This window comes from Hordeum vulgare, chromosome 5H, assembly GCF_904849725.1.
Source record: "Hordeum vulgare subsp. vulgare chromosome 5H, MorexV3_pseudomolecules_assembly, whole genome shotgun sequence".
NCBI classification, from domain to species: domain Eukaryota; kingdom Viridiplantae; phylum Streptophyta; class Magnoliopsida; order Poales; family Poaceae; genus Hordeum; species Hordeum vulgare.
In genome coordinates this window covers 562,096,944-562,169,032 of record NC_058522.1, presented here as the reverse complement: position 1 = coordinate 562,169,032, position 72,089 = coordinate 562,096,944, and the positions used below count along the sequence as shown (strand labels likewise).

The 72,089-nt window shown below is 44.4% G+C and overlaps 2 protein-coding genes and 2 long non-coding RNA genes across 4 annotated transcripts; all 4 read right to left on the bottom strand.

The window, feature by feature from the left end:
• Positions 1–10,076: 10,076 nt before the first annotated feature.
• Positions 10,077–11,238, bottom strand: LOC123453017 (protein synthesis inhibitor II). Its single transcript, XM_045129773.1, has one exon. It carries the CDS (start codon positions 11,090–11,092, stop codon positions 10,247–10,249), a length of 846 nt encoding a protein of 281 aa, XP_044985708.1. The 5' UTR covers positions 11,093–11,238; the 3' UTR covers positions 10,077–10,246.
• Positions 11,239–21,303: 10,065 nt separating this feature from the next.
• Positions 21,304–23,840, bottom strand: LOC123399212. The gene is made up of 4 exons (XR_006610337.1): positions 23,720–23,840; positions 21,897–22,246; positions 21,644–21,689; positions 21,304–21,474 (listed from the first exon to the last, which is right to left on the bottom strand). It is a non-coding gene; the product is annotated as an uncharacterized LOC123399212 (long non-coding RNA).
• Positions 23,841–28,902: 5,062 nt separating this feature from the next.
• Positions 28,903–30,440, bottom strand: LOC123399211. The gene is made up of 2 exons (XR_006610336.1): positions 30,355–30,440; positions 28,903–29,485 (listed from the first exon to the last, which is right to left on the bottom strand). It is a non-coding gene; the product is annotated as an uncharacterized LOC123399211 (long non-coding RNA).
• A 26,303-nt stretch (positions 30,441–56,743) lies between these two features.
• On the bottom strand, positions 56,744–57,745 carry LOC123399210 (protein synthesis inhibitor II-like). The gene has a single exon (XM_045093641.1). The coding sequence runs from the start codon at positions 57,725–57,727 to the stop codon at positions 56,882–56,884; it is 846 nt and encodes a 281-aa protein (XP_044949576.1). The 5' UTR covers positions 57,728–57,745; the 3' UTR covers positions 56,744–56,881.
• Positions 57,746–72,089: the final 14,344 nt, after the last annotated feature.

Sequence of the window (72,089 nt, the reverse complement as noted above, 5' to 3'; positions counted from 1 at the left end):
TGGAAGACCGTGGTTGAAGGCGTCAAGTCTTTCTCTAATAGATTCATCCTCCGGAAGGTGTCGAAGTATAGGATATTAATGCTGCTGCCGCCATCCATTAGTACTTTCGATAGAGTGTAGCCCCCCACTTGGGGAGCCACGACCAATGCCAGGTCGGCCGGGTTATCTATTCTCGGCGGGTGATCCTCTCTGCTCCATGTTATGGTCTCTTCGGACCAGTGGAGATATCTGGGGACTGCCGGCTCAATTACGTTGTACGCCCGGTGATGTACCTTTTTATCACGCCTGCAAGCATTAGTGGTGAAAACATGATACTGCCCATTGCTTAGCTGTTTAGGATTGTTGCGGAAGCCCCCATGGTCATCCTGGTCCTGCGGAGCCCCCTGTGGGGGCGGCTGCTGAAAAACTCCCGGCGGGTTATACCGTCGTTGGTGGTGCACCGGGTACTAGCCGCCGCCTGGCTGCGGGCCCCCCTGTGCCTCTTGTTCGGGAAAACCGCCGAAGGGGTTGTGTCTTTGGTTGGGCGCGGCGAGTTGGTCCTGGCGACGGTTCGGATCTTCGCTTTGGCTCTTCTTGATTGCCTCGGCCCGAAATTCTCGCATCACGAAACAGTTCTCCCAAGAGTGGCCCGCCGGGCCGTCGGCCGTGCCGTGGTGCGGGCAAGGGCCTTTGAGTAGCTCTTCGTAGTTACGCGGTCTTTTCCCACTGAAGCCTCGATTCTTCTTTTTGCCGTCATTGACGTTGGTGTTGGCAACCAGATCCGAGGGCTCCTCATGTGGCCTACGCTTGCCGTTGGTCCCCTGGTTGTGACGGTTGCGGCCTTGGAGGCGGGTGTGGTTTTTGGTTGAATCGCCCTTCTTGGGCGAGTTACCCTTACCATCCTCGCCGGGATCCTTGGTATCATCGGCCTCGGCGTACCTAGTGAGGGTATCCATTAGCTCGCCCATATCCTGAACTTTCCGTTTGAGTCGCCCCAGTTTCTGGACCAGCGGCTCATAGTGGCAGTTATGCTCGAGGATAAGCACAGCTTGCGCTGCCGTGATGCCATCCGACGAATGGATAATTTCCGCGACTCGCCGCGACCAATGGTGCGCCGACTCATCCGGGCGTTGCACGCAGTGTTGCAAGTCGACGATTGTCATCGGCCGTTTACATGTTCCCTGGAAGTTTTTGATGAAACGCTCCTTCAACTCGGCCCAGGACTGGATAGAATTGGGGGGTAAGTTTTTCAACCAAGTGCGCGCCGATCCCTCGAGCATCATGGTGAAATATCTGGCGCAAACCGCCTCGTTTACGTCGAGCATGTCCATGGCGATCTCATAGCCCTCGATCCAAGATGTTGGTTCGAGATCTGGTGTGTAATTAGGCACCTTTCTTGGCCCTTTGAAATCCTTGGGCATTCTTTCGTTTCGAAGGGCCAGGGATAAGCAGGGCACCCCAACTCGTCCTCCGGTCCCCGCGGGAGGAGTCTGAGCCTCTTGAATGTTGGGTGGACCACTGCCCGGCGGGTTCCGCTCGGGCGGGTTGTCCTGCGGGAAGTGTCGCGGGGCACTGTTTACGGCTGGCTGATCCTCCGGCCAACCCCTGGTGTAGCTCGCCTGGGGGTGGAGTGTAGTCGCTCGGGGCTGTGTGAGAACTGCGCGTTTTGGACCACCGCCGTTTTCAACATCTCGATGGTGTTCCTTGCTTCGATCTCAGCTGGGGTGTTGCCGTGGATCGGAAGAGACTCCAGATGGCGAGTTGTGGCAAGCACGTTATCGACCGGGTTAGAGAAGTGGACTCGAGGGGTACGGAAACGAGGAATTTGACCCTCAGTCGGCTGAATCGGCGGGTTAGGAGGGCGGCCCAGCCCTCCCGCTGGGGCGGCTCCCATCCCGGGTGTTTGGGAAGTGTCGAACAGGCGAGTCGGATTGAGATCATGGGGCAGGCGTCCCTGGTGTCTCCGCTGATGGACGGCGTCGGACGCGCGCTGCTGTCTTTCGAGCCGCCAGTTGTCGGTGTTCAATCACGTCCTTTCAGCCGTAATCTGGGCTTGTCGAGTTTCTATCCTGGTGGACTCCATCTCAGCATCCTGATGGGCCTTTGCCACCGCCTCCCTCAGCTTTGCTAACTCTGCGTTTATCTCTGCTTGGTTCTCTGGCGTGAGGGGGGTTGACATTAGTCTTGTGATTTCCGCCGCTAAGTCCACCAGGACTGCTGACACACTTCTGGATGTCCCGCCGGTCCCATCGCCTCCGGCGGGGCTCTGTGCAGGTTGAGTCGCCCCGGCCATGTAGATAGCGATCTGGCGGCGGGTTCGATCGAGGATTTCCGGATCCATGGCCAATGACAAGCCACCGAGACCGTCTCCGTGGAGGGACTGGATGGAATCTGAATCGCCCATGGATGATTCGTCGTCAGAGTTGATGGGGGTAACCTCCTGAGCCGCCGCGTGCTCTGGCTCCTCTGACCCCTGCATGAACCCCACAAAGACCGGGTGGGTCAGATTCCGTGTTGTGACTGGATGAACGTACCTGGCCGGCTCGACGATGTCGGAGGAGATGTCCGGCTCAGGAACAGATGACCCGATCATGCCGATGAAGACGTTGATCTTGCCGAAGGGGACCCTGTAGCCTGATTCGAGAGAATTTGCTTCAGGTCCCCATCGCCGGTTGTCGATGTAGGCTATGCCGCGTCGGCTCCAAGTCATGAGTGCTGCCGCATAACTCCCAAACCCTGGTAGGGCTCCCTTTGAGAACTCAACTCCACCGTGCGTAGGCCCCACGGTGGGCGCCAACTGTCGTGGTTTTGTCACGGCAGATGTCCTCGTGAAAGGACTTGATACTGGAGCCATCGCACCTTGGTGGCGACTCAAAGGGGTTAAGCGGGAGAGACAAGGCGATTTACCCAGGTTCGGCCCCTCGAGAGGAGGTAATAGCCTACGTCCTGCTTTTGTGTGTATTGATATGGATTCGATTACAAGGAAGGCGTAACTCGCCTAAACCTAGCACTCGATGATTTCTAACCTACCTCTCCCCCTCCAGACTCGCCTTTATATATAGGTCGAAGCCCTAGGGTTTACAAGAGTCCCTTCCCCTTTACAAATCATGACCACCGCGGTCTCTAAGTCGCCGTCCTGCAAAATCCGGAGACCTTCCACAAATCATAACCATCCTGCGACTTTGAACCGCCCAGGCTGAGGCCCAACTAGCCCTAAAGGATGAATCGCCTTACAATTAACCCGGCCCATATTCGGCGGGTCACTTAATAAGCAATATCCCCAACAGATTCCTTCCCCCTTTTCCCACCTCCTTTTTTTTCTTTTCTCTTTGATTCTTCTTCCTATGGTGCATAGGGCTCTTTTGGGCTGTCCCACCAGCCCACTAAGGGCTGGTGCGCAACCCCCAATGCCTATGGGCTTCCCCAAGGTGGGTTCCCCCCCCCCCCCCCGGTGAACTCCCGGAACCCATTCGTCATTCCCGGTACATTCCCGGTAACTCCGAAAACCTTCCGGTAATCAAATGAGGTCATCCTCTATATCAATCTTCGTTTCCGGACCATTCCGGAAACCCTCATGACGTCCGTGATCTCATCCGGGACTCCGAACAACATTCGCTAACCAACCATATAACTCAAATACGCATAAAACAACGTCGAACCTTAAGTGTGCACACCCTGCGGGTTTGAGAACTATGTAGACATGACCCGAGAGACTCCTCGGTCAATATCCAATAGCGGGACCTGGATGCCCATATTGGATCCTACATATTCTACGAAGATCTTATTGTTTGAAGCTCAGTGCCAAGGATTCATATAATCCCGTATGTCATTCCCTTTGTCCTTCGGTATGTTACTTGCCCGAGATTCGATCGTCAGTATCCGTATACCTATTTCAATCTCGTTTACCGGCAAGTCTCTTTACTCATTCCGTAATACCAGATCCCGTAACTTACACTAAGTCACATTGCTTGCAAGGCTTGTGTGTGATGTTGTATTACCGAGTGGGCCCCGAGATACCTCTCCGTCACACGGAGTGACAAATCCCAGTCTCGATCCATACTAACTTAACGAACACCTTCGGAGATACCTGTAGAGCATCTTTATAGTCACCCAGTTACGTTGCGACGTTTGATACACACAAAGTATTCCTCCGGTGTTAGTAAGTTATATGATCTCATGGTCATAGGAACAAATACTTGACACGCAGAAAACAGTAGCAATAAAATGACACGATCAACATGCTACGTCTATTAGTTTGGGTCTAGTCCATCACGTGATTCTCCTAATGACGTGATCCAGTTATCAAGCAACAACACTTTGTTCATAATCACAAGACACTGACTATCTTCGAGCAACTGGCTAGCCAACTAGAGGCTTGCTAGGGACAGTGTTTTGTCTATGTATCCACACATGTATATAAGTCTCCATTTAATACAATTATAGCACGGATAATAAACGATTATCTTGATACAGGAATTATAATAATAACTATATTTGTTATTGCCTCTAGGGCATAATTCCAACAGTCTCCCACTTGCACTAGAGTCAATAATCTAGCCCTCACATCATCATGCGAATTACATTGTAATAAATCTAACACCCATACAGTTGTGGTGTTGATCATGCTTTGCCTGTGGAAGAGGTTTAGTCAGCGGGTCTGCTACATTCAGATCCGTGTGCACTTTGCATATATTTACGTCCTCCCCTTCGACGTAGTCGCGGATGAGGTTGAAGCGTCGTTTGATGTGTCTGGACTTCTTGTGAAACCGTGGTTCCTTTGCTAGGGCAATGACACCCATGTTGTCACAGAACAAGGTTATTGGATTCAGTGCGCTTGGCACCACTCCAAGATCCGTCATGAACTGCTTCATCCAGACACCCTCCTTAGCCGCCTCCGAGGCAGCCATGTACTCCGCTTCACATGTAGAATCTGCTATGACGCTCTGCTTGGAACTGCACCAGCTTACCGCACCCCTATTAAGAATAAATACGTATCCGGTTTGCGACTTAGAGTCGTCCGGATCTGTGTCAAAGCTTGCATCGACGTAACCTTTTACGGCGAGCTCTTCGTCACCTCCATACACGAGAAACATCTCCTTAGTTCTTTTCAGGTACTTCAGGATATTCTTGACCGTCGTCCAGTGATCCACTCCTGGATTACTCTCGAACATACTTGCCATACTTATGGCCAGGCTAACGTCCGGTCTAGTGCACAACATTGCATACATGATAGAACCTATGGCTGAAGCATAGGGGACGGTGCGCATATGCTCTCTATCCTCATCAGTTGCTGGGCACTGAGTCTTACTCAATCTCGTACCTTCTAAAACTGGCAAGAACCCTTTCTTGGACTGTTCCATTTTGAACCTCTTCAAAACTTTATCAAGGTATGTGCTTTGTGAAAGTCCTATCAGGCGTTTTGATCTATCCCTGTAGATCTTAATGCCTAGAATGTAAGCAGCTTCTCCTAGGTCCTTCATAGAGAAACTTTTATTCAAGTAATCCTTTATGCTCTCCAAAAACTCTACGTTGTTTCCAATCAGCAATGTAAGCAACAACACTTTGCTCATAATCAGAAGACACTGACTATCTTTGACCAACTGGCTAGCCAACTAGAGGCTTGCTAGGGACAGTGTTTTGTCTATGTATCCACACATGTATATAAGTCTCCATTTAATACAATTATAGCACGGATAATAAACGATTATCTTGATACAGGAATTATAATAATAACTATATTTGTTATTGCCTCTAGGGCATAATTCCAACAGTCTCCCACTTGCACTAGAGTCAATAATCTAGCCCTCACATCATCATGCGAATTACATTGTAATAAATCTAACACCCATACAGTTGTGGTGTTGATCATGCTTTGCCTGTGGAAGAGGTTTAGTCAGCGGGTCTGCTACATTCAGATCCGTGTGCACTTTGCATATATTTACGTCCTCCCCTTCGACGTAGTCGCGGATGAGGTTGAAGCGTCGTTTGATGTGTCTGGACTTCTTGTGAAACCGTGGTTCCTTTGCTAGGGCAATGGCACCCATGTTGTCACAGAACAAGGTTATTGGATTCAGTGCGCTTGGCACCACTCCAAGATCCGTCATGAACTGCTTCATCCAGACACCCTCCTTAGCCGCCTCCGAGGCAGCCATGTACTCCGCTTCACATGTAGAATCTGCTATGACGCTCTGCTTGGAACTGCACCAGCTTACCGCACCCCTATTAAGAATAAATACGTATCCGGTTTGCGACTTAGAGTCGTCCGGATCTGTGTCAAAGCTTGCATCGACGTAACCTTTTACGGCGAGCTCTTCGTCACCTCCATACACGAGAAACATCTCCTTAGTTCTTTTCAGGTACTTCAGGATATTCTTGACCGTCGTCCAGTGATCCACTCCTGGATTACTCTCGAACATACTTGCCATACTTATGGCCAGGCTAACGTCCGGTCTAGTGCACAACATTGCATACATGATAGAACCTATGGCTGAAGCATAGGGGACGGTGCGCATATGCTCTCTATCCTCATCAGTTGCTGGGCACTGAGTCTTACTCAATCTCGTACCTTCTAAAACTGGCAAGAACCCTTTCTTGGACTGTTCCATTTTGAACCTCTTCAAAACTTTATCAAGGTATGTGCTTTGTGAAAGTCCTATCAGGCGTTTTGATCTATCCCTGTAGATCTTAATGCCTAGAATGTAAGCAGCTTCTCCTAGGTCCTTCATAGAGAAACTTTTATTCAAGTAATCCTTTATGCTCTCCAAAAACTCTACGTTGTTTCCAATCAGCAATGTAAGCAACAACACTTTGCTCATAATCAGAAGACACTGACTATCTTTGACCAACTGGCTAGCCAACTAGAGGCTTGCTAGGGACAGTGTTTTGTCTATGTATCCACACATGTATATAAGTCTTCATTTAATACAATTATAGCATGGATAATAAACGATTATCTTGATACAGGAATTATAATAATAACTATATTTATTATTGCCTCTAGGGCATAATTCCAACAAACTTAGGTGTCAAACCTTGAAGGGTCTCGCTCTTGTCCTCTAATGAATCTTGATGCATCCCTTCTGATGCCACTCCCATTTGTCACAAGCATGATCCTCACTTTTTGATCTAGGGTAGGTCAAAGGTGTCGGTGGATGATCGTGTGGGTTTGTTTGACAAATGAATGGGCATGAGGCATGTGAAAAAGGGTTTCAAGGTTGTCATACTACTCTGCTACAACTAAAAATTGGCTCTCATGATAAATTACAAGAATCACACATAGTCCATAGCATAGTCGGTATTCTACAGATTTGTACAAGATTCTACGATCTGGATCGGAACTCGACATGGATTCTACCTGATCCGGTTTCGTTGTGGGATTTGAATCAACAAGCCTCCATTGGATCGTGAAACCGTAGGATTCTAGGAGTCGAATCGAGACTTTGATTACCCAGAATATGAATTGATTTACAATGCACTGATTATGGGCTTTGCAATATGTCATCATGAATTTCCATCCCTCATGCTCCCCATATAGCCCAAGCCAGATAAGCCTAGTGATTTCGAGAGAAAGACGCATCCTTTTTTAGGGGAAAATCTTATAGGACGCCTACTGTGTCGTAACTTCAATGCTTCGCATAGGGATATGCAAGCGAACAATGCAGTGGGCCGGCCCATTATCTAGCGTTTGTTTTTTACCCTATTTTTCTTTAGGGTTTGGGAACCTTCAGGCTGAACTGGATTTTGTCCTGGTTTTATTACCTTTTTAGGGGTTCACTCTTGTTTCTTTATTTTGTTTATTTTTTCCTTTTCATGTTTCTTTTTTATTTACCCCAAATTCGAAATTGTCATAAAATATTCCAAATTGAAAATTTTGTTCAAAATGTCAAAAACTGTTCACCTTTCCCGAAATGTTCACCTTTTGAAAGTGTTTAAAGTTTTCCCAAATTTTCAAAAAAACTGGAGATTTAAATAAATAATTCTATTTTAAACTTGTTCGCCAATTTAAAAAATGTGAATGTCTCAAATTTGTTTGGGAATTCAAAAAATGTTCCCATTTCTCGAAAAGTGTCCACAAATATTTAAAATTTTGACAATGCTGATAATTTTTTTGCAAAGTAAGTGGGAACACTTTCAGCAAAGTAAAAAGGAGATCCTGGTTTCGACTCGGACGTAGCCTCAGATTTTTTTTAAGTCTACTACTGTTCCCTAGCTTGGGCCGGTCCAGTGGCGGCGCCGCCGTGTGTTGTTGGACGCAACGACCTGAGCTCCCTTTGGCATTTCCTATTTGACGGCACAGGCACCAGTTAACATACTTTCTTGTTAACTATCGCCAGTTGCATTTGTAAATGGGCTGGCCAACCTATGCGTCCGATCAACATTTGTTTTTTAAAAATTCTGTGATCTTTTTCAAATTTAAATGAATATTTTTTACGATTAATGAATTTTCTTCTAAACATTGATGAACCTTTTTAAAACATTAAATTTTATGAACTTTTTGAAATATCCATAAACTTTTTTCAAAATTGATGAACATCTTTATGAAAATTGATGATTTTTTATCAAAACGAATGACCGTTTTCAGATTTATGAAAAAATATTAAGTTCAATGAATTGTTTCGAAAAATGCATGAATTGTTTTTTGAATTTCAATGAAATTTTTTCAAATTTAATGAACCTTTTCCAAACTGGATGAACTTTTTTCAAATTCAATTAATGTTTCAAATTGATTAACATTTTTCAAAATTGATGAACCTTTTTTAAAGATATGAATTTTTTCAAGTGGATGAAACTTTTTTTTCAAATCTGTAAACTTTTTGTGATTTATATTTATATTTTTATAATAAATATAAAATCTGGCCTTTTTCTACTGGATCCACAAAAAAACAGATCAAAATAACTGGACAGCACGTAAGTGGGCCGGTCCATGCAAAGACATTGCAGGCGCCGGATTGTTAATAGGCGCTTGCAGCTGCATAGGAGCTCTTGCTCCCCTTTTCTTATGGGCACAGCTGGAGCTGCAGCTTTTGGACCGTTTTATCATGTCTTTTTTGCGGCTGTTGTTGTATGTCAATGCTTTTTCCTCTGTGCTGCATTGTTTTGCCATTTTAGGTGCAGTGGTACGTTTTGTTCCAAAACACATTATAGTCATAGATTCCCACGTATGTACATATATATTCATTTTTATAAATGTATGCACGTATACTCTATCTTTTTTAACATCTCTAAGATACTAAATTCGTATCACATCTTGATATTGATGAAGTTATCACAGACGCCTCATAGTCGACGGAAGCGTTTCATCCCACTGAAGGAACGTCGCCGAATAGCCTGAAATAAATCCAGTAAAATGCTACTACCAGCCAAGTCTAGGACTTGAAACTCGGTAGGATGATCTCACCACAAAGAACCTGACCATCTAAATTACGCCCGGTACTTGCATTGTCTTCTTCATCTGGCTTCACATTTATTTTTTATTTTCAGTTTTTATTTCCTCTGTAGCATTTTATTATTTTATTATTGATTTGATTTCCTTTCCTCCTGTTATTTCTTTTCTTTTCTTCTTTCATTTATGAACAAACTAAAAAAATAATTTCATCGCACCGGATGCCCTCACTATCACCGGCCGCCAAAGCGGCAAGCAGAACGGAGGCCAATCCAGAGGCTTGTTGATGAAGTTTGGAGGGAAGAGTTTTTCCTAGATGTTTAGGGTTAGAGGAGGAAACTTAGGGTCAGTCAGCTCGACCTATAGCTTGATCAGGAGGTATGCATTTCCACTCAAGTTTTAACACCCCGAGACATGTGAATCCTTGCCCTCGTCGGCACTTGCGGCGCCACAATCAGCTTTGTCGCCCTTGTCTTCAGCAAGGTCCTCGCTCAGCCTTGTCGAGATTGGTATTCCCGACTGTGTCGGCATCGTCTTGGTCTCCGAACTCTGCAACCTTCTCTCCCAGGAAATCGATCGATCTGTTTTAAGTTGGCCAACGAATAGCAACTGTGTGAGATTTTACAGGTCAAAATGTACCAAAATACGTAGATTTTCAAGTTGGCCCTTCTCATATGTGCATATGCAAGAGATATGTTGGATAGTAATTTTATGGTTGGACACAATATAAACTGGACATGTTTATTTATTCTGCTATTTATTTATTTATATCAGTCTGTCACTCTGTGACATGTTTATTTATTTATTTATTTATATCAGTCCGTCACTCTGTGACATTTTTATTCGACTTTTACAATACCCATGCAGGTATACCTGCAAAACTACCTATTTCCCACCACTCGCATGAAACAGCTCCAGCGCCTTGGCCACCGTCAACCCACCCGGCACCTCCACGAACAGCAGGATCCCCAGCGTAGCCGCCGCCTGCTCCGCCGTCCTCACGCCCATCTTCTCGATCGGCGTGAACTTCGCTGGCGACTTTCCCGGCGGGGGCTTCACGTCCGTCTTCAGCAGCGCCGCGGACAGGTCCTGCCACCCGTTCACCTGGGCCTTCATCTCATTGCCGATCTTCCCGCTCTTCTTCTCCACTGCCTTGGGGTGCAGCAGCCCGGCCACGAACCCCGACACCGTCTGGAACCGCGTGGCCTCGTTCACCATGAGGAGCAGCGTCGTCACCGCCTCCCTCGCCTGCTGCTGCTTCGGGCCGGAGGTCTTGTCGGCCTTGGTGCGCCCGTGGAGCGCGGTCACCGCGTCCGCCAGCTGCTGCCGGCCGAGAGCGACGTTGGTCAGCTTGTCGGTGTCGCCGAGGAGGTCGCGGTAGGTGCCGCCGAAGCCGACGTAGGTAGCGCCGGGGATGAGGCCCGGGGTGAGCTCCCACCAGGTGCCGTCGCTGCTCTTGAAGCCCTCCAGGTAGATGTTGTCCGCGCGGATGGCCAGCGTGAGCCCGGCGCTGGTCGGCGAGGCCTTGAGCACGACGTGGAACCACCTGCTCGGCGGGACGTTGGGCTCGACCGGCGGCAGCACGGGGCGGTTGTGGGAGAAGTGCGCCGGGTTGCGGAGCTTGTTGCGGATGCCGGCGATGAAGGTGGCGTAGTCCGCCGAGCTGGCCTGGACGTTGAACGTCGCGGTGAAGAGCGGCTTGTCCACGTTCTTCGCCATCTTTGCCGCCATGGATGTAATGCAAAGCTAAGACGGACAAGATGTGCTATTAAGCGAGAGGGGGTGAGATATGGAAGAGGATGAACCAACTGGAGACGAATTTATAGGCGATCGATCCACAGGTGCATGCTGTTAAACGATCGATAGGCTTGTACTCCTAGTATATGTGTACATGTCATATGTAACTTGTACGTGATGTGTGTGCGTGTGTTAATGTGTTGTACAAGTACAAGGCAGGTTGTCAGAGGTGATCCTTATCTTTGTATATATAGCTTGGCTTAGGGTCAATCCTACTTCCTCCGTTCCAAATTTTTTGTCTTAAGTTTGTCTAGAATTAAATGTATGTAAATATTAAAACGTGACTAGATACATTGATACGTAGAAATATTTAAGACAAGAATTTTCGGACTGAGGGAGTATTAATTAGTCTGCCGTCATTTGTAATCCTATTGATCTATACGACACGCACGCGTCCCTGCCTTCACTTTAACACATGCTTGCTTTGCTAGCTAGCTAGCTAGTCCAAAGGAGGAGGCGCCAAGATTCAGTTTGGTTTGATTTGCAGCACTGCACGGCTGCACGGCTGCGCAGGTCATTTCTCATTTCGTTCTGGGATGGAGACGGCATGTTTTTTCTTCTTCTGGGGATTAGCTAAGCTAATGGATGATCCCTTTATTTATGCCGAAGGTCAGTTCATCACACTTTCTCAACTTGGAATGGGTCGCAGCATCTGGAACGCTATCCTTCTACAGAGGGAGGCAGGCAACTGGCCATACCATGGGTCCATGGCTGCTAACTCGAATAAGAAATCTGCGGATGTTCTGTCGGCGATTTAGTGATGCAGGGATCAGTTCTATCTTTTGACTTTGCGAGCACATCCTTACATGATGAAAGGCGCAAAAGTCACCGTAATACTCCCTCCGTTCCTAAATATAAGTCTTTTAAGCAATTTCAAGATGTCTACATACGGAACAAAATAATTAAATGTACACTCTAAAGTATGTCTATATACATCCATATGTATTCTACTAGTGAAATCTCTATAAAAACTTATATTTAGGAACGGAGGGAGTAATTGTCATGGGGACGTAGAGTATTTATACTCGATCTTAAATTCTCCTGATAAACAGTAAAATCTCAAAAATAGTCAAAAATTCTGAATTTTATGGTACCTTTTTACAAATTTTCTATGTGCTTGCAAACATCATCATGAATGAACATTCCTCGAAATCACGGCCAAAAAAAATTCGATAGTCCAAAAGATACTATATTTTAAAGCATTTTGGACTACTGGCTTTTATTTTTTGCCATGACTTTCATGAATGTTATTTCGTGATGAAAATTTTCAAGCATGAAAACTGTTGTCAAAGGTTGCCACAAAAGGAGTCAGATATTTTTTAATGTTTTTTTTTTTAAAATACTGTTCATTCAAGCCCATTTAAGCTCGGGAGCAGAAGAACACTTCCATTGTGATGGATAGTATTCGTGTCAATCTGTAAACATGATCTTTTTAGCTAGGTAAACAGGAGGATTACTCTCGGCTCCATTTTTATGTTATGAGTCGTCATGTAACACTAATATCACTATCGCGTACCTGGAAGCTAGACTTGGTCCACCCTCGAGGTCGGGATAAGCAATCAAATGCATATTCGGAGGCGTAATAAAAAGAAGTCAAAGCAGAAATTCTTTTCTTGGCTTATCATTCAAGATCATGTTTCGACAACGGACAGGCTTCAACGTAGAGGATGGTCAAATTATGGCCTATGCCAATTATGCAAGAGGGAGCCGGAGAAGGTGGCACACATCATCTTCCGGTGTCGATACATGACACACATTTGGACGAAGATCAAGACTTGGATGGATTTGACTCGTGTGGACATCACAGACTGGAGTAGCTTTGACAATGTCAAGGATTGATGGCACCACATGATGGGCGCCGACGCCAATGTGAGGAAGTCCTCGCATCTCTCATCATGTTGGTTTCATGGGAGATTTGGAACGAGGGGAATGCAAGAGTGTTTAGGAAGGTTTCCTCCATGCCAAGTGTAATCATGACTAAAATCAAGGAGAAGGTCGAACTTTGGGATTGGCAGGGGCCAAGCGTTTGAGTTATCTTATGTCGCGATACTAGGCTTATGATTTGGGGTTGTCTACAGACGGCCGGTCATGTAATTCAAAACTCTTCTTAATTAGTGAGATGAACCAACACTACAACAAAACAGACTTTAAGTAACACAATCATGTAACACATTGAAAAATGTGTGACAAGGGAAATTGTTGTAACAGATTATTTTGTGTCCAACGACAGGCAGTAACACATACTATATAAGCCTCAAAATGTGTTACAGGAATATTTCAATAGTAACATATAAAATATGTGTTGGTCGAATGTGTTACGTATATTTTGACACGGTAGCATATAAATATGTGTTAGTAAAATGTGTTACGTAGGTTGAGACATAATGTTACAGGCTTTATTATATGAGGGACTAGAAAAATTAAAATCAGTTGGATACATAGATCACAAATACCTTGACACATAGGGCTCATGCGTCAATATGGTTTTTTATAAATATGTTCTTGTTTTGGTAAATAGTCCTTTCATACTTTGGTAGTATGGTATGAAAAAGTAATACAATTTGGTTAATAAATATCAAATTATTTTTTGATATGGTTGCAATAAATATCATATTAACCATATTTTACATGAATTTTAGGATGACTTCGACCTCCTCTGAAGCACGAGCTCGAGGGAGAACGGAAGGGAGGGAGAGTGTTGCGAGAAGAAGTGGATAGTGTATGGTGGGACAAGATTGTTGGCGCAACTGATAAGGCAGAGGCAGTTCAGGTTGACAACATTGTCCGACACAGCAAGCAGTGGCGATTCCTTTCGGCCAGACACGTGTATGTGTACGTACATATGAGCGAGTAGAAGCAGATGATCAATTTTCATTGGAAGTTGGCTCGTGCACCTAGCAAACAGAGTCGGCTAGATACACCCACACAACTACATAGCCACCAAGTAGATCGATCATTCCCACACCCACCAGGTAGATCGATCATTCCCGCACCCCCATGACACGACCGGGTACGAAGCCATGTTCCTCGCCGACGATGATGTGGCTGCGCTTGACGTTGTCATGTGTCTTGTCGAATTTGCATATGGTCGCGCGACCACCAAACACCTCAGCAATGGCGTCTGGCAGGCCGTGAGGCCTCGCTCTCGTTCTCCTCGCGTCAAGGGGGATCAAATCAGAGGAAATCACCACACAAGGCAATCATGCAGTCTGGTAATCTGCGTGAGGCCCCGCTGCTCTTTTTTCTAGCGTATCTATGATGCAGTGCATCCCTGAAGCTCCTCTGCTACTATTCTTCTGCAACACCTCAACCCCATCCGCAGATCTTTTGCAACTCAATGTGACAGCCCAGAAGATTCCTCCTTTATTTCCGTTTCCGTCGTGTGGCTATTTTATTTTGTTGGTTGCATCATCATTTAGTTTGCATCATCGCATCATGCATGGCATAATGTCAACTGTGATTTGTCGGTGTTGCTTGTTGCTCCGTGTTGATGCTTGTGAGTGCTTGTGAGTGTGGCGTTGTTCGTTGGCGTGACGAGAGTGGGTGCAACAGAGCTGTTTCAAACCCTGTTGCACCGAGGACGTAAACCTTCTCCCCTTCTCTCCCCTCTTATTTCGTTTTTGTGGTTTTTGCTAAAGTCTTCGTTTAAACCCCTATTTTAAAAGGTTTGTTTTCTTTTTAATAAAAGTTCCTTTTATTAAATGTGGGGGCAACCCTTGGGTTTTATTTTATATTATTTCTCCTTTTGTTTTATTTTTAAACCGTCTCATTTTCTTTTCTCTTTTAAAGAGATTTTATTTTTATTCTTTAAATAAAAGAGGTCTTATTTTATTCTCTTGTCAAGAGGGGTTTGAATTTTATTCTTTTGCAAACGGGTTTTAATTTTTAATTCTTCAAAAAAGGGTTTATATTATTTCTTTTAAAAATGCCCAACTATTTCTTATAGTTGGGAATATCTTTTTACAAAAGGGAGCCAAAAGCATTTTTCTATTTTGTTAAAAAAGAAACCTTTTACATTTTTTTGGTGTTTTCTCTTTTTTTAAAAGAGAAAAGAAACCAAATGGGGGAGGAGCCAGCCCAGGCCAGCCGGCCCAAGGCCCAGCTTCCCCTCCCTGACCTAGCCCGTTGCCCCCCGTGCCGATCCCATCGTCATCCCCGTCCCAACGCCGTCTCCTCCCGATGCCCCTCCCCCTCGCTCGGAGGGAGAAGCTCCCGCGCCGCCTGCCGCGCCTCGTCTTCCCCCCCCCCTGGAACCCTAGCCCTCCTTGCCAGCCGCCGCGAGCTCGCCCCGTTGTCCCCGTGCGCCATGGCCTCTCCTCGGCCTTGCCTTGCCTCGCCATGGCCGCGCGCCGCCGCCTCCAGCAGCTGTTCCGCCGCGTCGCCTGCACCTTTGCCTCGCCTCTGTCCCCGCGCGCCGCCCTCGATCCTGCCGATAGCCATGCCCGTCGCCGTGCGTGCTGCTCGCTCCCGCCCCTGAACTCGGTCGCCGGCCTCAGCTGCCCGCCGCCGTGTTGGAATTATGCCCTAGAGGCAATAATAAATATAGTTATTATTATAATTCCTGTATCAAGATAATCGTTTATTATCCATGCTATAATTGTATTGAACGAAGACTTATATACATGTGTGGATACATAGACAAAACACTGTCCCAAGCAAGCCTCTAGTTGGCTAGCCAGTTGATCAAAGATAGTCAGGGTCTTCTGATTATGAACAAGGTGTTGTTGCTTGATAACTGGATCACGTCATTAGGAGAATCACGTGATGGACTAGACCCAAACTAATAGACGTAGCATGTTGATCGTGTCATTTTGTTGCTACAGTTTTCTGCGTGTCAAGTATTTGTTCCTATGACCATGAGATCATATAACTCACTGACACCGGAAGAATGCTTTGTGTGTATCAAACGTCGCAACGTAACTGGGTGACTATAAAGATGCTCTACAGGTATCTCCGAAGGTGTTTGTTGAGTTAGTATGGATCGAGACTGGGATTTGTCACTCCGTGTGACGGAGAGGTATCTCGGGGCCCACTCGGTAATACAACATCACACACAAGCCTTGCAAGCAATGTGACTTAGTGTAAGTTACGGGATCTTGTATTACGGAACGAGTAAAGAGACTTTCCGGTAAACGAGCTTGAAATAGGTATGCGGATAATAACGATCGAATCTCGGGCAAGTAACATACCGAAGGACAAAGGGAATGACATACGGGATTATATGAATCCTTGGCACTGAGGTTCAAACGATAAGATCTTCATAGAATATGTAGGATCCAATATGGGCATCCAGGTCCCGCTATTGGATATTGACCGAGGAGTCTCTCGGGTCATGTCTAATAGTTCTCGAACCCGCAGGGTCTGCACACTTAAGGTTCGACGTTGTTTTATGCGTATTTGAGTTATATGGTTGGTTACCGAATGTTGTTCAGAGTCCCGGATGAGATCACGGACGTCACGAGGGTTTCCGGAATGGTCCGGAAACGAAGATTGATATATAGGATGACCTCATTTGATTACCGGAAGGTTTTCGGAGTTACCGGGAATGACGAATGGGTTCCGGGTGTTCACCGGGGGGGCAACCCACCCCGGGGAAGCCCATAGGCCTTGGGGGTGGCGCACCAGCCCTTAGTGGGCCGGTGGGACAGCCCAAGAAGGTCCTATGCGCCATAGGAAGAAAATCAAAGAGGAAAAGGAAAAAAAAGGGGGAGGTGGGAAAAGGGGGAAGGACTCCTCCTTCCAAACCTAGTCGGATTCGGTTTGGAAGGGGAGGACTCCCCCCCTTGGCTCGGCCGAACCCCTTGGGGCTCCTTGAGCCCCAAGGCAAGGCTCCCCCTCTCCCACCTATATATACGGAGGTTTTAGGGCTGATTTGAGAAAACTTTGCCACGGCAGCCCGACCAGATATCTCCACGGTTTTACCTCTAGATCGCGTTTCTGCGGAGCTCGGGCGGAGCCCTGCTGAGATTAGATCACCACCAACCTCTGGAGCGCCGTCACGCTATCGGAGAACTCATCTACCTCTCCGTCTCTCTTGCTGGATCAAGAAGGCCGAGATCATCGTCGAGCTGTACGTGTGCTGAACGCGGAGGTGCCATCCGTTCGGCACTAGATCGTGGGACGGATCGCGGGGCGGATCGAGGGACGTGAGGACGTTCCACTACATCAACCGCGTTTCTTAACGCTTCTACTGTGCGATCTACAAGGATATGTAGATCGAATATCCCCTCTCGTAGATAGACATCACCATGATAGGTCTTCGTGCGCGTAGGAAAATTTTTGTTTCTCATGCGACGTTCCCCAACACGCCGTGCCCGTAGCGGCCGGATCCCGCCGCCACAAGAGCCCTGTGTCGTGCCAGGACCGACCGGAGCTCGCCGTCGGTCTCGCTCCCGGCCGACCCGAGGCCCTCCGTCGGCGCCGCCCTGCCGCCGTTGAGTTACATGTTATTGCTGCAGCCTGCCTATAGCCGCTGTTGTTGCTAGCCATGTCCGTTGCTGTGCCCGTCGCTCTTGCTATGCCTGATGTTGTTGCCTGCTGCTCGCCCTACCTTGCCCATCGCTATTGCTGCTGCCATGCCGATAACTGCTGCTGTTGCCGCATGCTCCTGCTGATGCATGAGTCGCTGCCAAAGTCGTCGATTAGTTGATGTTGCCTGATAGCTGTTTTTGCTAGCTACTGTTGCTAGGTTGCTTGCTGTGCCTTAGCCGTTGCTGCTTGCGTATTGCTGTTGCTGGTAGGTGCTCGTGCATGCTGTTGCTAGCCGGCTACTACTTGTTGTAGCTGCTGCCGAGCTGTTGCCTGCTTGAGCCGTGCCTTGCATGCCGTTGCTGCTAGGTGTAGCTGCCCGATGTAGCTGCTGCCTGATGCTTGCAGCCGCTGTTTGCTGCTTGCTGCTAGTTGCTGCCGCTTGTTGTCGATGCTAGCTGCTGTTGCTTATCGTGTATGCTGCTAGTGTTGCCTGCTGCTTGTGGCTGCTGCCACTAAGCTACTAGATGTTGCTGCTGTCGCTGGTTGTCTTCGCCGAAGACCGCGTGCACCATCCCTGCCTGCCGTGAGTCATCGACGGAGACGTGATCGACTACCGACGCCGAAGACCGTGTACCACGACGCCGAGTACGACTACCATCGACGAGACCGTGTACGACCACTTCCACGACGACCACGACGATCGTTGATCTCCTTCAACGACCCGATCCGCTCCAATATGCACGCGTCGAAGGTATACCGATGTGACATGTCGTGTACCGTGTACTAGTGATGTACGAATGTATGTGTTGTATGAGTTGAATGCATGTATGCACCGTATGTATGCACCGTATGTTTAACCGTTGCACGTTATCCATCTATGCTGTGCCCGACACATGGGGACCCGAGATACGGGATCACCCCATCTTTATTTGACGTTCCCGCATGCGCTCCCTATTCGTGGCTTCGATATCTCGACGAGTTGTCGGGATGGGAACGTTGTTGTGGCATCGTTTCCGTCTTGCCGCCATGGTTCCCTCTCGCTCGCCGTGGCGACACATGCTTATTTTCCCTCCTTGTCGTGATGTGATGAACTTGCATGCACGAGGCATTCATGGCATATATATCTTGTGTTGCATGTCTCTTGTGCCGTAGCTCCGATCTTTGTTTCGCGTGTACCCGACTAGGAGGACACGTAGGATCAATGCTTCACCCCTTGCCTTGTTAACAACAATGCAATATTGCCGTGTAAATAAACGGGAGTGAATTAAATAATTAAACGTGGAGTTTCGTTGATATGCAACGCATTGCATATCGAGCTTCACTTAATGTGTAGAGTTTGCGTGAGGTGTTTTGCCATGCCATCCCTTGCATGTTGACCTGATCATGCATCATAGGAGGTTGTGCATCATGTTGTGCATCGTGTGGTGAATATTTGTGTTGATGTTTGTTTCCGGTTTGTTTCGTTCCGATAGAGTTCCGACCGCTTCGGAAAGTGAGGAACCGTTCGACAACGTTGGTTCACCGACTTCACAGAGTTCTTCTTCCAAGCGGGATCTCAGGCAAGATGATCATTTCCCCAGATACCATTACTATCATTGCCATGCTAGTTTTACCGTTGCTATCGATTATGTCTTGTTGCCTACCACGTGTTAAATATCAACCTCTCAACAATGCCATGATAACCTTCAACCTGTTCGACCTAGCAAACCACTGATTGGCTATGTTACTGCTTGCTTAACCCTCTTGATAGCGTTGCTAGTTGCAGGTGCAGTTGCTTCCATGTGATAACATGGGTTCCTTGTCTTATCACCCTATTTAAATGCTATTTAATTTAAAGGACCTATATACTTGGTAAAAGGTGGAAGGCTCGGTCTTTCTAGCCTGGTGTTTTGTTCCACCTTTGCCCCCTTAGTTTTCGGCTACAGGTGTTATGTTCCATAAACGAGCGCTCCTAACACGATCGGGGTTGTTATGGGGACCCCCTTGATAATTCGTTTTAGATTAAAGCTGGTCTGGCAAGGCCCAACTTTGGTACTACATTTGCCTAATAACTAATGAACTGCATAGGGAGTAATTAACCCGAGGATAATTTAATCAACCCCCGGGCGAGTGCTCCTCATGAGTGTTGGTCCAAAATAGAGCAGTTTATAAACGCTACCCGGGGCAACTCGGCGTTTGGCGTGGTAACCATCGCTCATCCGCCGTGTCCTGAGAACGAGGTACGCGACTCCTATCGGGATCGTCGACACGTCGGGCGGCCTTGCTGGATTAGTTTTACCTTTGATGAGATATCTTGTGCATCGGGATTCGGTGATGCTTTGGGTAATCTAAGAGTTGAGGTTTTCCACTAGGGAATCCGACGAGATCGCGAGCTTCGTGATTGAGGATTTCTATGCGGCTTGTGGTAATTTGTGATGGACTAGTTGGAGCACCCCTGCAGGGTTAAATCTTTTCGGAAAGCCGTGCCCGCGGTTATGTGGCAACGTGGAAACTTTGTTTAACACTGGTTCTAGATAACTTGAAGTTAATTAATTAAAATATGCCAACTGTGTGCGTAACCGTGACTGTCTCTTTCATGAGTTCCTTCTCCGATCGAGGACACGGTGGGGTTATGTCTGACGTAGGTAGGTGTTCACGATCATTCATTTGATCACCAGTAGACACGTCCGTTATGCGTAGATCTTCCCTCTATTATTTCTTGTATTCGTAAGTTAGCCACCATATGTATATGCTTAGCCGCTGCTGCAACCTCACCACTTAACCATACCTCACCCATTAAGCTTTGCTAGTCTTGATACCTTTGGAAATGAGATTGCTGAGTCCCCTGTGGCTCACAGATTACTACAACACCAGTTGCAGGTACAGGTAAAGGTTACTTGACGCGAGCGCGCTGATTGTTCATTTGGAGTTGCTTCTTCTTCTTCTTCTTCATCGATCTAGGATGGGTTCCAGGCCGGCAGCCTGGGATAGCAAGGATGGAGGTCGTTCTTATTTTTCTCGTTTGTTTTCGTCCGTAGTCGGACCCTGCTCTTACTCTTGATGATTATGTAATGTACTGATGTGACTCTGATGTAGCTTGTGGCGAGTGTAAGCCAACTCTATTATATATCTCTTCTTTTCAGTACATGTACTTGTAACGATATCCATTCTTGCGACACGACGAGATGCGTTTCTATCCCTGACGAGGCCTCGTGTCAAATTGAGGATAGGGTCGCATCTTGGACGTGACACTCAAGCTCTCCACGGTTGTTCTTCTTCATCACCTACAGCTTCTACATCTACTACTTGAATTGAATAGGAACTAATCTCTGAATCTATCTCTTCTCTTGTTACCATCTCTTCTCTTGTTACTGTTAACCTTCGCTGGAAATTGAGATAGTAGTTAAATTTGTATGAGACAACTTGTGAGTTACTAGTGAATTTGATCTGATGCATGAGATGTGTGTGATGGCCGAATCCTCTACTCTATGCTAGTGTTTATTTGCCCGTTTGATTAACTATAAAATGACCAAAAAAACATGTTGAATTACACACGCAAAGGTTGGTTCACAACGACAAAGAAGAAAGTGTTGCATCAGCCATCCAGGTTTAAGTTCGAACATACGTAAACTTAGTTTAGAAGATAGCAAGTCTGACATAAAACTTCTACAACAAAAATGTATCTACTTCCAATGACAATCAGTCATACATGAAACTTAAGTTCGCTAAAAAATTCTAAAATATTCCAAGCTTCATTTTGAAGAACAAAAACTATGCAAACATATAAAAGTCCACTAAACTAAGAGAACACATAGCTTCATCCACCAGTTTAGAATAATCCTTCTAATCTCCACTTGCAAAATTTCCTAAAAAGGAAGGTTCGGTGAAGGGCATGAGCAAAATTTCATAACAAATAAAAAGAGTGAAGTTAAAATTCAATACATATATGGACACTTGGTGCTTTATGGTAGAACATGAGAAACTGAAAAGCAAAAAAGAAAAAGAAAAGTTTGGTGTATATGTTGAGTGGAAGACCTCATTCTTTCGAATTTTCTGAAGGGGTGTAAGCTCAGCCAACAATCTGCAAGAACATACAATGGTTCTTAGTGTCCTGTAAACTAAGCTTTGACTTCAGGTAAAACTACAATATAATGATGAAAATGCACAAGATGTATGAGTGACAAGGGACAAAACTAACATGTCTTCCTATAATTCCTTAAACAGACTTGGTGTTTACTGCAACAACAGAAGATAGATTGATGGGATGGTCTAGCTACCACTCTCAAACCTGATCTGGCTCGGTCTCAAGACGTTTGAGAAGTCGGTTCACAGCCTGGCCATAAAGGTTGATCTGCATCTCTCAAACCCGAGCAACCAGTCCCAAGCTTTGACATCTTCCATGACCAGGAGAAAAGAAACCTAAGATTCAAGGTCTTCCCTGTCCAAGAGCAGCCAGATCCAAGATCTGAGGTCTTCCCGTTCTAGGAATCCTACTGCGATTTTTCTCCTCTTAAGTCATCTCTTTCATTTTATGCTTGATATGTACCGCACTTAAAATGTAGCTTTCTTGCAACAGTCAGAAGTCAAGGTTTATTTTCAGGTGCATTCAGGTGAGAAGTCAGACTTACCTGCTAAATCCTGCATGTGAAATATGATGTCTTATCACAAGGGCTACAAATATTTTGCAGTTGTACAAACTACCTAAACTTAGCATATACTCCCTCCGTCCGGATATACTTGTTCTGGAAATGAATAAAATGGATGTACCTATAACTAAAATAAGTCTAGATACATTCATTTCTAGGACAATTATTCCCGGATGAAGGGAGTATGTGTGTGCCCTTCATACTAATGCACATCCCATGAGAATGAATGTGGATTCCCTGATAGTTAGAGGCCTAGAGAAGAGGGAATTAAAGTTAAAATAAATCTAGAGGATATGGTTTGTGTCCAGTGAAGCGACTGGAACTAATTGGAACATGGCCAAATCTGCAAGTGAGATCTAATCTAACAATAGAAATGTATTTTTGCTGGACTCTACCTGATGTACATGAATTATCATTTCTTATTTAACATGTAATTCTGTTCAAAACGAGAAAGATGTGGTACTATGTTAAGTTAGGATGCTCAGCTCCAACTTAACATGTTTTGCATCTGCATTCTGTCTAGCTACAACAATAGCCTATAGTCAAAAGGTAGTGCACATTATGATATCTAACATTAAAACATCACAAACGCAATATCCTACATGTGTAGATTTCATATATTTGGTGCAGGCCTATAGTCATATTCTGTGGTTGCGCTCCATGCTGCACAGAACAGAACAAGATGCACTGTGTTCGGCAAAAGCCAACTTTTTTTTGACAGGAAAAAACTGATAGATCCTTTGGAGCAGGGTCAAACCACGAAAGAATTTAATACAAATATTTTTAGAACCTATAACTTGATGTTCTGTGTATATATGATAGATAACTGGTATAGAAATAAAATAAAGCTAGCACCCAGGGATTAGTAGGGAGAAAAGAACTGTAAAAGGCAAGTTTAAAGGAGTGCTCCAGCAAGCATGTTCAGATCCTGAAGCTCTGCCTAGCCGTTCATCCAACACTACTAAATATAGCACAGGATATATAATGGTTCTAGAATATATCGTGACGATTAAATATAGCACATGATACATAATGGTTATCGAATATATCGTTGCATCGTGATATACAAAAGGTGCTGAAGACTATATTTAACATATTCCCTTTGTAAACTAATATAAGAGCGTTTAGATTACTAAAGTAGTGTTCTAAATGCTCTTATATTAGTTTACGGAAGGAGTATTATACAAAGGTTACTGAGTATATCACGACATATAGAAGGTGCGGAAGATTATAGGTAACATCTGATATAATAGTTATTGAAATATATCACAACATATGAAGGTGTTGAATATTATATCTGACATCTATAATGGTTATCGAATCTACGCAATAGTGGAAAGAATTCGCCAGGTCTGTCATTAAATCCTTCTGACTACATACATCAGTTAACTCTCTTTTCAGTACCGATAAACTGATTGCATGAGAAAACTACAAAACATACCAATCCTGCCAAATCACACCCCACCTCGATCTCTTGCTTCTTCCTATTGCACACAACCTTGTCAACGATGTAAATCAGTATGTCCGCGAGCGGGAACGCCTCCTGCAGTTCAAATGGAAGGATAACACCAATCGCTTCGCGATAAGTTCCCCTGTTCAGCATATCGGCGACAACATTTGCAAATCTTTTGCCTTCATTAAAAAAAGTCTAACAGAAGAGGTCAAGATTAGCTTCCAGCAAACGACCCAACAAAGGGAGTTCAGGATAAGCATACAAAATGTAGAAAATATTTCGAGACGCAAAAAAAAGTCATACGCTGGTTTTTTCTTTTTTGAGGAGTAAGTCATACGCTGGTGGTTTAGCAAGAGTGGCAGGGCCGGGCCTATAGGTGTGTAGAATGTGCAGCCCGTATAAGGGCCATAATTTTTTAGGGTCCCAAAAAAATTACATAGGTCTATTTTTCTTTTAGATTTACATAGGTAGTACTTTTGAAGGAAAAAAAATAGGCTTTGCCGCACTGGGCGCTCAGCGCTGGTGCTCGCTCGATCGTTCCTGATCTGGTTACAGGATCGTCGATCCTGCCTAAAAAAGGGATCATGGACTAGAACCGCGATCGCAAAACTGCAATAGCAGTTGCGTCGACATAGATACTCCCTACAGGAAACGGGATTGTTGCCTTGGTGTCTTATTTTTTTTTAGGAAAATCATTCGATCTATTCACCTTTATCATGGAAGTACAACGAACATAAAAAATAATAAAAATTATATCCATATCCATAGACCATCTAACAACAACTACAACCATTGAAGCAAGCTGAAGGCCCATCGTCGGATCAATCAGGGAGCAACTCAGGCCGCTGCCGCTGTTATCTTCTATTTTTTATACATCCTATTGTTATATGAGACATTATATCATATACATTATAATTACTTTTTAGTTCAGTTTAATAAGATAGGCCCTTATTGTTTAGTTTCTCACAGGGTCATATTTCTTACCAGCCCAGCCCTGAACAGTGGGAGGATTATATCGAGAAGACCCACAAATATGTACAGAGAGTCTTGCTGGAAGTGCTAGCCTAAAATATTGGTAGTCGGTGTCCCGATGAGACCTTTGTTCGGTTCCATAACAAATAAACGGGATTAACTAGTATTGACAGGGATTTAATCCCATCTAGTTTAAATTCACCTCAAATCCACTCCGGTCCACTTGGGGAGTGGTTTAACCAAACAAGGCCTGAAGCAGATTATTGTAAACGATTCTTACAATTCAGCAGTGATCGCTCCACACGCTAAAGGAGAAGTAAAATAATACAGTACAATAAAGGAGAAGTAAAATTACATGCATCATTTCTAGATCAGCAATTCGGTTTTGCCTGACAAACCGATCTCAAGGTCTGAACCGTCGGTATGCATTCTTCACGATCACCTGTGTAAATTTAGCATCCTTCGTCATGTAATAATAACATGTACAGTATACTTTAAGTGGAAGCCAGACTTGGTCCACCCTCGAGGTCGAGGAGAAAGGTCGCGAGCTGAAGATGCCGCGACCCATTCCACGCTGACTGATGTCGCGTTCCATACAGCATGACCAGTTGTGCTGTGTTGCAAATCCAAGTTGACCTTCGCTTCTTCTTTGATTCAACTAGCAAGCATATACAGTACTATATATATGCGCGCCAACTCCTTCTTCATGGGATAGTCAGTGCTACCATCTTTAGAAACGTATTCAATAGATGATGTAGATGTATAAATAACATTTTTCACAATCGCGAAGGCCTAAAAAGGACGCTCCAACGGATGATATGCATGCAAAAGAATTATCCCTAGTTTTCTCTAGATGTACAATACATCACTTGGTGATGCAAATTTGCATCATCTTCGATCGCCCGAGTAAATCTCACGTAAACCCGAGCAGCCGCACGTGCAATCCAACTGTCCCGTGGAACATTGCTGCGTCGCGCCCGACCAGCGCTGCCGACGTCGGTCCTCATAGACGCTTCATTATTAAAAAAAGGCTTATCCCCAATATCACTATTAGTGGCGCACCATGATGATGGTGCGCCACTGCTATATAGCAGTGACGCACCAGAATCAGGTGCGTCATTGCTATGTTTTTACTAATGACGCACCACATGAGCAGTGCGCCATTGCTATTTTTTGATCCATCCCCCCCCATCAGACATAGCAATGGCGCACCTCATCTAGGTGCGCCACTGCTATGCTATGCTACATAGTAATGGCGCACCTAGGCGTGGTGCGCCATTGCTATTTTTTGTTCCATCCCCCCACCCACACCAGACATAGCAATGGCGCACCACACCTAGGTGCGCCACTGCTATGCTACATAGTAGTGGCGCACCTGTGCGTGGTGCGCCATTACTAAGGTCACACACACACAAACAACCCCCGGGTGGATCACCTTTTAGGTTTTTTAAAAAATAAAAGAAAATAATAAAAAATTCAAAAAGATTCAAAAAAATAGATGCCCATGTGTTATGTGTTCTAGTTGTTAAGAAAATTAACAAACATGTTTTTTTTTTTTGCAAAAGGCCATCGTTTTTCGGTAAAATGGCTGTAACTTTTGCATACGACCTCCGATGAAAAAGTTTTTTATATAAAAAGTCATCTACTCGAAAAGTTACACCCGAATTCAAACGGGGGGACCCCGTTGAAGATTTTTCGAATCCCCAGAAACCTAACAGAAAAAAGTTATGATGCTTTTAAGATCTTGAGGCAAAAAAATCGAAAAAATGCAACAAATAATTAAATTAGCAATGGCGCACCTTATGAATAATGCGCCACTACTATATTCCCGCCTGCACAATTCAAAAAAAAAAGACAAAATAAAAAAATTAGCAATGGTGCATTAGTAAATAGTGCGCCACTACTATTTTCCCGCCTTCATAATTCAAAAAAATAGCAATGGCGCACCAATGCAAGGTGCGCCACTGCTAAGTTGGGCTAAAAGGACCGGCCAGTCACTTACGCCATCATTCTTCTCCTCGTCTCCTCCACTCCATCTCCTCCTCTCCTCCTCTCCTCCACTCCATCTCCTCTCCGACGACCTCCTCCTCCTCACGGTGCTCCTCCTCCGGCGACCTCCTCCTCCCTCCTATCCTCCTCACGGTGCTCCTCCTTCCTCTCCTGCTCACGGTCCTCCTCCTCCTCTCTGGCGATTTCCTCCTCCCTCCTCTCCTGATCCTCATGGTCTCTCCTCCCTCCTCTCCTCCTCACGGTCTCTCCTCCCTCCTCCTCTACTTCCGGCCACATGTGGAGCTCCCCCGGCACAAAGAACGTACCAGATTCATGTCGAGAATGAAATTTGAAAAAAATTCAAGCAACAAAAAAGAGCAAAAAAACAAGCCAAAAAAAGAGCAAGATCTAGATCCAAATCCAAATTCAAAATTCAAAAATAGCAATGGCGCACGGTGGGGGTTAGACGGTGCGCCACTACTATTTTTCCGCCTTCAAAGTTCAAAAAAAAAAAGTTACCAGTGGCGAGGTGCGCCATTGTTATTTGTTACTAGTAATGGCGCACTACAAGGTGTGCCACTGTTACCTGCAATACTAATGGCGCACTAGAGGTGCCCCATTAGTATTTGTTACTAGTAGCGTGGTAATAGTGGCGCACCTATAGTGCGCCATTAATAGCAAAAAGTGGTGCGCCACAAATAGCCTTTTTTCTAGTAGTGCCTCGACAACACGACAGAGCTTTTGTAACACGGTGTTATGTTACTATACGCCCAAAAACGTGTTACTACACCATGTGGTAACACATTTTGGAATGTGTTCCATTAGACCGTATTACTAAGTGGTGTTCGCTGTCACACATAATAGTTGTTACCACATTTTAAATATTGTGTTACCATTAGGTTGTAGTAACATGCATATTATGTATTACTCAATAGTATGGTAACATTTAATTATAGCCATAGTAACACCTATAGTAACATACCTACGTAGACCTAAAACATTGGTGATAACATACTTTTGTAACTAAAGTAACACAATTCGTAACACCTTTTTTTAGCTTCGAAACAAAACTAGTAACATAATATCTAAATATTGTAACACTATAATTTATAGTTGTCATCGCCCAGTAACACAGTTTGTAATTCTAGTAACTCCATTAGTAACACTACTATATTTGCATCACAACATAATTAATATATTTATTTTTTATTAAACCCAAAATTGCCTACATATATTATTGAATAATTAATTTGTGACACTTGCTCAAATAATTAATTGTTTTATTCTGATTCTTGTCAACTTTAAAATGATGGAGAAACTGAAGCACAACACATAAACGTGGAAATTTCAATATATTTATTACAAATATACAAAAGTGTAGGATTGAAACGATCATAGCGTAATTGAATTGCACTAAAATTGGTATAAGTATCTTCACATCATTCGGTAGTATTCCTAACATTTCAAATGTTTAAGAAACACTCATTTGGAAAATATTACATTTTACATCCACCAACATCATAAACTACACTTTCTTCTTCTAGTCTTCAGTGGACGAATTGCTTCTTGAATTCATCATGAGCATGAGGATAAGATGCAACTGCAGGGGTTCTGCCATTACTTCATCTTTATGTTTTGAAAGGAACAAAGGAAAGAAACAACCACCTTTACCATTGCAAACGAAAAATATTGTATAAGTAAATCAAGAGATGAAAAGGCGTAACCTCTACCATTAAAAATAGTAAGAGAACTGCAGCTAAAAGACATACCCATGCTGCTGGTGCCATGACTCATATAGTATGGTCTTACGACAACCTTGATGCGTTCCTCCTTATTCTTTATCCTACAACAAGTACTAAGGTAATAACATGCAGTCTAAAATTAGTTCAAGTATAAAGAAGTATGTGCATATAAGTGAAATCGACGACAAAGGAGTATCGCAAGTAGAGTTCAGCATTGCATTGCCAGTATAGCAGCTAAAGGTTTGACCAAATTAACAAAAGCTTAACGCATACCACAAAGGTCGTGGAGACACATAACAAAATGGAGCATAAATACACTACCAGGATCTGTGAACGTATGTCTATTGCCTACTGAACTGGCATTCCATTAGATAGAGTATAGCTATACTAACTAAATATATCTCTCTGATAAAAATAATAAAAACTAGCAGCATCAATATCCAATGGTTATGGATCTATGGATCAGAGTATAGACACTTCATACAAGGGAACATCAGATGGAGCAATGTAGCATGATAGCATGCAGCTACTATAGAGTATAGGCAAATTCATTTTGCCCAGTCATAAAGGGAAAACCACACGAAAATTAGTTTGTGCAAAGTACAATCTGCTCACTAAGGCACTAAGCTCTAGGGGGCTACCATTCTTATATAAGAACTACAGGCCCACACAATCTGACGATGTGTCATAACCAGTCCCAACTGTCATGCTTATTATGGAATTGTGTACTGAAACAAATGTCACTGGTCTCAAAATTTCGTATCACTGACGGGTAATGACATCTGCATGCTAAGATAGTTGTAAGGTTCGTGAAATGGTTCCATGAGGCGGGAACAAAGCATTTGATTATATAGCCTGACAATTATAGCAGAAGATGTGAAAGAGAAATAACTATGTGAAAACAAATTGAAGATGTAGGTGTAAAAAAAGTATGCATATATGAAGAAATTGTCTATGAAAAAAATAACAATTCAAGCTTTTACTTGTCACATTTTTCACCGTGGTTAAATTTTATTTAGCATAGCTTAGAGGACATTCCAATGCATGCTGCTAGGTTCGACATTGCTCCATGTATCTGCAACAACAGTACCAATCATCTAATTAGTATCCGTCAAAATGAGAGTGGCTGCGGAAGTGGGTATAACTAAGAAACACATATATGGATGTAGTTGTGTTAAAGAAGATGCCATGTCAGTTTCTGTCCGAAATAGGAACTATGCTAATACACTAATGCTCCAGTTAAAGCTACCCAGACAGCTCAAGCCCACTTATAGCCTGATCAATATCATAGGAAGGCCTGTCACAATGACGCCACACTTTGGTGTGACCGCCTAGCTATAGACCAGTGCCATGATCTCACTTGTCTTTGTAAATGACCAAATCGTGAGAGAAAATATGTGTTTGACCTATTAGAGTGAATCTTTGTTCTGAATATAGACAAAAAATGTTTTACGCCTTATATGCATACATACAATTTGTTCCATCATCGGCTACACAGACACACGACACGGCGACTAATTCTATAAAGGAGAACATTAAGAAGTGACCAAGTTGATAACTGGCAATTTTAGAAAGAAGCATAAGACGTGTGCACAACAAGTGAGCAATGTTTACATTGCCAAGCACATTAGATTAGGGTCCACTAAATCGATCAAAACTACAGTTGGCCTGAGCATCACCATACCTTGCAAAACAAATTAGGCGTCACATTTCAAAACAGCAAGCACAGTAAGCCAGGAGGTAGAACCTATTGATCCGTAATCAATCACCTTCCCTAACATTTAGGCAAAAAATATATTGAACTAACTATATGCAAGCAGACATCCGTCTATTAAAAAAATTATTGATATAAAAACACGATACGTATACAAACATGATCATTCGGAATCCAATTTAGGGATCGTGGCCGCTGGGGCAGAGGATGATGCTCGAACTGGCGGGTACCTAAGAAGATGAGGATGCCGCCGCCGTAGACATCCTCTGATGGAGACATCAGATATAGGTTGGATGGGGGCGCCACTTGGCGAGAAGACACGACGGAGAGCAAAGGGCGGGTGGCCGGAACGACGGGGCACAACAGGATGGAGCGGCCGGCGCGATCTTGATGCCACACCAGGGCGATGTAGGGGACTGGAACGAGAAGCCAGGTGCGACGGGGAGGAGCGCGCGGTGGTCAGAGTACGCCGGCGCCGTCTTGGTGGTGGGGAGCGGCGCAGTGTTGGGCGACGAGGTCGGCGGCGGCGGCGTGGTGGTAGGTGGCTGCGCGGTGGTGGGTAGATGAGTTCTTTTTTTTCTGGTTCGTGCAGATGAGATAATCACGGTGGTGGGTAGATGAGTTCTTTTTTTTCCTGTTCGTGCATATGAGATAATCACGGAGATTGATTTACCACTGATTAATCAGAAGGATCTACTATTAGTATTGGAGGGAAACGTAAATATTAGCGGGAATCATAACAAAAATCCATTTGGTCGTTTTTCTTGACAAATAATACTTCCTTCATAAACTAATATAAGAGCATTTAAAACACTATTTTATTACTCGCAATACTAAATGCTTTTATATTAGTTCACAGAGGGAGTACTACACAAAGACTCTTGGAAATTTTTTATACCTCAAAAATAAAACATGCACGCGCACCCTCTAGCGCTCGTGAGCGACCGAACGCGTGCCGTGCAATCGCATCCGACGTTCTGATTTACGTGGGAATGGTGTCAAAACCTGATGTTTGATTCAATATTCTTTTTCTTTGTTCTTGGTAACCAGCATGTACATGCGTGACTTTTGGGCCTTGGAATTTGTAGGTGACCGGTGTTGCATGTGTGACAAATGTGCCTTACACTTACAGCTGGGCGTTGGTCGTCTTGTCATCCTGTCAGCTAGGCGTTGTATGGTTGTCACTGGTTGTTCGATTGCTTTCAACCTTTCTTGTTGTAATGTTGCTTTGTTCCAGTGACTTAATTTACCGCTACAAACAATACTTGTGGTGTACTCGAGTGAGTGATGGACAAAATATTATTAGCACACATGAACAACATGTTCCCCCCCTCTTTTGATGGTAGTACACCACGTGTACGGACTACTGGTTAGTGCTTGATTTATGCTTTTAGTTAGAATATTTTCATCTTCATGAGTACAATTATTGACGTCAATTGCTTAATTCTATATGATCAATTTAGAGTGTGCATGTATGGTCGTTGAGTCATCCTAAAATTAGTGCCTGATTTGGTTAATATGGTATTTAGTGAAACCGTCTTGAAATAGTTTGATATTGATCAAAACCAAACGATATATTGTTTCGTCTTGTATTTGCCAAAAAATATTAATTTATCATTTTCATTAAAGAATTGCATGTTGACATGTAGGCCCTATAGGTTAAGCTAATGGTCATATAATCACGCAATTAATTTTAGTCTTTTTATTTACTTACCCTGTAATAGACTTGTAACACTCTGGATCAACACATGATTATGTGTTACTTTCACTACAGTATGTAACACACTCCCACTAACATATATTGATTTGTTACTATAGCAATATATGTGCAACACATTACTTCCAACACATAATTATGTGTTACATGAACGATATTGTTGTAACACATTTTCGGGCCTATACTTTATGTGTTACAGATGGCCTTTGCAACACAAATCACGTGTTACTGAATTTTCGGTTGTAACATGTTTTACTATGTGTTACATGATTGTGTTACCAAAGCTTTGTTATGTTGTAGCTCCTCTCACTGTTCGCCGCCAATGCCGCTCTGGCCCTCCTCACTATGGCCGCCTTCACCTCTGTTGCTAGTCCCTTCGCCGACGTCGTGTCTCCTCCAAATCAACACGAAGGATTTACAGCCTCTTGCCCAAGCGCCACCACTATAATGGAACTACCGACGAGGAAGAAGGCAGACCCGACCAACCACAAGGGTCGACTCGAAGTGGCCATCGCGCGACCCCGTCGCGGTTTTGTCCCGGCTAAGAAGACGAAGGTGATTTGTGGCGGATGTTGTTGCTGCTTCATTGCCGACAACAGCCGCTTCATGCACATTTATTGCTATTGTCGGGCCTCTTCCCACACCACCTCCCGTACCGTCGGTGAATATGGAGCAGGTGATGTATTTTACATCACCTATTGGAGCACTACCTATTGATGATGTATTTCACACCATCTTGTTGGAGTTGGACGTTTTGATGATGGAAAAGACTAAATTTTGGTGATGTATATTTTCATCCAATCACAGTTTGATGATGTAAAATATATAATCTAATGGAGATGCTCTGAGTAGAACTTCTTTACCTACATACCACAAAAACTTCTCCTTATAACTAGCCCACTATAGGGTAGGTAAACCCAAGAATTTGTTAGTGATACTCTTCGGGTTTGATGCAAGCCCTCTAAACACATCAATAGAGAAGATCTTCCCATACCCCTTCATAGTAATGGGTATGATTGACCCTTGTTAAGTACATCGCCCGTGATGCGAAAGTCCTGTATACGTGTCGCATGTACACGGCCAGGCGTACGTGGCATACACCCTCAACATGTTTTCTCTTTCTTTTCAATATTCAAAAAATGTGCGAAAGTCCTGTATACGTGTCGCATGTACACAGCCAGGCGTACGTGGCATACACCTTCAACATGTTTTCTCGTTCTTTTCAATATTCAAAAAATGTGGGTCGTGGGGAATTCGTACTCCAAGCCTCACGATTTACTTCTATTTCTATTAAACAACCGAGATAGGTTACTTGTTGTGGAGACTGTTGGAATTATGCCCTAGAGGCAATAATAAATGTATAGTTATTATTATAATTCCTGTATCAAGATAATAGTTTATTATCCATGCTATAATTGTATTGAATGAAGGCTCATTTACATGTGTGGATACATAGACAAAACACCGTCCCTAGCATGCCTCTAGTTGGCTAGCCAGTTGATCGATGATAGTCAGTGTCTTCTGATTATGAACAAGGTGTTGTTGCTTGATAACTGGATCACGTCATTAGGAGAATCACGTGATGGACTAGACCCAAACTAATAGACGTAGCATGTTGATCGTGTCATTTTGTTGCTACTGTTTTCTGCGTGTCAAGTATTTATTCCTATGACCATGAGATCGTATAACTCACTGACACCGGAGGAATGCTTTGTGTGTATCAAACGTCGCAACGTAACTGGGTGACTATAAAGATGCTCTACAGGTATCTCCGAAGGTGTTAGTTGAGTTAGTATGGATCAAGACTGGGATTTGTCACTCCGTGTGACGGAGAGGTATCTCGGGGCCCACTCGGTAATACAACATCACACACAAGCCTTGCAAGCAATGTAACTTAGTGTAAGTTGCGGGACCTTGTATTACGGAACGAGTAAAGAGACTTGCCGGTAAACGAGGTTGAAATAGGTATGCGGATACTGACGATCGAATCTCGGGCAAGTAACATACCGAAGGACAAAGGGAATGACATACGGGATCATACGAATCCTTGGCACTGAGGTTCAAACGATAAGATCTTCGTAGAATATGTAGGATCCAATATGGGCATCCAGGTCCCGCTATTGGATATTGACCGAGGAGTCTCTCGGGTCATGTCTACATAGTTCTCGAACCCGCAGGGTCTGCACACTTAAGGTTCGACGTTGTTTTATGCGTATTTGAGTTATATGGTTGGTTACCGAATGTTGTTCGGAGTCCCGGATGAGATCACGGACGTCACGAGGGTTTCCGGAATGGTCCGGAAACGAAGATTGATATATAGGATGACCTCATTTGATTACCGGAAGGTTTTCGGAGTTACCGGGAATGTACCGGGAATGACAAATGGGTTCCGGGGGTTCACCGGAGGGGGGCAACCCACTCCGGGGAAGCCCATAGGTATTTGGGGGGGTCACACCAGCCCTTAGTGGGCTGGTGGGACAGCCCACCAAATCCGATGCGCCAAGGAAGAGAAAATATCAAAGGAAAGAAAAAAAAAGGGAGAGGTGGGAAGGGGGAAGGACTCCCTCCCACCAAACCAAGTAGGACTCGGTTTGGGGGGGGAGAGTCCTCCCCCCTGGCTCGGCCGACCCCTTGGGGTTCCCTTGGACCCCAAGGCAAGGTCTCCCTCCCTCCTCCTATATATATGGGGCTTTTAGGGCAGATTTGAGACGACTTTCTCACGGCTGCCCGACCACATACCTCCATAGTTTTTCCTCTAGATCGTGTTTCTGCGGAGCTCGGGCGGAGCCCTGCTGAGACAAGATCATCACCAACCTCCGGAGCACCGTCACGATGCCGGAGAACTCTTCTACCTCTCCGTCTCTCTTGCTGGATCAAGAAGGCAGAGATCATCGTCGAGCTGTACGTGTGCTGAACGCGGAGGTGCCGTCCGTTCGGTACTAGATCGTGGGACTGATCGCGGGATTGTTCGCGGGGCGGATCGAGGGACGTGAGGACGTTCCACTACATCAACCGCGATCTCTAATCGCTTCTTCTGTACGATCTACAAGGGTACGTAGATCACTCATCCCCTCTCGTAGATGGACATCACCATGATAGGTCTTCGTGCGCGTAGGAAAATTTTTGTTTCCCATGCGACGTTCCCCAACAGTGGCATCATGAGCTAGGTTCATGCGTAGATGTCTTCTCGAGTAGAACACAAAAGGTTTTGTGGGCGGTGATGTGCGTTTTGCTGCCCTCCTTAGTCTTTTCTTGATTCCGCGGTATTGTTGGATTGAAGCGGCTTGGACCGACATTACTCGTACGCTTACGAGAGACTGGTTTCATCGTTACGAGTAACCCCCTTTGCTCAAAGATGACTGGCAAGTGACGGTTTCTCCAACTTTAGTTGAATCGGATTTGACCGAGGAGGTCCTTGGATGAGGTTAAATAGCAACTCATATATCTCCGTTGTGGTGTTTGCGTAAGTAAGATGCGATCCTACTAGATACCCTTGGTCACCACGTAAAACATGCAACAACAATATTAGAGGACGTCTAACTTGTTTTTGCAGGGTATGATTGTGATGTGATATGGCCAATGATGTGATGTGATATATTGGATGTATGAGATGATCATGTTGTAATAGAAATATCGACTTGCACGTCGATGGTACGGCAACCGGCAGGAGCCATAGGGTTGTCTTTATACTAACATATGTGCTTGCAGATGCGTTTACTATTTTGCTAGGATGTAGCTTTAAGTAGTGATAGCATAAGTAGCACGACAACCCCGATGGCGACACATTGATGGAGATCATGATGATGGAGATCATGGTGTGGCGCCGGTGACAAGAAGATAGTGCCGGTGCTTTGGTGATGGAGATCAAGAAGCACGTGATAATGGCCATATCATGTCACTTATGAATTGCATGTGATGTTAATCCTTTTATGCACCTTATTTTGCTTAGAACGACGGTAGCATTATGAGGTGATCTCTCACTAAAATTTCAAGACGAAATTGTGTTCTCCCCGACTGTGCACCGTTGCTACAGTTCGTCGTTTCGAGACACCACGTGATGATCGGGTGTGATAGACTCAACGTTCACATACAACGGGTGCAAAACAGTTGCGCACGCGGAACACTCGGGTTAAGCTTGACGAGCCTAGCATGTGCAGACATGGCCTCGGAACACATGAGACCGAAAGGTCGATCATGAATCATATAGTTGATATGATTAGCATAGGGATGCTTACCACTGAAACTACTCTCGACTCACGTGATGATCGGACTTGGGATAGTGTAAGTGGATCATGAACCACTCAAATGACTAGAGAGATGTACTTTTTGAGTGGGAGTTTAGCATATAATTTGATTAAGTTGAACTCTAATTATCTTGAACATAGTCTAAGTCCACTTTGAATATATTTGTGTTGTAGATCATGGCTCACGCAAGTGTCATCCTCAATTTTAATACGTTCCTAGAGAAAGCTAAGTTGAAAGATGATGGAAGCAACTTTGTAGACTGGGCTCGTAATCTTAAGCTAATCTTACAAGCTGGAAAGAAGGATTATGTCCTTAATGCTGCGCTAGGAGATGAACCATCCGCTACGGCTGATCAGGATGTTAAGAACGCTTGGCTAGCACGTAAGGAGGACTACTCAATAGTTCAATGTGCAGTCTTGTATGGCTTAGAGCCGGGACTTCAACGTCGCTTTGAGCGTCATGGAGCATTTGAGATGTTCCAGGAGTTGAAGTTTATCTTTCAGAAGAACGCCCGGATCGAGAGGTATGAGACCTCCGATAAATTCTATGCTTGCAAGATGGAGGAAAGCTCGTCTGTCAGTGAACATGTGCTCAAGATGTCTGGGTACTCAAACCGTCTAGCTGAACTAGGGATTGAACTCCCGCAAGAAGCTATCACTCACAGAATCCTCCAATCACTGCCGCCAAGCTATAAAGGCTTTGTGTTGAACTACAACATGCAAGGGATGAACAAGTCTCCCGGCGAGTTGTTTGCGATGCTGAAAGTCGCAGAGTCTGAACTCCGTAAAGAACATCAAGTGTTGATGGTGAGCAAGACCACTAGTTTCAAGAGAAACGGCAAAGGCAAGAAGGGCAATTCGAAGAAGAGCGGCAAGCCTGTTGCCAATCCGCCGAAGAAACCCAAGGCTGGACCTAATCCTGAAACAGAGTGCTTCTATTGCAAGGGTATGGGTCACTGGAAGCGCAATTGCCCCAAGTATCTGGCAGATAAGAAGGCGGGCAAAGAAAAATCAGGTATATTTGATATACATGTTATTGATGTGTACTTAACCAGCTCTCGTAGTAGTGCCTGGGTATTCGATACCGGTTCTGTTGCTCACATTTGCAACTCGAAGCAGGAACTGCGGAATAGACGGAGGCTGGCGAAAGACGAAGTGACGATGCGCGTAGGAAACGGTTCCAAGGTTGATGCAATCGCCGTCGGCACCGTGTCACTTCAACTACCATCGGGATTAGTGATGAACTTAAATCATTGTTATTTAGTGCCTGCGTTGAGCATGAACATTATATCTGGATCTTGTTTATTGCGAGACGGTTACTCTTTTAAGTCTGAGAATAATGGTTGTTCTATTTCTATGAGTAACATCTTTTATGGTCATGCACCGAATGTGAGAGGATTGTTCATATTGAATCTTGATAGAGAGACGCATATACATAACATTGAGACCAAAAGAATTAGAGTAAACAATGATAGCACCATATTTTTGTGGCACTGCCGCTTGGGTCATATTGGTGTAAAGCGCATGAAGAAACTCCATGCTGATGGACTTTTGGAGTCACTTGACTTTGATTCACTTGACACGTGCGAACCATGCCTCATGGGCAAGATGACTAAAACTCCGTTCTCTGGAACAATGGAGCGTGCAAGTGCCTTGTTGGAAATCATACATACCGATGTGTGTGGTCCAATGAGCGTGGAGGCACGCGGCGGATATCGTTATTTTCTCACCTTCACTGACGATCTAAGTAGATATGGTTATGTCTACTTGATGAAGCACAAGTCTGAAACATTTGAAAAGTTCAAGCAATTTCAGAGTGAAGTGGAAAATCATCGTAACAAGAAGATCAAGTTCCTACGGTCTGATCGTGGGGGTGAGTATCTGAGTTTCGAGTTTGGTACTCACTTAAGACAATGTGGAATTGTTTCGCAGTTAACACCGCCTGGAACACCACAGCGTAATGGTGTGTCCGAACGTCGTAATCGTACTTTATTAGAAATGGTGCGATCTATGATGTCTCTTACTGATTTGCCGTTATCGTTTTGGGGTTATGCATTAGAAACAGCTGCATTCACTTTAAATAGGGCACCATCGAAATCCGTTGAGACGACACCATACGAACTGTGGTGTGGCAAAAGGCCAAAGTTGTCGTTTCTTAAAGTTTGGGGATGTGATGCTTATGTCAAAAAGCTTCAGCCTGAAAAGCTGGAACCCAAAACGGAAAAATGCGTCTTCATAGGTTACCCAAAAGAGACAGTTGGGTACACCTTCTATCTCAAATCCGAGGGCAAAGTGTTTGTTGCTAAGAACGGAACTTTTCTCGAGAAGGAGTTTCTCTCGAGAGAATTGAGTGGGAGGAAGATAGAACTTGACGAGGTTGTCGAACCTCTCATCCCTCTGGATGGTGGCGCAGGGCAAGGGGAAACCTCTGTCATTGCGACGCCGGTTGAGGAGGAAGTTAATGATGATGATCATGAAACTCCGGTTCAAGTTTCTGTTGAACCACGCAGGTCGACGAGATCACGCGCTGCTCCAGAGTGGTACGGTAATCCCGTCTTATCAATCATGTTGTTAGACAACAATGAACCTGCAAATTATGAAGAAGCAATGGTGGGCCCAGATTCCAACAAATGGCTAGAAGCCATGAAATCCGAGATAGGATCCATGTATGAGAACAAAGTGTGGACTTTGGAGATACTGCCTGAGGGCCGCAAGGCTATTCAGAACAAATGGATCTTTAAGAAGAAGACGGACGCTGACGGTAATGTGACCGTTTATAAAGCTCGACTTGTGGCAAAGGGTTTTTTCACAAGTTCCAGGAATTGACTACGATGAGACTTTCTCTCCCGTAGCGATGCTTAAGTCCGTCAGAATCATGTTAGCAATAGCTGCATTTTTCGATTATGAAATTTGGCAGATGGATGTCAAAACGGCGTTCCTTAACGGTTTCCTTAAGGAAGAGTTGTATATGATGCAACCCGAAGGTTTTGTCGATCCTAAAAATGCTGACAAAGTGTGTAAGCTCCAGCGATCCATTTATGGACTGGTGCAAGCATCTCGGAGTTGGAACAAACGCTTTGATGAGGTGATCAAAGCATTTGGGTTTATACAAGTGGTTGGAGAATCTTGTATTTACAAGAAAGTGAGTGGGAGCTCTGTGGCGTTTCTAATATTATATGTGGATGACATATTACTGATTGGAAATAACGTAGAACTTTTGGAGAGCATAAAAGGTTACTTGAATAAAAGTTTCTCTATGAAGGACCTAGGAGAAGCTGCTTACATTCTAGGCATTAAGATCTATAGGGATAGATCAAAACGCCTGATAGGACTTTCACAAAGCACGTACCTTGATAAAGTTTTGAAGAGGTTCAAAATGGAACAGTCCAAGAAAGGGTTCTTACCAGTGTTACAAGGTACGAGATTGAGTAAGACTCAGTGCCCAGCAACTGATGAAGATAGAGAGCATATGCGCTCCGTCCCCTATGCTTCAGCCATAGGTTCTATCATGTATGCGATGCTGTGCACTAGACCGGATGTTAGCCTGGCCATAAGTATGGCAGGTAGGTTCCAGAGTAATCCAGGAGTGGATCACTGGACGGCGGTCAAGAATATCCTGAAGTACCTGAAAAGGACTAAGGAGATGTTTCTCGTGTATGGAGGTGACGAAGAGCTCGCCGTAAAAGGTTACGTCGATGCAAGCTTTGACACAGATCCGGACGACTCTAAGTCGCAAACCGGATACGTATTTATTCTTAATGGGGGTGCAGTAAGCTGGTGCAGTTCCAAGCAAAGCGTCGTAGCAGATTCTACATGTGAAGCGGAGTACATGGCTGCCTCGGAGGCAGCTAAGAAGGGTGTCTGGATGAAGCAGTTCATGACGGATCTTGGAGTGGTGCCAAGTGCACTGGATCCAATAACCTTGTTCTGTGACAACACTGGTGCCATTGCCTTAGCAAAGGAACCAAGGTTTCACAAGAAGACCAGACACATCAAACGACGCTTCAACCTCATCCGCGACTACGTCGAGGAGGAGGACGTAAATATATGCAAGGTGCACACGGATCTGAATATAGCAGACCCGCTGACTAAACCTCTTCCACGGCCAAAACATGATCGACACCAGAACTGTATGGGTGTTAGATTTATTACAATGTAATTCACATGGTGATGTGAGGGCTAGATTATTGACTCTAGTGCAAGTGGGAGACTGTTGGAATTATGCCCTAGAGGCAATAATAAATGTATAGTTATTATTATAATTCCTGTATCAAGATAATAGTTTATTATCCATGCTATAATTGTATTGAATGAAGGCTCATTTACATGTGTGGATACATAGACAAAACACCGTCCCTAGCATGCCTCTAGTTGGCTAGCCAGTTGATCGATGATAGTCAGTGTCTTCTGATTATGAACAAGGTGTTGTTGCTTGATAACTGGATCACGTCATTAGGAGAATCACGTGATGGACTAGACCCAAACTAATAGACGTAGCATGTTGATCGTGTCATTTTGTTGCTACTGTTTTCTGCGTGTCAAGTATTTATTCCTATGACCATGAGATCGTATAACTCACTGACACCGGAGGAATGCTTTGTGTGTATCAAACGTCGCAACGTAACTGGGTGACTATAAAGATGCTCTACAGGTATCTCCGAAGGTGTTAGTTGAGTTAGTATGGATCAAGACTGGGCTTTGTCACTCCGTGTGACGGAGAGGTATCTCTGGGCCCACTCGGTAATACAACATCACACACAAGCCTTGCAAGCAATGTAACTTAGTGTAAGTTGCGGGACCTTGTATTACGGAACGAGTAAAGAGACTTGCCGGTAAACGAGGTTGAAATAGGTATGCGGATACTGACGATCGAATCTCGGGCAAGTAACATACCGAAGGACAAAGGGAATGACATACGGGATTATACGAATCCTTGGCACTGAGGTTCAAACAATAAGATCTTCGTAGAATATGTAGGATCCAATATGGGCATCCAGGTCCCGCTATTGGATATTGACCGAGGAGTCTCTCGGGTCATGTCTACATAGTTCTCGAACCCGCAGGGTCTGCACACTTAAGGTTCGACGTTGTTTTATGCGTATTTGAGTTATATGGTTGGTTACCGAATGTTGTTCGGAGTCCCGGATGAGATCACGGACGTCACGAGGGTTTCCGGAATGGTCCGGAAACGAAGATTGATATATAGGATGACCTCATTTGATTACCGGAAGGTTTTCGGAGTTACCGGGAATGTACCGGGAATGACGAATGGGTTCCGGGGGTTCACCGGAGGGGGGCAACCCACTCCGGGGAAGCCCATAGGTATTTGGGGGGGTCACACCAGCCCTTAGTGGGCTGGTGGGACAGCCCACCAAATCCGATGCGCCAAGGAAGAGAAAATATCAAAGGAAAGAAAAAAAAAGGGAGAGGTGGGAAGGGGGAAGGACTCCCTCCCACCAAACCAAGTAGGACTCGGTTTGGGGGGGGAGAGTCCTCCCCCCTGGCTCGGCCGACCCCTTGGGGTTCCCTTGGACCCCAAGGCAAGGTCTCCCTCCCTCCTCCTATATATATGGGGCTTTTAGGGCAGATTTGAGACGACTTTCTCACGGCTGCCCGACCACATACCTCCATAGTTTTTCCTCTAGATCGTGTTTCTGCGGAGCTCGGGCGGAGCCCTGCTGAGACAAGATCATCACCAACCTCCGGAGCACCGTCACGATGCCGGAGAACTCTTCTACCTCTCCGTCTCTCTTGCTGGATCAAGAAGGCAGAGATCATCGTCGAGCTGTACGTGTGCTGAACGCGGAGGTGCCGTCCGTTCGGTACTAGATCGTGGGACTGATCGCGGGATTGTTCGCGGGGCGGATCGAGGGACGTGAGGACGTTCCACTACATCAACCGCGATCTCTAATCGCTTCTGCTGTACGATCTACAAGGGTACGTAGATCACTCATCCCCTCTCGTAGATGGACATCACCATGATAGGTCTTCGTGCGCGTAGGAAATTTTTTGTTTCCCATGCGACGTTCCCCAACACCCACTTGCTTTCTTTTATGCTTTTTATGGGGCAAATATAACTTCGTGTACTTTCAGGACCGTTTTGTGTGTGTGTGTGTTTTAACCGGATTTTGTTTTGTTTTACTCTGTTTTTTTCAAATGTATCAACTTCTCAGAATTTCAAAAATAATAATTCAAATGTAATATTTTTCTCAATATGTGAACCTTTTCAACTTTCAGAGTTCATTTTTGCGACTTTTCTCGTGAACTTTTGTTTCACTCGAATTTTTTCAAAACCGTGAAAGTTATTTTTCAGAAATCGATGAAATTTTTTCAAATCCGCGAACACTTACGATGGCCCAATAGGCGCCCGATGGGACGATAACATCACCTAGTTCGGCCGAGGACTAAGCGTAATTTATATTCTACATTTTTGTATTTCTTATCTTTTTTGTTAATTTATTCTTATCCTTTCTGAACTTTATTATTCTTCTTGAAACATGTTCAAAAAAATGAAAAAAAATTGGAATACAAAAAATGTTCCTATTTTCAAATGTTGTTTACAATTTTTGAAAATTTTCTGGAATTTCAATATATATTTGTGTTTCAAACTAAGTTGATATTTTTTAGAATTACATTGTTTGCGATTTGTGCTCAAAATTTTCATTAATTGTGTTGAATATGTTAACAATTTTGAAAAAAGTTTTATGTTTTGTAAAAAATTCAGAAACAATTTGCAATTTTAAAATTGGTGAAAAATTTCAAGATTTTTTAAGGCATAAAAAATGTTCATGTTGACTGATAATGAAGGAAATTGCAAATGACAGAAGCATTCAAATTGGGAAGAACTACATGCTCATGGATGCATTCGTGGGACCTAGTGTGCCACACTTCTCTCAACTCATCATTTTTTGGACTATGGATAAATGACTCCAACATCTTGCATATGCCTGGCACGCATATGATGCACTGATGTCAAGTTCTAACGAGTTCACACACCATTTGCACGTTGCAACATGTACGACCATTTATTGGTCATTTCAATCATGAAAACTCCAGAAAATGCATAATTAGTTGAAAATTCAGAAAACATGGGGAAATGCCTTGAATTAGTCATAGAAGTTGGTTTAATTTTTTTGGGGCAGTTTGACGGATGTTGAAAAACAACGTGCTTTCAAATGTGGACCTTTCTTGCCCTACCCAAACACACTTTGTTGTGCATGGTCTGTTTTTAGACATCCTTAAAATGACCCCAACTTTTACAACCAGGTCGCCATGGCCATGTTAGGTATCCATTCCTGGTCTGGACGACTTTTGACATTGTATGCTAGTTGCGAAATGTCCAATCATTTATCAACATTTTTAACAGAGAAAATTCGAGGAAATGCAAAAAAAAAAATCAAAAACACAAACAACTAGGCATGGTGCTTGGAATTGGTTAATTAAGACCATGAAAAAAAAACTGGAGCAATTTCAAGGATGTCAAAAACGTAGTGCTCCCGGTCGGAGCCTTCTATCCTACTCGGACACCCTACGTTGAAGATGGTCTATTTCTTGACATCCTTGCAATGATCCCTACTTTTACCAACATGTGGACATGCCTATGACAGACATCCATGTCAGGTTAGAAGGAAAATATATATTTAAAATCATAATTTAAACATGTACTTAAAATGTTATTTTCAGTTTTTAACATTACTAACTAATACAAAAGGGATAAAATTACAATTAAGTTTTTTTTAAAGAGCATATGATAAATATTTGAAGGAAACCATAATTTAAAACAGTTAACTAAAACTGTTATTTTGGTATTCCAAAAATTTCAACAGGTTTCAAAAAGAACAACAAAGTTCAAAAGGGAGAAAAATGAATTGAACAAAAGAAGAAGAACAATGAGAAAAATAGAAAAAATATGCTTAGGCCTTGGTCAAACTAGGCGATGGCATCACACCTGTCGGGCGCTTGTTTGGCTGGTCCAAGTGTTCCTGGATTTGATAAAAGTTCATCAATAAAGTTCCACATTCATTTCTTAAAACACTCCTGGATTTGATAGAAGTTCATCGATAAAGTTCCACATTCATTTCTTAAAAAACTCCCTACTTTTAAAGCGTATGAGCTTAGTGCTGTAATAATTGGGACCTCTCCAGTAAGATAACTCATATGAGGCTTTCGCTTGGCTTTAGTTAATAAAGAAACAAGTAGTAAAAAAAAAGGTTCCAGTTAAGGGTACCTTGGCCTCCCAGCCATTTTTTCCAGTTTTGGGAACCACACTTTTGTCTTTTTCTTTTCTTTTTTCCCTTTATCTTCTCTCCTGTTTCCTTCTTTACGTTTCCTTTCCTTCGCTTTTAATTATGTTTGACTTTTCCATATTTCTGTTTATTGTTTCCTTTTTTTGAAAAGTTCAAATATTTCAAAATTTCAAATTCATTTTTTAATTTTTTTTTCATTCTTTACGATCTTTTTATATTTGCAAAAAAAAAATGTGCACAATTTCCTTTTTTAGATTTTCTAATCAATGTTCCTAAGATTCAGAATTTTTATGTTTTGTTCAGGTTTAAATTTTTATTTGATACTTATTAATTGATATGAAAAAATAAAAAAATATCAAAATTAATATAAATGGTTTGTAAATTGGAAAAAATGTTCAACCCGTGTTCCCGTTTTAAAAGTTGTTCCCATTTTTTTTCTTTTTACAATAAAATTAGAATATTTTTTTGATTTTGAAAAAGTTTGGAATTGACGAACCTTTGTGAATCTAAGAAATTTTAATTGGCTGAAATGATGTGAGGGATCAATTTAGAACCTTTTAGAAGAAGAAGAAAACGACCACGAAAGGTTGCCAAAGAGAAGATGGTTGATATTGGTGTGTCGGAGCGGGCTCATGATGATATTGGTGTCAGTGCAAGTGCAATGACTAAAGAATAAGGTGGGATGAAAACTTGCCGAAGAGAAGACAAAAGAATGATCAGCAAAAAGAAGGTGGATGAAATGTTGCCGAAGAGAAGGTGAGAGCGTCATCAGCGAAAAGAAGGTGGGAAGTTGCCGAAGCATATTTGGGATGAAGTGGTCTAAGATTGGACAGACAAAATTCAAAAGAAAAAAAAAAGATTAATGAGACAATACACTGGGCGCTAGATGAAAAACATGTTGCCAAGTTGGCCTTGCGCGGGTCTATAATTTCGAATGTGGTAGTAGCACATGTCTTCTTAGGCTGGTTGTAATGGGTAGTATCATGTAGTACCAGTATCATGCATATGATACTAGTGTATGATACCACATCCGTAATGCATAGTACTACCTCTGTCTCAGTTTACAAATCCGGCACATATACGTAGGCCGTCAATTTGACCAACTTAGTGAGAGGCATATATAACAAAATATATATCATTAGACACTTTAGATGTGTCAAACTGGCCTTGCGCGGGTCTATAATTTCAAATGTGGTAGTACTATAGCACATGTCTTTTAACTCTGCCGGTAAGAGCAACTCTAGCAGACCCCGCATTCGTCCGACCCGCAAAACGTGTTTGCAGTTCACGTAAAAACGTTTATGCGGGCCGGTGCGCACGGACGCGGATGCAGACCTCGCATAATGTATCCGTAAAAGAGCATATTCACGGAATATGCTTTGGTGGGGAAAGCGCGGGCTGAAATGCCCCCCGCCCCCAACCGGTTTCGCTCATATGCGGGGCACCGCAGCGGCGAGGTGAAAACCCGCGAATACGAGGGTTGGGGCCGAGATTTTGCCGTGTCCCGCAAAAATATTTACGGACCGGGGCGTGATGCGTGGTCTGATCGGACATATTTTTCGTCTCGGCTCGCATTTTGACGGTTATTTTCTGAGTCAGGGCGGGATACGGGGTCTGCTAGAGTTGCTCTAAAACCAGCGGTGACTACTGCTAGTAATGACGCAGCTGCATCGGTGAACGGTGATTGCATGGGCAGTGATTCCTACTTTTGGGCCAGACAGCGGTGGGACTCGTCGGCCCCGCGCATACATTGTTTTCCCTGTGTAAACGACGGGGCGCACGCACGCTCGGCCGTCACGTGCTGCTCGGCTCCTCCGGCTGCCCGCTGACACACGCAACGGCTCGATCGTGAGCCCAGCCATGGCCGACCGGCGACGGCCGATGGACCTCGTCGTGCGCGTGGTGTGTCTACCGCGCCATTGGCCGCGGTTTTCTACCGTCAGTCTTCGTTTTCAACGTTAAGAAAACGGAACGTCTCGATGGACGGGCACCCAGTGGTTGTCTTTGTTCGTGCAATCAAGATTCCGGTTTTCGTGACAGACATGATGTTGTTCATCATCAAGGCAATCACACACGCGCGCGAGCAGACGCAGGAGGACCATTCGTACAATCATTTTTTTCCTTTTCGAATATACGAGCATTAACCCCTTGAATTATTCCTGACCGTGATGTTACAGCAACGTTTCATTCCTACCTCTCACATCACTTAATTATTTCCTCTCGAAAATAAAAGACGGAATCCTAGCACAGTTTCTGAACTGATCATGGAAGATAAAAAAGGATGCATCTAGATGCAATCATACAGGAACTACACGACCCACGCCTCCCTCCCTCCCAACCCTAGCCGCCTCCCCTTCCCCTCCCTTCCTCGCCGCCGCCTGAGGCAGCCGCCGGGCAAGCCCGGGGCGCCAAGGATGGCGGCGGCGGGGCCTAGGATACCCTGCCTCTGCGTGGGGAGACCCGGATCTGGAGCGGCGACTTCATTGGCGAGGCATGGCAGGCTATCAGCCGTGCGAGCGGTGGATCTGGCGTCTCGGTCACGCGGGCGGCGGAATTCGGTGATCGTTGGCGTCCGGTGGCGGCTTTTGCGGTGGCCGGTGCGCGCGATGTGGCGCCTCCCCTCCTCCCTTGTTCGGCGTGCGGGTCAGCCTGGTCGGGCCGCGCTTCCTTGAGTCGCCGGTTTTGTACATGAGGCGCTGGTGGTGGCGGGGATCTAGTTCGGGAGAAATCCCTGGTCGGCCATGGCCGACCGCGTCGACGGCGACGCCTGAGGGCGCCGTTCCCCTCCTTGGAGACGTCGGTATGGACCGATCCCCTCACTTCCCCTTCCTCTAGGTCTCCCGGGCGAAAGCCTTAACTTTGTTGGGCGGCGGCGGCGCTCACGGCGCTGTTCCCTTCTTGAAGGCGCTGCTTTGGGAACCTTGGGGCTGGGCGACGCTTGTGGGTGGTGGGCGACGGCGGTGGTGCGGCCCTATCCTAGCATGGATCTCCGTCCGTTGCTTGGAGATGGACTCGCATAGGTGGAGGTCGTCGTTTGGCGTCATGGTGGCGTTGATGACGGAGGCACCTGCCAAGGTTGGTACCTCAATCTGATGTGAAGATGGACCAGTGAAAGATGGCGGCGACGACACATGTGAGTGCGTCGGACCGGTTTATGTCCCGGACCCGGTATGTGGCTCGGTCAGGGCCTCTAGCTTTAGATGTTAGGCTTAGGCGAGAGGTCTGGATATTTGGTCCAGCTTGCACCCCTTCATCATATGAATAGGAGTAGCGGCAAATGTTGCCAAAATGACGGATTCACGCATATTGTTGTACTTCTTTGTAAGGTCCTCGAGAATAATCAATAATGTTTGAGATCAAAACTCTCTTATTCCATGGGCAATCACAATATATATACAAGGGAACGGACGCGAGCGAAGAGATGTGTCCGTTAGCAGGGGCGTGAGGAAGCGTCGTGATGGTTGCCAAAACAACCGCACTAGAGATTACATAGGGAGGATTATCCCTTTAATTGAGAGAATTAATAAAATTCTAACACTCCCCTTAATCCTTCCTTGTGCTTGTGATCGACCATCAACAATCTCCTCCAAAAACCCTGTGGGAAAAATATGAGGAGTGTAGTGTTTGATATGTTGCTAAAACTCCTTCAAACCCAGTGGAAAAGAGAAGAAGAAAAATGATGCAACATATAATGGTTATTGCCTATTTTAACTCAATACGAGAAAAACTCATAGAATTAAGATGTCAATAAATATGTCGTATATACTTCCCGAACAACCTCGGTGGGGAAAACTGAAAGTATGACATATGATCTCATGTTGATATTACCTCATTAAAAACCTTTATGAGAACCTTTATAGTAAACTCATGAAGGGAAAAAGAGTATAATATGATGCATTGAACATGAATATATTCAGGAAGATACTCCCCCTGATTCTTGCAAATTTCGAAGTCGTCACATATTTCTGGAATGTAAAAGTTGGTAGAGACTTCGTGAGCAAATCAGACACATGATTTGATTTGCAAGAAATGCAGTATAGCGATATTGCTTATTACGTAACATGTTTGCATCTGGGCAACACAAGCAACATTATCGTTGAGATAATGGTTGGTGGATGTAGCCATGAGGTCTGTTTCGAAGACTCTTCATGAGAGGGCTACCACACCTTGTATGAACACTAAGCTTGTCTATGATCTGACATAGTGGGGATCTGATCAATGTATCCAATAATATCGGTGCTCACATTTCTGTGAAACTGAGAAACCAGGACAAGATGTTTGATGCCTTGGAGATATCGAAAGATATTCTTGAGTACCAACCAAGTGTGTTTTGTGGATCCAATGCCATTATGGAACATTGAGTCCCAATATCTCATTTCCATCATCTCTTGGTCTATATAGATCTTTCTCTACGTGTAGAGAATGAACTACCATGAGAGCTATGGCTGGATAATATTTGTCCACAATGAATTTCCCTAATATATTATGGATATAGACAACATAGTATACCATAGTGTATGAATTAAGGTGCTCAAGTTGTAGAAACAAGTGGTATTTTGGTTTACCCAAATCCTTCATTTTGAACTCCGTCATTTAGATGATTACATGTGTCGTCATTGCAGACACACAAACATGGATAATCATCATTGTTGGAGTAATCCTTGTGCATAAGGAACTCACTACGTCGGTTGTACCATATGTATCGACAATAATAAGTCATGTGGTGACTTACTGATTTTTACACAATGTATGTTGCATTTTGCATTTTGATTCAGAAGTGAGATTCCTCGGGAATCAATCATATATGTTTGAATCTAGTGATCCACGTGGATATGTGATCACTACATCTATCAACTGCAAAGGTAGATGATTATGTAGTGCCAATGATACAAATTATCGGAAAAGAGATTCCACCTCTAGAGAATAGTTGGATATATGCGTGAACCCCTGCGCTACAATACTTGCTCTTTGTTTCACCACCTCATTGTTCTCAATTCCGTTTCTAGAAGGAAACTAGTATAGGTATTGCTTATGAATACCTTTCCATTATCGAGCAAGATCATTTCTACCTAGATTAGACCCTTTGCTTGAGTTCAGTTTGAGTGTTGTTCACACTTTGCCATGTCCATGGTCTTTGGATCTGAATCATGTGAAAGGTTTTGCAATCTAGTTGAGAAATGTATGTCGACAATTGTAGACTTCCGTTTATATGATTCTCCAAAATCTATATATCAATATAGAGTTGATGGAACTATCGTTACCCATGGTGACTACTCGCGATTTCCCAATGCGATTGAGTTGGGTATTCCGATTGCCACGTCATTATGTGCACTATGACCTGGGTTGGTGGAGGTTTCCCATCCACTGGGTATACTACCCATTAGGTGTCTGTCAACGTGAAGTTGACTTGCATTTACTGATTCATAGGCCTTGATATCCTTGCTTCCAAGAAGCTTAATCCTAATGCACTTTTGCCATACACCTCCCCCTGTTGCATCGAACGGGGAGTGGAGTGGTTTTTGTTGGTACCTCCACTCTTCAGGGGTACTTTTGAAGGATTGTAGGATTGTGTGACACCTTTATATCGAGTAAATGAATCTGACAGGTTATTTGCAATAAGCTGCAAATCTTTTGAACGCATGGTTCTGATCTTTGAGTACGTGGAGTTGAGGCAGAAATGTGTTGAACATTCCACTAATTTCCTGGCATTCTTTATGGTACTTGAATTCTTCCCCTAATGCCTGGAAATATTCCTCATTGAATCAGCATACTAGCCTTCAATAACTCCCCATGTGAGGGGCTTGAGGTATTGACGGAAATACATGTATTCCTCATATAGATCCCAACTATATGTTGAGGGACCAGTGATGTATGCCGGGTGGTGATATCGGTATGCAACCGAATTACCGCAGATGGGAAATACTTGGTAGATTTCCATGTATCAAAGATATAGGGGGATAATATTATGCAGTTCTGTCATGAGCGTGTAAAACTGCATGACTCCAACGTAAAGTTGGTAAGTTGCAATTCCAAAGTAAAGATAATGCAATGAGCTAAATTCTTTGGATAATGGATTCTACCAAACCATTTTGAGTCTAGACATTAGGATAAATTGCTAAACTTCAATCCAAGGGCCATAGTGAAGGCACTCAAGGAGAATTTTGCAATGTTATCCATTCGATTTGCTTGAAATCGATGTCAGGATAATGAGCCAATGGTTTCATGCGGATAAATCACACTTGAGACAATCGTATGGATATGTCTTTTAGAACCATGGAATACCTGAATGATCTAGTCAATGGATGGGAAGAGCCACTTACCTCGACTTGATGCATTCAAGGAGTCTGAGTGGTTCAGCATAGACTTCAAGGTGCGCGAGCCTTAAAATTAGCTTCCCTATGTGATATGTAGTGCACACAAAATCCAAATACCGTTAGAATTTAGCAACATAATAATCATAAAAAACTGGAATTGCTGATAGTTTCTGTTTCAACCAAATGTCTCGATGGCCAAGACGAGTATGCTAAGTTTGTCATGTACAAGACACTCTGGAAAACTATCTCGTACGCAACATGTGCTACGGGTTTGTTGTATGTGTAGTACAATCCAAATGATACATAGAGAATGTGCTTGCCATATTCGTTGCATATGGTAAAGAGAAGTCATTTCTCTTTGTTGTCATCATAAGTTTCGCTATGGAAACTATTTTGACGGAGACCTTTATAGTTTAGTAGGGTACGAATTAAACCAGGAGCAATAAAGCATCCTGACATTATTCGAGTATCCAGAGGGATAGTAAATATGACTCGAGTTGAGCCAACAAATACCTCATCACGTCTAGCGATTTTGAAATATCTCCTTTCTCTCAACGAGAGTGCAAAACATTGGACTTCCTTGAGTATAGAGTTTGTGGTGCATATGTCCACAGGGCACATATTATCTTTCATTGGATTAACTCCCGTAGAAATCTATATATAGACATGAAGATTCTCAATATGAAAATCACTATGAGATATATATATAATACATATAAATGTATTTGTATCAAAGTGCCGATACAACATATTATGATATACAATATATGATGACAACAATACTTATGTTGTTGATACAACATCATAAATGGACATAAATTATTTTGACCACTCAGGAGACTAGGAGACTATTCATAGTCTCCAAACATGTCAGTTTAGGCATATTCAACCACACGTTCTCCGTGCCCATAGGATCCCGTCATCACTAGTGATGTTGGGTTGAAGGTTGAAGTGGGCTTCAAACCTTTGCCCTTGAGTTCATTGTATCCTAGGAATTGCTAATACAGAATAACCAGATGCTCAGATCTGAATCGCCTTATGATATATAAGACACCATTTTTCTGTTAGCGGTGTGATCCTGACCAGAGGTGAATCCTGGATTGCACACTTTATCCCATGAGTGACAAGAGCGATCATGGTGTCCATGGCCGAGATAGGGCAGTGGTGGCCATTGAAGGCGATTGCCTCAAATTTTATAGCCATATGTTACCTCTGTGGGTAAACCAGAGATAATTAATTTACGGTTAGTAAACTGAAGACCATCATGGTTGATGTTGTAATGAACTTAGCAAAATTAAAGGGTATCTCAAGAAATTATCTTGAAACCATTAGTGTGAATCTCAGATTACTAAATATGACACCTTAAAGATAATCTCCAAAATGGAGTAGATCTCGCAACACTAGGGAGTATAATCTGATGAAGTGAGTAGATACTCACTCGTAATGCCTTATGCCATGACTTAGAAAAATGTGTGAGAGAGCACATTGTAAAGCAATCATAATGTCTAAACGACAAAATGTAGGCATTATCAGTAGTGGTAATAATCTGCAAAGCAGTAGATCTACACAATACCTTGTGATCCCAAAACATCAATTTAAAAAGCAACACTTGGAATTTTGCATATCAATTCTTGCTTGTATCAAGCCAAAGAATCAATTAAGATGAATTGATTCTATTTGCAAGAAATTAGAAATCTCAATTGCAAATAAATGTATTAATCTCAACAAGTAGCGAACATGGAGATACATACATCCGAAATACATCATACTCAACACAAATAGACTACTATTGTAATGAATAGTAATGATATTGCAAACTTGATGTTCAAGTGAAAAACTTGATTTGTATAGACCTCGGATTAAATGAGATGATCTTGTATCAAGTTGCAAGATAATTCAGCAAAGTGAATTAATATTTTGCGAGAGAAAAGTAATCTCAATCGCAATGAGATATTTTGTGAGAAAATAATAATTCTCGATCGCAAATCAATATTGTTGTGTGAGAAAATTTAATCTCAATGACATGTAGGTCTAGCAATAACAGCCACATACTTATGGAATTCCAAACTCTATAGAAAATGGGCTAAATGCAGATCAATACATGGCCAAAACGTCACAAGTGTTAATAAATAACACTATTAGTTAGACCAAGCAGCAATAATATGAAACTAGTACTAGTACTGCTGATTAAAGAATGAAGAAACACATAGGTTGCTGGGGCGTTACTGCCACATGCACATCGCCACACAAGGCATCCAACCTGGTCCGCCCGTGTGGATAACAAGATAGACGCAGGAGAATTCCCCATTTCCCTTCGTTCATCCACGCTCGAGGCAGAAGAACAAGCGGGGTGCTCCACGACCATCCGGCCGCCACCAGCACGCACCCACTCGCTGCGGCGTTCACCGGCGGCGAGAGGCGCTTCCGCTGTGCTCGTCCTCGTCTGAGCATCCGCCAGGGAGCTGTGTCCCGGGCACGACGCCGTTTGCGAGTCCGAGTGCTGCTAGACTCCACGAGCCAGCAAGGCGACCATGGCTGCTCGATTGCGAGGCCGCCGGTGGGCTGGGTGCCGGGAGGCCGAGGGCCACGAGACGGCGACGTGCGCCCGTCCTCGGTTAAGGCAGCGGTGTCACGGGAGTTGGCGAGGATAGAGGTGCGGCGGTCGTGTTCACATCCATGGTCGTGAAGCTGACGGAGGTCGACTTATTAGCCTGCGCACCGTCGGCACTGGCCATCCCAGAGCCGCTCCCACCATTGCCCGGATGCAGGGCAGCCACCACATAGGTGACGTGCATCCTCGGGGCTGCCGGACCGGCGAGGAGCCAGTTCTCCACCACCAGCACTAGTGGCGCGACATGCGGCGCAGCCGTGTGGTTTGCAGGATTCGCCCGCGCCGGAGCCGAACACGAAGGAAGACGCGCTCCATCTCGACAACTGCAGGGGTCAGAGGTGGTAGGCGCGGCGTAGCAATGTCGGCGTCAACTTCGGCAGCACTGGAGGTACCGCCGAACTCGAAGACGGAGGTGCGTGACTGCCCGACCACGTCCTTGTTGACAGCGGGGCCGTACACGTGAAGGGGACAAACCACCCACCCGTGCGCGGAGCACGAGAACGGTGGTGGCAGCGTGTCGACCCCGAGCATTGGTGCGGAGGGCATTGACCGTGGCGCGACACCATTGGCCGGACCGATACCGATCTGGTGGCGACGGCGACGAAACGACGGCGATGGCCGTCGTCCCGCAGCAGGCAGTGATGGTACTGGGGCAGGAAACGAAGCATCGTTCTTACCTTCTTGCCCGTTCTGGCGATTGCCGGCGATTTTTGTTTTTGATAGAGACAGTGCTGATAAGGTGTTTGAGATCAAACTCTCTTGTTCCATGAACAATTACAATATATATACAAGGAAACGGACGCGAACGAAAGGATGTGTCCATTAGCAGGGGCGTGAGGAAGCGTCGTGACGGTTGCCAAAACAACCGCACTAGAGATTACATAGGAAGGATTATCCCTTTAATTAAAAGAATTAATTAAATCCTAACAAATAAAATGATCGCATGCATCTTCGAGATGAAGAGACCGGAGGTCATCCTCCTTTTCTAAATAAAAAATAAGAAAAATGAAATGCAATCATACAGATGAAAAAAAGCAAACCAATGACGTTCTAATGAACCAGTGCGCATAATCCGAACCCATCTGGAAGTGCCGCGCTCAACTCAATTTCGATGGGAATTACCACCACAACGGAGCACGTCATTTAAACGCATGATTGGGTCAATAATTCGGTACTGCTCGTTACATCAGCCTCAAGGTCGCTCAACTGCCATATTAACTCCTCGATAGCGATACGGCATTTCGGGATGGAAATGCGGACGCCACTGCACATGCTATGTGGATGATTTTAGTTAATATTTTATTTAATTTTTATAATTCATTGTTTTTAATAAATAAATACTTTGATAATTTCAGTTAATATTATTTTGATCCTTTTTAGTTTATTTTTAGTTAATTTTAAGTTGATTTTTTAGTTTATTATTTTATTGAATATTTTAGTCGATTCTTGTTAGTTCATTTTTTAACAAATAAATACTTTAACAATTTTAGTTAATATTATATTTAATTACAGTGGTATTGTAGATCAAAGCCATCAGCAGAATTTGTGAAGAGAAACTCTTCACTTTTTCTTCGCATGTGTCCCTTGCTTATTGCGTCGTAACCATAAACAATCTTCATCACATACATCACAATGCGTCAGAAAGCTTGCTCACATCATACTAAATATTCTTACACACAAACCGTACTTAAATAGGGGCATAATACAAATAATAGTTTCGATATCCATTATAGAAAGTACTTCAATGCTATTCTTTCGGATTGCAAACCTACTCGTCCGAATCAGAGACCCCGAAGCACTACATAATAGAGATAAAAGTGTTCGCCATTGCAAACACTACTCGTCGTCCGTATCAGAATACAAGAAGCAGGAAATACTAGCGGTACGACGTGACGCTGTCCGTAATTGTAGATTCGAATCCTACGGTACAACTCGTATGCAACGTATCCATCTATTGCTGCATACTCAATGTTGCTAAGGTCAAGTGGGGTCTTCTTCCAAAGTTTGTGTCCTGACTTGGGGAATTTTTTCTTCATATCAGCGTCGATCAGGGCGGCTGTCATATGAGCCACTGAAGTCTTGTCATGCTCAAACCTGAACCTGCCCTGAAGATCAATGTGGCATTCAGCTGGTATCTCAATACCCCAAGTGCGCCAGATCTTGATCTTGTCATTCGTTATATCAACGCTAGCAAAATATATGCCGCTGCGAAGGAACTCTATGCATTTTGGACAGTGCTTGTCACTACTGCAAAAACAAAATAAAACAAATGTGTTAAAATACTATATATTAGAACAAGTATAACAAAATTATAACAAGTATAATTTGGCAAAGTATAATAAGAATCATACCAAGTATAATAAGAATCATAGCAAGCTTCCTATTTCCTATGCATTTCCTATCCGATGAATCAAAAGAAGCCCCTAAACTATGACATGTTCGCATGATAGCCAATATGTACAAACAAAATTCTTATGCAATTTTCCTATCCTATTCCTATGCAATTTTCTATTTCTATGCATTTTTCTTATGAAAATAAAAGAAAATCGCAATTCCTATATGAATCAAATAAAAAAGCCCAAATTTTCTATGTATTTTTCCTATGAATCAAGGAAACTATGACATGTTCTCGACATTCTCAATCCTCCTATTCCTATGCGATTCTCCTATCCTATGAATCAACGAAAATCCCCAATTAAAACTATGACAAGTTTCGTACCTTGCCCACTGAAAGACCATAACACATTGCTTGAAACAAAGTTGGACGATGGCAACATCGCGACCATCGGCCGTGTACTCGAAATCGAGACCCATGAACTTGTGTTTCTCCTCTTGAAGCCATTTCTCGAACATGGGGAAAAACCTTCACTTTGGCGCTGTTATTCGTGTAGACGACATCGAGATTGGTCGTGCCATGTGCGAGCACCTTCCCGTAGCGAGTGATTGGATTCATGGTGAAAGATGGGGAAGAAGAGATGAGAGGGAGACGAACAGATCAAAGAGAGGATGGGGAAGAAGAGAGGAGAGGAGGACGAACAGATCGAAATGGAGACTCGTTTACTGAAGGGTTGCGGTTACTGTAGCGTTTGACCTCGCGCGGAGCAACTTCCCAAGCGTGGGAATCGATCAGTTTGGACCTTTAGTCCCGATTTAAGCCACGAGCCGGGACTAAAAGGGCTCGCGCCAGGCGAACGGTTGCCACCACCACTTTAGTCCCGGTGCGTGGCTCAAACCGGGACTAAAGGTCCCATCTGAACCGGGACTGATGGCTGTTGATGCCCGATCGGCGCCCTGTCCTTACGAACTGTGACTGATTCTTCCATGGAACCGGGATTAAAGCCCTTTCATCGACTGGACCAAAACTTTATTTTCTACTAATGGGGTTATCTGAAAAGAGTTAGGATGTGTATAATTGGCCCTTCTCATATGTGCATATGCAATAATGCAAAAGATATGTTGGATAGCAATTTTATGGTTGGACACAACATAAACTGGACATGTTTATTTATTTATATCAGTCTGTCACTCTGTGACATGTTTATATATTTATTTATATCAGTACGTCACTCTGTGACATGTTTATTCGACTTTCACAATACCCATGCAGGTATACCTGCAAAACTACCTATTTCCCCCCACTCTCATGGAACAGGTCCAGTGCCTTGGCCACCGTCAATCCACCCGGCAGCTCGACGAACAGCAGGATCCCCAGCGTGGCGGCCGCCTGTTCCGCCGTTCTCACGCCCATCTTCTCGATCGGCGTGAACATCGCTGGCGATTTTCCCGGCGCGGGCTTTACGTCCGTCTTCAGCAGCGCCGCGGACAGGTCTTGCCACCCGTTCACCTGGGCCTTCATCTCATTGTCGATCTTCCCGCTCTTCTTCTCCACCGCCTTGGGGTGCAGCAGTCCGGCGACGAAGCCAGACACCGTCTGGAACCGCGTGGCCTCGTTCACCATGAGGAGCAGCGTCGTCACCGCCTCCCTCGCCTGCTTCTGCTTCGGGCCGGAGGCTTTATCAGCCTTGGTGCGCCCGTAGAGCGCGGTCACCGCGTCCGCCATCTGCTGCCGGCCGAGAGCGACGTTGGTCAGCTTGTCGGTGTAGCCGAGGAGGTCGCGGTAGGTACCGCCAAACCCGACGTAGGTGGCGCCGGGGATGAGGTCCGGGGTGAGCTCCCACCAGGTGCCGTCGCTGCTCTTGAAGCCCTCCAGGTAGATGTTGTCCGCGCGGATGGCCAGCATGAGCCCGGCGCTGGTCGGCGAGGCCTTGAGCACGACGTGGAACCACCTGCTCGGCGGGACGTTGGGCTCGACCGGCGGCAGCACGGGGCGGTTGTGGGAGAAGTGCGCCGGGTTGCGGAGCTTGTTGCGGATGCCGGCGATGAAGGTGGCGTAGTCGGCGGAGCTGGCCTGGACGTTGAACGTCGCGGTGAAGAGCGGCCTGTCCACGTTCTTCGCCATCTTTGCCGCCATGGATGTAATGCAAAGCTAGAGGGGGTGAGATATGGAAGAGGATGAACCAAAACCAACTGGAGACGAATTTATAGGCGGTCGATCCACAGGTGCATGCTGTTAATGCGAAGCACCGACACTTAAAATATGTGTATTACCGTTTCGTACTTCGTCGATACTTCGGTAGGTCAGATACGCCTTTGGGTATCCTAAAGTATCTCCTTTTTCAATTTATAAATAAAAGAAAAAATGTCGATACGGGTATTTCAGAAGTATCGTCGTTCATTATTACTCATGCCTTGATGTATTATTGATCTGTTCATATAGATAGTGGACATGTATTGTACTGATGCAGTAGTTGGATAAAAATGCTTGCTAAGAATGCTGCTTGTTGGATAAAATTAATTGTTGATGCTGTTGGCTTGCTGCTTGTTGATTTTTGTGATGTAAAATTACTTGTTAATTTTGCTGCTGCCTACTATTGCTGTGGAAGAAGATACAACTATAAATCATGACATCTTTTAGCTTTCTTTGTCATTATTTGAGCATTATTGATGTGTATTGCTTTCTGATTTTAATTATCATCATGTTTATTGGTGAGAGTCTTTATATATTTATCGTTATGAGAATAAGAAGCTCAATGAAAATTGTGTTCTCTATATTGTTATCAAGAAAAAAAACGTCGGAAAAAGAGTAGTACCTCCGTGGCTCACTCATTCATGAAATCCAAGGTTGCTCTTTATATATGTTTATCATTTGACAATCTCAAGTTTTAAACTTTAAAAGACTTGTGGATTTTTAATTTGTTATGTTAATAGGTGTTGCAGTCCAAATTAAATTGGGACAGTCTATACAGGGCCAGCCCTGAAGGGGAGGCAGAGGGGGCGACCGCCCCGGGCCCCCAAATTCTAAGGGCCCCCTCTCAGGTACGCATCAACCAGCAAGTAGGTTAGCCCATGGCTTCAAAGAAAAAACAAGCTGGCCCATGGCTAACGGGAAGAGAAGCAGGGACGACAGATAAGTTGCTTTGTCTATTCATGTAGCCAGACAATTCACGTAATCACATCTAGTCTCCTAAAACAACATAATCACTTCTCGTCTTGTCTAGGGTTTCCTTCCGTTCATGAGCCGCGACACGGATGATTCCTAAATCTCTATTCGGCTTTTCCCCGTGGGCCTTGTGAGATGCAACTCAGCAGATTGATCTCGGCGCTGGACATTGGGACACACACCGGAGCACGAGGCATGAGCGTAGCCACACATTCATGTGGTGGATGCGGATTTACACCCACATCCTAGAGACGAGCGCTTCCTGCCTCCCGCCAGACACCAGTTCAGGTCGTGTCGTCGCGGACCGTTCGATTCCGACGGCAATCGACGGCTCTGAGGTTACGTTTTTCATTACCAATTCCCTATAGTTCAATTATTTACAAAATAATTTATCTTTGCATCATGATGCATGCCTTATACTACTCAATCTTGGATGAAATATTCTTTTTCTGCTACGTGTGTTACCATAATATCAAGTCATTCTGAAATACGCATCTTGCAGACAAAAGGGTAAAAGGGAAAACGAACATGTAGATGGAATCATAAAGAGAAGCTACTGACAAAAAGATTTAGTAGGAATACTAGTGTGTCAATGAAACCAAATCTTGAGTTTGAATAATTTTTGTGGAGGAAGATTTTACCAACTAATGGAAGTTCTAAATTTGAACAAAAAGGAAATGTTGGCATCAACAGAGTTAATAACAATGTTAGCAGCCAGTGTTTATTATTGCAATGATAGTGAGATTTTTAAAATAATAAACAAGTAGGCATGGATGCAATAAAACAACCAGTGGGACGGTATTTTAATCTCATCTCGCATATTTTATTATGTTAATTTTTATTACATATCATTTTATTATTATTTATATATGCTTACTGTATCGTCGTATTGTTATTTTTAAAAGTTGTCGTATCATGTATTCCGTACCCGTATTAACGTATCAGTGTTGCCGTATCGGTGCTTCGTAGTTGTTAAACGATCGATAGGCTTGTAGTATATGTGTACGTGTCATAAGTAACTTGTACGTGATGTGGGTGCGTGTGTTCATGTGTTGTACAAGTAAAAGGCAGGTTGTCAGAGGTGATCCTTATCTGTGTATAGCTTGACTTAGGTTCAATCCTACTAAGAGCATGGTTAATAATATAGCCAACTGCTGACTATAAGCAGTTTTATAGCTTATATTATAGCTAGCTCGTATAATAGTTAGCTATAAAAGAGTATTACTTTTATCATATATGACCCACATTTCATTCTCACAAAGCACCTAGGAGCACGTGCTAGAGCTGGCTCTTCACGAAGAGCCCGCTTTCCTTCTCTCCCATGTTCTCTCTCATCCAACTCAGCAAAAATATAATATTTTAATCCTTACAGTCTGCTGATTGTACCTTATTATACTTGCTCTGATGCACCGGGGCAACTGATGCTACCTGTGCACGAGACCCAGTTGCACATTAAAAAATGTTTGAAAATCTTCAAAAATATTAAAAAAATTAGTGCATTAATATGGATAATTTTTTGTTTTGACCTTTTGTCCTAGAAAATTTCAGAATTGACCTTACTTTTAAAAAAAATTGAACCTGATCTTTTTTGGTGACGTCAACATCCCTTGCGTCCGATTTGCATTGAAGACGCCAAGTTCCGTGCTGTCTGATACGGGTGTGCATGACCGGATGACCCGTTGAGTCTCTGATGTGGCAAAGAACCAGACGCCAGGGACCCCGACGTCTGGTCCTGGACCAGACTCCAAGGACCCTGGCGTCTGTTACCACACGTGTGGGGACCTTGACGTCTGGTGTCAGTAATTCACACCATTTTTTTATTTTGATAATGTGTGCATTTTCTAACCATATGCAAGTGTTGTGTGACAGTCCGAGACCGACGTTCCAAAAGATTCCCTTTATTTCCGTTTCCATCGTGTGGTTATTTTATTTTGTTCGTTGCATCGTCATGTAGTTTGCATCATGGCATCATGACAGCTGTGTTTTGTCGGTGTTGCTTGTTGCTCCGTGTTGTGGGGTGTTTTCCTTGTGAGTGCTTGTGAGTGTGGCGTTGTTCGATGGCGTGATGAGAGTGGGTGCCACAGAGCCGCTTCAAACACTTTGACACCGTGGACCTAAATCCCTTCTCTTCTCTCTATTCTATTTTGGTGGTTGCGTAAAAGATTTTGGTTTCAACCCCCTTTAAAAGTTCGTCTTCTTTTAAAATCATTTTATTAAATATGGGGACAACCCCTTAGGTTTCCTTTATTTTTTTCCTTTAGTTATTTTCTAAAACAATCTCATTTTCTCTTCTCCTTTAAGGAGCTTTTATTTTATTTTTTAAATAAAAAGGTTTTATTTTATTCTCTTGTCAAAAGGGGTTTAGATTTTATTCTTTTGTGAAATGGCTTTATTTTAATACTTAAAAAAGGTTTCATTTTTTATCCGTTTAAAAAAATGCCCAAGAACTATTTCTTATAGTTAGGGTATATTTTTTTCAAAGGAGTCAACAACATTTATTTTTTATTTTTGTTTAAACCTATTTATTTTGTTTGGTTGAGTTTGTGTTTTTTAAAAAAAAAAAGCAAAAGAGAGAGGAGGAGGCCCACTTGGGCCGCAGCCCACCTACCCCAACCCTAGCGCCAACCCGTTTTCCCCTCGTACTCCCGAGTGCCGTCATCCTCGTCTCCCCCTCCTCTCGTGCCTTCCTCCTCCCGCAGAGCTCTCCCCAGCGCCGTCTCGTTCCCCATCGTCGCTCGATCCTCTCCTCCCCGATCCCCATGGCCTCGGTTCGCCAGCAACTCCCCAACCGCCCGCCGGCAGCTCCCGCGCGCCGCCCTCGCCCGCGCCTGCCTGGTGCCCTGCGCTTCTCCTGTAGCCCGCCGTGCTCCTCCCCTGCCAGCACCGAGGCCCTCTGCGTGCCGTCCACGCCGGTGCCGCGCGCCGCCGGCTTGCCTGCCCCGCGCCGGTTTGCCCTACTGCCCGACCTCGCCCTTGCCGAGCAAGCCGCCGCCGGCCTCGCTGCGTCGCCGGTTGCTCGCCATAGCCGCTGCTGGCGCTTGTTCCCCTCACGTCGCCTGCCGCTGTTCTGCTTGCTGCTGCATGGCGTGCTGCCGTCCCCCGCGATCCCCTGCCGCTGTGCCGAGCAGCTGCATGTGCCTGTTGCTGTGCCCGATGTGCTGATATGCTGCCGAGGCATGTGTAGCGCCTTGCTGCTGCTTGCCGTTGCCAAGCTGCTGCCGCTGTAACTGTTGCTTGCTGCGCAGCTTGCTGCTGCCGTGCATGCTAGATAGTTGCTAAGCTGTTGCTTGTGTGACAGCCCGATGCCGGCGTTCCAGAAGATTCCCCCTTCTTTCCGCTTTCGTCGTGTGTCTATTTACTTTGTTCGCGTCATCATCGCATCATGCGCATCATCCGCATTGCATCGGTATTCCGTTGCCGCCAGTTTTTGAAACCTGCATCCGTTATTAGTTGCCGCTTCTCTTCGCGTTCGTTGTTGTCCGTTCTGAGCCCGACCACACTCGCACGCGCCCGCGGCAACGTTTAAATCTTGTTTTCAAAAGTGTGTTTAAAACTTTCTCTGATCGGGGTGAAACTTGGCATGCGGTCGTGTTTAGTTATAGCTCGGCCGCCTGTCAAATTTCGTCGCGGTTGGAGACCGTCTCGTACTCGAACGGTCGACCGTAATGGCACCGTATTCGGTCTACCGTCGGACGTTTATCAATGTTTTAAAAATTACGTTGCCGGGTGCCCACTTCCCTCTCATCTTAGCCAACAACCCTCTACACGACCTTAACCTAAACCACCTAACCCTAGGACGGTTCCGGAGCGTCCGATCGCGATCGAGGGTCGAAAAACGCCTAGAACCACTAACCCTAGCCCCTAATGCTACTTAAACAACTCCATTGTTATTTTTTTGACAACCCTAGCTTCCCCCACCACGAAACCAGTGCCAGCCGCCACCTGGTCGCCTCCCACCTCTCGCTATGCCGCCAGCCAGCCAACCACTGCTCTGGGCCCGCCGAAGACCATCACGGCTCACACCGGGCTCGAATCGGGCCGAGCCTCCCACAGGAGCTGCTCCCGAGCCATGCCGTCGCCGAAACCCTCCCTCTGGCACCTCGCCTGGGCGCCGCCCCAGCTCCCCGTGCCGCCCCGCAGCCGCCGCAGGCAGCTCGCCGGAGCCCCGCGCCCCCTCAGGCCCTGCTGGAGCCCGTCGCCCGGTGCCTCGCCAGTCAGATCCGCGCCGCCCCTGGCCGTAGTCCCGCGCCGCCTGCTGCCATCGACCTGGAGCCCTCCTCCTCGCGAGACAGCCAGATCCGCCGCCGGCCTCGGCCTCCGCCGCCCCGCCGCCGGACCTCTGCGTCGCCGGACCCCCTTGACTATTGCCGCCGTGTGAAGCCCTGCTGCCGGCCCCGTTCCTCGATCCAGCGGGATCGGGAGGCCGCCCGGCCTAGTCTGCCTCGCCTCCCTCCGGCCAGATCCGGCCCAGAGGCCTTCCCCCAAGGTATTTTCCGCCTAAGCGCAATTTTGTTGTTATGCACCCGCTGTTAGGCCCATTAGGTAATTTAGGATTTTTTCCGGAATTTAATAAAATTCCAGAAAATAAGCGTATATACTTTTGTCCGTAACTTGTTAACCGTTAGTCGGATCGAGACGTGTAATATATGGATTTCGCGTAGTTTTGCGCATAGAATACGTTGGTGCAACTTGCATATTTGTTTGACGACGTTTAGCGTGCCGTATGCATAGATTAACGTGCTGTCCTAATATGTTTGCGTCCCGTATTTATTTTATATGTTCATGCTCTAGGGACCCATTTGCCATGTATTTTAGAGTAGCCGTTGGTATTTTTGAGTGTAGGGATTTGTCGCTAGTTTATTTTTCCGTGTATAGGTATTTTTCTTGCATTTACATATGGCATTATTAATGTTGTGCAACCCCACATATTTTATATGTTTTCGGGATAGAAAAATCCATGTGATTTTTCTGTGCAATTAGTTTTAGCTTTTGAGCAAGTTAGTTCGCGCGATATTTTGCCATGTTGCCCTCTTGTCATTTTCGTAGGATTTATTCCGTGCTTCGTTTGACGGAGTTGTCAACTAGAGAGTTGTTCTTCGATGTTTACTCTAGCCGCTGGTATTTTGGTTGCAATAGAAATGCATGTTTAGATGTGGTTTGCTTGCTCTCAAGTTGCTAGCAATAGTGCTATTTTGGAGGAGCTGAAATATTTCTAAGTCTGAGATCTGTTATATTTTGTTGTTGTCTTGTCTTCCTTGGATCTTGTGATCTGTACCTCTTTTGAGGTTGGTCCAATGGAGTAAGTTGTAGTCCTTGAGTTTCTCTAGCATGCTGTGATTCTTCATGTCTCGTTGCCTACCACATGTTAAATATCAGCCTCTCAACAATGCCATGAAAACCTTCAACCTGTTCAACCTAGCAAACCACTAATGGGCTATGTTACTGCTTGCTTAACCCTGTGTTAGCGTTGCTAGTTGCAGGTGCAGTTGCTTCCATGTGAAAACATGGGTTCCTTGTTATATCACCATATTTAAATGCTATTTAATTTAATGCACCTATATACTTGGTAAAAGGTGGAAGGCTCAGCCTTTCTAGCTTGGTGTTTTGTTCCACCTTTGCCCCCTTAGTTTCCGGCTACCGGTGTAATGTTCCATAAATGAGTGTTCCTAACACGATCGGGGTTGTTATGGGGACCCCCTTGATAATTTGTTTTAGATTAAAGCTGGTCAGGCAAGGCCCAACATTGGTACTACATTTGCCTAATCACCTAATAAAATTGCATAGGGACTTTCCGGACCCCGAGGATAATTTAATCAACCCCCGGGCCAGTGCTCCTCATGAGTGTTGGTCCAAAACAGAGCAGCTTATTAACGCTACCCGGGGCAACTCGGCGTTTGGCGTGGTAACCATCGCTCATCCATCGTGTCCTGAGAACGAGGTACGCGACTCCTATCGGGATCGTCGACACGTCGGGCGGCCTTGCTGGATTAGTTTTACCTTTGACGAGATATCTTGTGCATCGGGATTCCGGTGATGCTTTGGGTAATCTGAGAGTTGAGGTTTTCCACTAGGGAATCCGACGAGATCGCGAGCTTCGTGATTGAGGATTTCTATGCGGTTCGTGGTAATTTGTGATGGACTAGTTGGAGCACCCCTGCAGGGTAAATCTTTTGAAAAGTCGTGCCCGCGGTTAAGTGGCAACGTGGAAACTTTGTCTAACACTGGTTCTAGATAACTTAATTAAAATATGCCAACTGTGTGCGTAACCGTGACTGTCTCTTTCGTGAGTTCCTTCTCCGAACGAGGACACGGTGGGGTTATGTCTGACGTAGGTAGGTGTTCAGGATCATTTATTTGATCAACAGTAGTTCACGTCCGCTATGCGTAGATCTTCCCCCTCTTATTTCTGGTACTCGTAAGTTTAGCCACCAAATATATGCTTAGTCGCTGCTGCAACCTCACCACTTAACCATGCCTCACCCATTAAGCTTTGCTAGTCTTGATACCTTTGGAAATGAGATTGCTGAGTCCCCTGTGGCTCACAGATTACTACAACACCAGTTGCAGGTACAGGTAAAGGTTACTTGACGCGAGCGCGTTGATTCTTCATTTGGAGTTGCTTCTTCTTCTTCTTCTTCTTCATCGACCTAGGATGGATTCCAGGCCGGCAGCCTGGGATAGCAAGGATGGATATCGTTCTTCTTTTCTCGTTTGTTTTCGTCCGTAGTCGGACCTTGCTCTTACTCTTGATGATTATGTAATGTACTGATGTGACTCTGATGTAGCTTGTGGCGAGTGTAAGCCAATTCTATATATATATCTCTTCTTTTCAGTACATGTACTTGTAACGATGTCCATTCTTGCGACACGACGAGATGCGCTTCTATCCCTGATGAGGCCTTCGTGCCAAATTGATGATAGGGTCGCATCTTGGGCGTGACAAGTTGGTATCAGAGCAGTACCGAGCTAGGAGCCCCTTGATTGATCGAACTTGGCCGAGTCGAGTCTAGTGAAAAACTGCTTTGAGTCTAGTTATATATCGGAGAGTAGGATTCTTTTTTCTCCTCTTCTATGCTCTAGCGAGGAATCTTGACGTAATAATTTAATTCTACTCCTCTTCTCACTCAAAAAAATTTCAGGATCACGCGGATATTTTTGAGATCTATATGATGCCGATGTGACGGAGTCCTGTCCTGGTGCCTCCTATCTGCTTTGAGTTTCAGGGAAGTTGAGCTCCAGGGGATTCTTGCGCACATCGCCATCATTCAGGTTTCTGAGTATCAAAGAACGAAGGATGCTCGTAATTGCTTCAATACTAGTAGTGGCGAGATAACCCCGATGTCCCCAGTACTGGTGCAGATTGTTCGGGAGTACTGCCATACTTTGTATCATTGTGATCACGAGGGTCTGTTGTAGATGAAGGTCCGAGATTCTGGTTGTGTGTTGACGGATGTGATATAGGTGACGGGTTAGTATAGGAGTTGTGTGATATTACTCCTTGTATCTGTGTACTATATTGCATGACCAGATATTTCGGGAATTCATATGTGGGAATTCAAGTAGTTACTTATAGGACAATCTTCCAACAAATGCATGACGTTAGGTTGGGGTTCGACATCTAGTGGATTCATTTGTTCACGGTCGACTTACAGCGGTACACGTTGTGTCTTAAAGAGTCCTTGTAGCTTGCTACGACTCGGGGACGCTTTGTATGTCGGGTGCACTGCCTTGCACTTGATGGCTACTGTAAAATCGAGCTCGTGCGATCCTGTCCACGAAAATATCGGACGAAATCTTTCTCATGAGTTTGTTCTGGCTTGTTTCATAAGCCTCATCCTTTGTTTTGTTGAATGTGGTAATTCAAGTTGCTTCGATGTCAAGTGGTGATTTCAGATCTTTCCTAAGTGGTGTTCTCATATTTTTATGTGAGTACTAATTTTTTTGCTGAAATCAGATTGTCATGTCAATTCCTTTTCAACCGGAGTCATCGTATCAATTCCATTGAACCGGTGTGCTTCTCTTTAGTGGATTCAATCCTCTCCAATTTTTGAAAGATCACTCTCTAATTTTATTCCGGAGTTCATCTCATCTGTCCCATGTTGTCTTTGTTTTTCCCGCCCTCCCACCCTTTTCTTCAGTGATTCAATTTTCATCCAAGAGTTTTCTTTTCATTGTGCTTCCGCTGTGTGTTCTTCTCTCTCTTACCCGGTGATTCGTTGTGAAGATTCTCAGGAGCTTCATGTTCATCTTTATTCATTCTTGTGGTCTTTTCCAGTGAATTCAATTTAGTTGTCCATGTCATCATATCCTTTTCATCCTTTCAATTCTTTCCCATTATGGAGATTCTTATCAACCTATCTTGTTTATTGAGTTATCTCTATTCTATCCGGAGCGTTGAAGTTATCTCAGAATTCTTGTTCTCAATTCTTAATTATTTTGAGGTGCTAACCTCATCTATTCTTCATTTGTACCGGTGCAATATCTATCTTTCTAAGCAATCTTTTCGACGGTGGTTTCTTTTTAGTGGGCCCATAACCCACAGGTTCTTTCCCAGGATCTTTCCTGGCTCTTTTAATCTTTTTCCGGAGATCATTAAATCTTTCAACTATGACGTAAGTATGATTTTCATCAGTCATATCCCTTCTTCAAGATCTATTGGAATTAATTCTCATATTTGGCTCAACCTTGCATTTTTTCTTATTCCGGAGTGTCTCAGCTATTCTTGGTGTTGTTCCTCGTCATCATTCTCAGCTTGCAAATTCGAATGAGTGTTTCTCTCAAATCTTGGTTCATTCTCTTGGTGATTCATCGTTTCAGCCTTCTGGCACCGTCTTGAATTATTCCCAATCATGAGTAATTCTTTTCTTCCTATCCGGTGCATTTCTGAGTTGTTTTCATTCTAGTTCCTCCGAAGGCCATCATTTTAGAAGATTCTTCGTTCTCAGCTTTCAGCTTCATCCTCAATTCTTCTCAATTTTTGTCTCTTCATCGTCTCTCGTTTATTCTGGTGCCTTGTTCTAGTTTTCTCTGAGGTGGCTCATGATCTCTTCATTTTCATGTATCTTCATTAATTCGTGGTGTCCTATTCAATTGTCAATTCTTACCGGTGCTTCCTTCAAGTATTCTTCAAGTGGTGCTTATCTCTTTCTCTTCAAGATTCTTTCAAGAGGAATAAGTTGTACGCTAAATCCGTTGATTGTCATCAATTTAACTTGATGAAGGATAAGCATAACATAATTATTATTCATGTTTCATCAAATGATCTGAATTCTTCTTCCGGAGTGGCTCATGATATCAATTCTTTTCCAAGTGCTTATCTTTCTTTTCGAAGTTCCAAGTCTGTCTGTATCTCTTTGTGAGGCTTCATCTAAATTTTGGCAAGGTCATAATCTTATTCCTTTCTACCTTCATATCGTTGCATCATTCATTTGTATACGGAGGTCCTTCATGGTGGTTCATCAAGGTTTCAATCCATTCTCAATGTGTTCTTCAAGATTCTTGTTGGAATACCTCAAGTTTTCTTCTCTCGCCTTTCCAAGTGCATTTGTTCTTCCTTATCCTTTCATGTGGTATTATAGCCTTCTTGTTAGTCTAGGAGTCTCGAAGAGATTTCCTTTCAAGTATGAGATAATTAAACCCACCAATTCTATGGTCATGAGATATTTTCAACCCATGATTTCTTCATTGAGCTATCTTGGTTTGGATTTCACTTAAGGCTTTTCCTACGGATTGTTGCTATCATGGTGCTTGTCATTAATCCAAGTTCTCAGTGTATCCCCTTGGTGTAAGAAATTGTTCATATCTTGTTTCTCCCAATCTATCCTTGTTTCTTTTAGTGGATGGTTGTCACCTTATAAATGTGAGATGGTTTTCATAAGCCCGCTACTATCTTATTCCTCGATGTTGATTTTCCAACTACTACGTCAATTATCTGTTCGGAGGCTCTTCAATTCTATTGTGATGATACTTGTCATTCTCTCTTCATTTTCTTCTTTCGTATGAGCTAGTTCCTATTCTATTGTTCCAGAGGCATTGTGATGTTGCTCTTTTGGGTCTATTATGTTGTTCTATCAAGATCATGGTGTTCCCTTGCTCTATTTAGTTGTTTGTTATGTATATTGTCTAATTCTCTCTTCTTATCGAATTTTTTGTCCCATTTTCCTACCGAAGTGCTGCCGAATTTTTTCGTGAATTCTTGATTGTTTGTCATATCATTCCTCATCGCTTGGCAACCTTCAAGGATCGTTGGTTTCACTTGTTTGTCAAAGAAGCGACTAAATTTTACCTCTGGTTCTTTCTCATCCTCTCCCCCTTTCATTCTTGGATCTCGGGGCGAGATCCTCTTGTAGTGTAGGAGAGTTGTGACAGCCCGATGCCGGCGTTCCAGAAGATTCCCCCTTCTTTCCGTTTTCGTCGTGTGTCTATTTCCTTTTGTCGCGTCATCATCGCATCATGCACATCATCCGCATTGCATCAGCATTCCGTTGCCGCCAGTTTTCGAAACCTGCATCCGTTATTAGTTGCCGCTTCTCTTCGCGTTCGTCGTTGTCCGTTCTGAGCCCGACCACACTCGCACGCGCTCGCGGCAACGTTTAAATCTTGTTTTCAAAAGTGTGTTTAAAATTTTCTCTGATCGGGGTGAAACTTGGCATGCGGTCGTGTTTAGTTACAGCTAGGCCGCCTGTCGAATTTCGTCGCGGTTGGAGACCGTCTGGTACCCGAACGGTCGACCGTAACGGCACCGTATTCGGTCTACCGTCGGACGTTTATCGGTGTTTTAAAAATAATGTTGTCAGGTGCCCACTTCCTTCTCATCTTAGCCAACACCCCTCTACACGACCTAAACCTAAACCACCTAACCCTAGGAAGGTTCCGGAGCGTCCGATCGCGATCGGAGGGTCGAAAAACGCCCAGAACCACTAACCCTAGCCCCTAATGCTACTTAAACAGCTCCCCTTGTTATTTTTTTGACAACCCTAGCTTCCCCCACCTCGAAACCAGTGCCAGCCGCCACCTGGTCGCCTCCCACCTCTCGCTGTGCTTCCAGCCAGCCAACCACTGCTCCGGGCCCACCGAAGACCATCGCGGCCCACACCGGGCTCGAACCGGGCCGAGGCGCCCACAGCAGCTGCTCCCGAGCCATGCCGCCGCCGAAACCCTCCCTCTGGCACCTCACCTGCGCGCCACCCCAGTTCCCCGTGCCGCCCCGCAGCCGCCGTCGGCAGCTCGCCGGAGCCCCGCGCCCCCTCAGGACCCGCTGGAGCCCGTCGCCCGGTGCCTCGCCAGTCAGATCCGCGCCGCCCGTGGCCGCAGTCCCATGCCGCCTGCTGCCATCAACCTGGAGCCCTGCTCCTCGCGAGACAGCCAGATCCGCCGCCCCGCCGCCGGACCTCTGCGTCGCCAGACCCCCTTGACTGCTGCCGCCGGCCCCGTTCCTCGATCCAGCGGGATCGGGAGGCCGTCGGTTCCGCGCGTCCCCGTTGACCACTGGGTGGGCTGCCTCCCTTCGAGCCGAGGCGCCCGACCCAGTGTGCCTCGCCTCCCTCCGGCCAGATCCGGCCCAGAGGCCTTCCCCCAAGGTATTTTCCGCCTAAGCGCAATTTTGTTGTTATGCCCCCGCTGTTAGGCCCATTAGGTAATTTTGGATTTTTCGGAATTTAATAAAATTCCATAAAAATAAGTGTATATACTTTTGTCCGTAACTTGTTAACCGTTAGTCGGATCGAGACGTGTAATATATGGATTTCGCGTAGTTTTGCGCATAGAATACGTTGGTGCAACTTGCATATTTGTTTGACGATGTTTAGCATGCCGTATGCATAGATTAACGTGCTGTCCTAATATGTTTGCGTCCCGTGTTTATTTTTCGCGTGTGTCCGGTTTGCCTGAATGCCTTAGATAAAATGTTCATGCTCTAGGGACCCATTTTCCATGTATTTTAGAGTAGCCATTGGTATTTTTGCGCGTAGGGATTTGCCGCTAGTTTATTTTTTCGTGTCTAGATATTTTTCTCGCATTTACGTTTGGCATTATTAATGTTGTGCAATCCCACATATTTTATATGTTTTCGGGGTAGAAAAATCCATGTGATTTTTCTGTGCAATTAGTTTTAGCTTTTGAGCAAGTTAGTTCGCGCGATATTTTGCCATGTTGCCCTCTTGTCATTTTCGTAGGATTTATTCCGTGCTTTGTTTGACGGAGTTGTCAACTAGAGAGTTGTTCTTGGATGTTTACTCTAGCCCCTGGTATTTTGGTTGCAATAGAAATGCATGTTTAGGTGTGGTTTGCTTGCTCTCAAGTTGCTAGAAATAGTGCTGATTTGGAGGAGCTGAAATATTTCTAAGTCTGAGATCTGTTATATTTTGTTGCTGTCTTGTCTTGCTTATATCTTGTGATCTGTAGCTATTTTGAGGTTGGTCCAATGGAGTAAATTGTAGTCCTTGTGTTTCTCTAGAAAGTTGTGAATTTTTATGCCATTTGGAGTCTTGTAGCTTATGATTTTGCTGCTGTCAATATTGTTTCAGATCGAAAACTGCACTTTCATGAAGTGTAATTTTCACTAAGTCCGAAATAGTGTGTGGGAAGCCATTTTGTGATTTCTTTTCGTTGTGTTCCTTGCTGCCATGCTAGTTGTTGTTTGTTGTTCGTTGTAGTGCTTCTTGCCCTCTTTCGTGTCATGCCTTAGTTGATTATATTTGAGTTGTGTAGCTCGTAGTTGTGGGGCGTAGAAAATGCTATGTGGCTGATTTTGGCAGATTGTAGTGATTTCTAGTTTTGCTCGTAGTTGTTGAAGCATAGCTCCGATTTGATCGTGTCCTACATGAAACTTGCTTAGAATCTCGTGTAGTTTCATTTTCTCTTGCTGGTTGTATGTTTTGAAGTGCTCGTAGCCGTCGTTGCACACATATTGCATTCATGCCATCATATCTTGCGGTGCTTGTAACTTTTGATCCGTAGCTCCGTTGGAGATGTTCTCTATGTGTAAATTGCTTGCCTTGACGCGTAGAATCACGTGAACCTATTTGTTTTGCTGTTTAACAACTAATTAAATGTGTTAGTTCAGATCTGGACAGAATTGTAAATTAACATGTGAGGTCGCCTCGGAGATGCTATATGTCATTTCCGACCTCATTTAAAATGCCTAGATAAGTAGTTTAATTACGCTTCACCTCTTGCCATGTTTAATCACATTTAATATTTCCGAGTATCTAATCGGGATAGAACTGAATAATTAACGTGGAGTTTCGTCAATATGCAACTCGTTGCATATTGAACTTCACTTAATGTGTAGTGTTTGATTGTGTGATTTGTCATGCCGTGACTTGCATGTATT

Excerpts from the sequence above, each read along its gene's own strand:
- LOC123453017 (XM_045129773.1), bottom strand. The coding sequence starts at position 11,092 with ATGGCGGCAAAGATGGCGAAGAACGTGGACAAGCCGCTCTTCACCGCG.
- LOC123399210 (XM_045093641.1), bottom strand. The coding sequence starts at position 57,727 with ATGGCGGCAAAGATGGCGAAGAACGTGGACAGGCCGCTCTTCACCGCG.